At 46.0% G+C, this 54,143-nt stretch overlaps 2 protein-coding genes across 2 annotated transcripts; one reads left to right on the top strand and one right to left on the bottom strand.

Annotated features, from left to right (window-relative positions):
- Nucleotides 1-15,913: 15,913 nt before the first annotated feature.
- Nucleotides 15,914-34,381, bottom strand: LOC103190914 (zinc finger protein 883-like). The gene is given in 7 exon segments (XM_007911831.1): nucleotides 15,914-16,475; nucleotides 16,477-17,740; nucleotides 20,053-20,193; nucleotides 24,533-24,698; nucleotides 26,144-26,210; nucleotides 29,704-29,785; nucleotides 34,359-34,381. Coding segments are annotated over 5 exon segments (1,779 nt in total). The 5' UTR covers nucleotides 26,189-26,210; nucleotides 29,704-29,785; nucleotides 34,359-34,381; the 3' UTR covers nucleotides 15,914-16,312.
- A 2,404-nt stretch (nucleotides 34,382-36,785) lies between these two features.
- On the top strand, nucleotides 36,786-43,980 carry LOC103173484 (zinc finger protein 664-like). The gene is made up of 4 exons (XM_042345439.1): nucleotides 36,786-36,911; nucleotides 39,589-39,755; nucleotides 40,496-40,636; nucleotides 42,257-43,980. Exons 2-4 carry the CDS (start codon nucleotides 39,680-39,682, stop codon nucleotides 43,345-43,347), a joined length of 1,308 nt encoding a protein of 435 aa, XP_042201373.1. The 5' UTR covers nucleotides 36,786-36,911; nucleotides 39,589-39,679; the 3' UTR covers nucleotides 43,348-43,980.
- Nucleotides 43,981-54,143: the final 10,163 nt, after the last annotated feature.

The following is a 54,143-nucleotide window of genomic DNA, read 5'->3' on the forward strand; positions in this document are numbered from 1 at the left end:
GTTTCTCCCACAAATATAGAGTCAACTCACTTTACACTTTATTCCGTGAAGCGCTTTGAGACACCAAGAGGACGAGAAAAAATTTATATCAAATGCAATGAATAGTATTGTTTATTATAAAACTATGCCTACAATATCCCATACGCCAGCATGTGTAAATGCAAATTTTTGTTGGAATATCTAAATCATCTGGGAAATCTACAAATGTCTCCAATTAAAAATTTAATTCCCCATTCAGGAATTGAAGGCACATTCTCCGTATTGGGGCACGCCGCTTGCTTAACTAATTACAGAGATAGTTGGGTGTAGCTTGGGAAGAACCAACTGCTTTGGGAACACAGTGTGGGTGCTAAGGTTACTGCTGATGTTTAACAAGCTAAATTTGAAATATTGAAATATTGAAAATCAAGGAATAATACACCATACCATTCCAATATGACTTCCTTACAATCCATAGTTTTTGGTAGAAATTGCCGTTCAGCCATAAAGTTATCAAACTGGCTCAGTGGTCACACTCTCGCCTCTGAATCAAATTATTGTGAGTTGAAACCCAATAAAAGGCTCTCCAACGCATTGCTGGAGATGTACTGCATTGTCAGATATGCTATACTTTGTATGAGAAGTTAAACTGAGTTTATGTCTGCCAAGTGGATGTTAAAATATCCCATGGCAATATTCAGAAAGAGAGGGAGATTCTCTGCTGTCCAACAATCCGCCATATAAAACTAATCAATCACTCTGTGGCTGTTTCTTGGCAATGCTGTGGCCAAACTGGTTTATGCCCTATAACACTGCAACTGTTTCCCTTTTACCATAAATCTTCCTCACTGCTTTTCCTTGACTTTACAAATGGGCTGGAGGAATCATCTCGGTGGCCGCCCTAGGATCTCAAAGTTACAAAATAGAATTGGGTCCACACAGATCTTCCATGAACAAATTTAACCCGCATTGGAATCTTGCAGTCCTTGAATAGAAATGCCATTGACCAGTGAGCCTACGTCCCTTCTTACAGTGGGTGTGAGAACAGTGCACAAGAAACAGCTACCCATTCAGTCCCACTCATATATTCTTTCAATAGATGCCCCACATGCTCACAAATATTTTCCTTTGCAAAGATTAATACAATTCACTTCAAAAGCTATCATTGAATCTGCTTTTACTGCACTTTCAGGCAATGCCTTTCAGAAGGTAAAATGTCGCTGGGTAACTATATGTATCCATCTATTCATGAAACATGGAGACAGAGGATTCCTCTTAGAAAGGCTGGATCAGATACACCAAGTTTTTCCTGTCATTGAAATACATTAATCGGGTTGGTGATCATGGCCTTGTCTTCCCTTATCCATAATTCAAGAGGGACATGTTCAGAGACCAGGGACATAACCTACATGGATTTTGGAGATGGATTACACGCTCTGGATAAAATCCAGTAGTTTGACCTTATATTCCCATGGCTTCCAGTCTCAACAAATGGCTTCATCAGTTTCTAGGTGGAGAATTTTATGAAAATTGACGAAAGCAACATTGCTGGGCTTTATACTTAGACTTCAGATGATAACTGCTATCATATATGAAGCCACTACATGTCCCACACATTCCTCATCAACCAACCAAGAATAGAGTGGAACCAAGAAGAAAATGTTCGCGAGAAACTTGGGAAATTAATATTAATAAAGAAACGGTTTTAAGTAAATTGTCAGGTCTTAAAACAGATAAATCCCCTGGATCTGATGGCCTACATCCTAGGGTTTTAAAAGAGGTGGGTACTGAGATAGTGGATGACTTGTCTTTGATCTTCCAAAATTCTCTGGATTCCAAAATTCTCTGGGAACGGTTCCCATTGATTGGAAGATTGCAAACGTAATACCACTATTTAAGAAGGGTGGGAGAGAAAAGATGGGGAACTATAGACCAGTTAATCTGACATCAGTGGAAGGGAAAATTCTTGAGTCCTTAATTAAAGATGTCGTTATGGGATTCCTAGAAGACCATAATAAGAATAGGCTTTACAAAAGGGAAGTCATGCTTAACTAATCTTTTAGAGTTTTTTTTAAGATGTATCTAGCAGGTTAGATATTATTATAATAATATAATAATAATCCTTGCATTTGATATAGCGCTTTTCACGTCCGGAGGACATCCCAAAGCACTTCACTGTATATTTGTGGGCAAACGCGGCAGCCAATTGCGCTCAGCAATGTCCCACAAACAGTCGTAGATTGAAAATGACCAATTTATTATTGTTTTTGGTTTTGAGGGATTATTATTAGGCTCTGTGTGGAGTAAGGAAACATGCCCAAGGTTTCGCCCTCTGCCTGGAATTGAACTCAGGTCTCTCGCTTGCAAAGCGAGTGCTCTAACCACTGAGCTACAGGACTCCACAAATAGGGGGGGAACCCGTAGATTTAGTATATGTGGATTTTAAAAAGGCATTTGACAAAATATCATACAAAAGGCGATTGCACAAGGTTAAGACCCACGGGATAAATGGGAAAATATTAGCATGGATTGAAGAGTGACTAACGGGTGGAAAACAGAGAGGAGGGATAAACGGGTCATTCTCGAATTGGCAGGATGTGACTAATGGAGTGCCACAAGGATCAGTGCTGGGCCTCAGCTATTTACAATTTACATCAATGATCTGGACGAGGACATTGAATGCAATGTATCTAAATTCGCGGATGACACTAAACTCGGTGGGAGAGTAAGCTCTGAGGATGACGCAAAAAGATTGCAACGGGATACAGATAGACTAGGGGAGTGGGCAAGTAGGTGGCAGATTGAATTTAATGTGGGGAAGTGTAAAGTTATTCACCGAGGTAACAAAAATAGAAACACAGATTTTTTTCTAGAGGGGGAGAGATTAGATAATGTTAGTGAGTTCAGCTGGATTTGGGTGTCCTTGTACACCAGACTCAAAAAGTTAGTTTGCAGGTGCAGCAGCAACTAAGAAGGCGAATGGCATCTTAGCGTTCATTGCAAAAGGTTTTAGAGTACAAGAGTAGGGAAGTCTTGCTGCAACTGTATAGGGCCTTGGTGAGACCGCACCGCGAGTATTGTGTGCAGTTTTGGTCTCCTTATTGAAAAAAGGACATTCTTGCCCTTGAGGGGGTGCAGCGTAGAATCACTCGGTTAGTTCCTGGGATGAGGGGACTAATCTATGAGGATAGGCTGAATAAACTAGGGCTATATTCTCTAGAGTACAGAAGAATTAGGGGAGATCTTATTGAAACATATACGATTCTTAAAGTACTGGATAAAGTAGACACTGAGGGTCTGTTTCCCCCGGTAGGAGAATCTATAACCAAGCTCACAGTCTGAAAATTAAGGGTCAGCCTTTTAGGACAGAGTTGAGGAAACATTTCTTCTCTCAGAGGGTAGTGAATTTATGGAATTTATGGAATTCACTACCCCAGAAGGCTGTAGATGTTCAGTCCTTGAACATCTTCAAGGCTAAGACTGATGTTTTTTTTTAAAAATAGAGGGATTAGGGGATATGAGGATAGGGCAGGTAATTAGAGTTAGGTCTGAAGATCAGCCATGATCTTATTGAATGGCGTGGCACAGGCTCGAGGGGCCGAATGGCCTACTCCTGCTCCTAATTCTTATGTTCTTATGTTCTCATGACATTGTAATCAAGAATTGTTCTTCAGCATCTAATGCATGTGATACACTGCTAATGATTTTGAAGTGATCAATATGTTTTAGTTTAAGGAATTATTACCCACAGTAAAGTGATCTGCACATCGACTAACCAACTGGCTTCCTACTTACTGCTTTGTAACCTAAAATATGTAGAGTAAGGAAACTTGCCCAACTTTTTTCCCCAGAACTGAGGCTGATACCCTGACCTGAGCCAGGCTAAAAACCAGTGGCTGTGCCAGGCTGACAGCTCGATCTTAACCAGGGCAGACCTGAGCCAGCCTGACACCCGCTCGTTACCCAGACTGACACTCTGACATGAGTCAACCTGACACCCATTGACTGAGACTGGCTGACTCCCATATCTTATCCAGGCTGACTCACAGACCTGAGTCACTGTCACCTAGATCTGAAGCAGGCTGACCAGCAGATCTGAGCCAGGCTGGCACTCAGACCTGAAGCAGGTTGACACCCAGATCTGATCCAAGCAGACATAGAGCCTGGAAAGTTATATTAATCAGGAAATGTTTACCTTCAAGGAAATTCCTGAAATGAAAGAAGACATGGGTTCTACATAAAAAGAAGAAAAACATAACCGCACGTCACTGTATGGACAAAATATGTCATTGCAGAATTGACGTTTCTCTTTTATCTTTGTTTCTCTAGGAAACTAGGACTAGGACTCTTCTGTCTTAGATGACTCAGAGGTGACTCGTAGAGGTTTATACAAAATTTAATGGGATAGGAAATGAAAGCTACACCTACACTTTAATATTAATCAAGAACTCAGAACAAGAGGACAACGGTTTACAACGGTAAAGGACAATTTCAAGACAGACACCAAGTCATTGTACTTAATGCAAAAGCCCATGGAGCTGCGCGAGGGAGGGGGTGAATGTGTCACTGTGACTAGTGTAAAGCGCCGCTCTCGTTGGGAGGGCGTCCCAAGGCGCTGGACAGACAGAATTACGGACCCGAGCAGGGTGACCGGTTTGGGGGGTGGGGGGGGTGGGTACCCTAGCTTACAATATGTAAATGTGCTAATATATATATCCTGTAGCTCAGTGGTTAGAGCACTCGCTTTGCAAGTGAGAGACCTGGGTTCAATTCCAGGCAGAGGGCGAAACCTTGGGCAAGTTTCCTTACTCCACACAGAGCCTAATAATAATTCCTCCAAAACAAAACAATAATAAATTGGTCATTTTCAATTTACAACTGTTTGTGGGACATTGCTGTGCGCAATTGGCTGCCGCGTTCGCCCACAAATATACAGTCAATTCACTTTACAGTGTGTTCTGTGAAGCGCTTTGGGACGTCCTCCCGACGTGAAAAGCGCTATATCAAATGCAAGGATTATTATTATTATTATTATATATATATAGCTTTTTGTTGTTCATTGTGAATTTATATTTTCGTTCTCTTTTTACTTCTTTCTCTGTAAGTTTCTGTCATGTTGTAGCTACTATTAGATTAGATTTATCATAATTCACGTGCCTGAATATACAAGCAAAGTTTTTTTTTAGTGTCGCCATCGTTTTCCATTTTCTTTATGCAATCCAAGTGTGCATAGATACGTTTACCTGATTACTGAATACGTATACACAGTAATTTATCCTGGCAATGCACATAATGTTGAGCCTAATCTTTACATTCCTTGAAGTAATCAATTTATTCGCTTTGCCTGATGAGACCTTATCTCCTCACCTAAGTTATCCCATCAGCATCGTCAACACCTTGGAACCACCAAATGCTGACCAGAACACTCTGCAAATACCGCTGGGACAAAAGCCACATTAATCAATCATGTCCATTGATATTTTGTGTTATTTGCGATATCTGGACGCTCTGGACCCTCGTGAAGGGCGCTATATCAACACAATTTTTTGCTGTTACTTAATGTAATGGTCATGGGCAGCATTATGTTTTGCCTTTTAAAATCATGTTTTTAATGTAAAATAACCGCATTTGTTAACTGAAAAATCGGGGTTTATAAGCCAGAAACAGCCTGGCTCTTCTCTCAAACATGACGGTAGTTTTGTCCTGTGGGTTTAGCACAATGAACCCCGCATTTTATTTGGTCAAATAAACAGTAACCCGATTGTATGTAGAGACTTAATATCAAGGCGGAATGATTCCTGTTAAATATCAGGCATTCTGGACGTGAAAGTAAAATCGAAAATATATTCTGGAAACAATTTAATTAATTCGACGAGAAAATGAGAAAAACATTTAAAACATAACAATTGTCAACACAGCAAATTAACAGATCGGCGAGAAACACAGTCAGGACACAGGAACATCAATTTCTAAACTACATATTTTGTAAGTGATAGGAACCTGTGGTTTTGTTGTTGATCTATTTTAATTATAACCCATGCTTTCTTTGATTTTGGAATTTACTTGAATAATACTTGAATTTACTGGATAACGTTCCTTTCCGTTCTGGGTGCCAGCCTGGCTCAGTCACTGGGTGTCATCCTGGCCCAGTCACTGGGTGTCATCCTGGCTCAGTCACTGGGTGTCATCCTGACCCAGTCACTGGGTGCCAGCCTGGTTCATTCACTGGGTGTCATCCTGGCTCAGTCACTGGATGTCATCCTGGCTCAGTCACTGAGTGTCATCCTGGCTCAGTCACTGAGTGTCATTCTGGCTCAGTCACTGGGTGTCATCCTGGCTCAGTCACTGGATGTCATCCTGGCTCAGTCACTGGGTGTCATCCTGGCTCAGTCACTGGGTGTCATCCTGGCTCAGTCACTGAGTGTCATTCTGGCTCAGTCACTGGGTGTCATCCTGGCTCAGTCACTGAGTGTCATTCTGGCTCAGTCACTGGGTGTCATCCTGGCTCAGTCACTGGATGTCATCCTGACCCAGTCACTGGATGTCATCCTGGCCCAGTCACTGGGTGTCATCCTGACCCAGTCACTGGGTGTCATCCTGGCTCAGTCACTGGGTGTTATCCTGGCTCAGTCACTGGGTGTCATCCTGGCCCAGTCACTGGATGTCATCCTGGCTCAGTCACTGGGTGTCATCCTGGCTCAGTCACTGAGTGTCATCCTGGCTCAGTCACTGGGTGTCATCCTGGCTCAGTCACTGAGTGTCATCCTGGCTCAGTCACTGGGTGTCATCCTGGCTCAGTCACTGGGTGTCATCCTGGCCCAGTCACTGGGTGCCAGCCTGGCTCATCACTGGGTGTCAGCTTGGCTCAGTTACTGTGTTAAGCCTGGCTCTTGTCTCACTTTCAGCCTCGCTCAGTGCTGGGTGTCAGCCTGGCTCAGGTCTGGTTCAGTTGGTAGCACTCTTATCTCTTTACTTTGAAAGATAGCATTCTGAAACAACACAAAGGAAAACACTTACAGCAAATGATATGAAATGGGCTTGTTTTGAAATATCGCATGATGGACCTCCCAATTTCGCAGTTTTATTTTTTTTCCTGGATAAAATAGATTGGTTATCGATTGAGTTTTTTAACAACATGTGGAATGTGTGAAATTTGCAGTTTAAATGAATATATTGTGAATCACATTCACGCTCAGAACACTAGGAGAAATACAAGTGCAGCTCATCTTCCTTAAAATCAGTTAGAGTATTACGCCCAACACCAATATGGGTTATTACGTGAAACCAGAGATGATCCAAAGGCTAAGTGTCAAATTCAACTACGTAGCTTTCATACATTTTTGCAAGGTTTTCGACCTCGTTTCTCATGAAGCCTCTTGTTGAGACTGGAAGCCGTGGGAAAATGTGACCAATGTTTTGGATTTGAACGTGTAATCCAGCTCCACGGTCCATGTAATTGTTGTCCCTTTTCTCTTAACACATCCCTCTTGAAATTGGAGTAAGGCAAGAAAAGGCAATTGTCACCCAACAGTTCAGATGCGTTTATCAATGGTGATTTGGGTGGCCACGAGGAGGAATACCTTGGTGTATGTGTTCCAGGATTTCCTGACAGCAATTCTGGTTCTGCATGATTCATGAGGAGACAGAAAAATGTATTTATCCAACGAGTTTTTATCATCTGGAAGGCATTGACTGAACGAGCGGTGAAAACATTCGACAATAAATTTTAAAAGTGAATTGGAAATATACTTACAAAGGAGATAAAACCTTTCAAGCCGTGGGGAAAGAACGAGGGAATGGGTCTGATTGGGTAGTTCTTTCAAAGACCTGACACAGGTACGCTTGGATGGGCTGAATGTCCTACTTCTGTGCTGAGCTAGGAATTGCTGATCAAGGACTAACCCTCCAAGAGTTGGAAGCATGGCTGATTGGGAAGGTATGTGGGCCGCTGTGGGCTGGAAGATGCTGTTTCTTGCATTTCATGCTAAACGGTGTTACCTGTCAATAGGATTCCTTCTCGTCCCTCTTTGCCTCTTCAAGTCACACCTGAATTTTCTCAGCCTTTGCCTACATCATCTCCCCTTTCTCCACAGCTCAGCGTCGATCTCTACAAACGTGACGTGCATGGCTACAATACACTGCGTGATGGGCGCTGTTTGAACACAAGTTGTTCATACCGTTTATCTCGCGGAAAGAAAGAAGGAATGAATCTATCACCGTAGGATAAAACAAAATGTGGTACTGGAGACGGTACTGTTCAATAGTAACTATATAATATTAGCTTCAAATACAAAAGTCGTAATAAGTGATTAGAAAAAAATAATTATATAATATTAATTACCATTGCCATTAAGATAGCTCCTTATCACTTTGACAACATGCAAATGCTCAAAATATAATCTGTAAAGTGGAATTTCTGTCTATTTTTGGTTGAAGCAAAGCAGCCAGTTTGCACACAGCATTATCCGAATAATCACAAAGTGAGTGATTAACTCTGTCTGTGGGATTGTTGCCCAGAACTGGGAGAAACGCCCTACTCTTTTTGAATAGAGCCATGGGATATTTTAACATTAACTTCAATAGACAAAATGGATACCAGTTTAATGTCTCATCCAAAGGTCGCCACCTCCGATAATGCAACACATTCCCAACAGTGCACCAGAGAGCCCGTTGTTGGGTTTGAGTCCACAGGTATCTGATTCAGAGACGAGAGTGCTACCACTGAGCCAAGCTCACACCTTTGCCACTGATACCGCAATTCATAACCAGATGTGTGGAATGTAAGGAAGTCATGATTGAATTGTATGGAGTATTATTCTCTGTGGCAAGTATGTCACCTTTAGTTGGTTAAAATTCAACAGTAAACTCAATGCCCAAACTGGGGTCCCAAACCTTTATTCGGAGCAGTGCTGTACCCAGTACTCTCTGTAATTTGTTAAGAGGGGCGCCTGCCCCTATGGAGAGATTGCGCATTCAATTCCAGACTGGGGAATTGCATTTGTAATTGGGGGCATTTGTGGATCTCTCACGTGATTCATATACTTTAGCAATAACAAGTTGATTTTATGCATGGTGGCGTCTGGGATATTGTAGGCAAGGGTTTCAGCATGGATGAAACAACGAGCTGCTCAAAATGATCCTTGAGGCAAATTGCGCAACTCGCGGAGAGTAATTGTTTTGCACTCTGTTGAAGCTTGTCCGGATCATGTGGTAAAATTGCTCAACAAAGCGTTCCCCTTTGATTTAAATAAAACTCTATTTTATGCTCTTTCGAGCATCAACTGTTTAGCGTGAGCTACCGCATGTACCAAGAGGAGGAATATTTTTTTTCTCTCTGTGAAGATGTCAACTCCGCTCATTTCCAGGATTCAACACATTTATTACCCGATCCTCGTTGCTTTTGGGGTTCCTGGCAAGTGATTTAACCAATTCGTATTGAAATTATTATGCAGTAAAATTTGCAGTCTGACTCCGATTAGCTCTTTCACCTCTGAATCTGGAAGTTGTGGGTTCTACTCTATTCAGGGACACAGACAGTGGTGACTGACATTCAAATAAACTGCGAAGGGTTGAGCTCCATTGTTCAAAGAGTAGTAATTAGAATAAGAACTTGAAAAAGAATGGCCGTGTTGCCTCTTTAGATATTAAGGATAGTGAAACACTGTTTGAAATGATTAAGTCAATGCTTGTTTCATAACATAAAAACAATTTGATAATGTAGAAAGATGATAATAATTCGGTTACTTAAACTTGTCTGTGTCTGTGCGCAATTGGCGCAGAAGAGTATATTCTGTTAAGCGCTTTGAGATGTCTTCAAGACATGATAAGGCACTATATCTAATGAAAGTTTTCAGGCTGATGTTAGTTTTCAATTAGTAGCGCACTGAATCAGAGAGTTTTGGGGTTCAGTCTCATGCCTGAACATTGAACTCACACTGGAGGCTGATATTCAACAACAAAATATCCTTCAATCATCGTCTCTCTAAGCATATCAGAGCACGTAACAGTAACGGAGCTAAGTGGCTGAATGCACGGACTCCAATGGTGAAACAGAGGATGCGAGGGACAAGCAGGAGGCCGGTGCTGGTCAAGCGGAGGCACCGGTTGGTGGATTGGGGTGTGAGGGGGTCTAAAAGTTATGGAGGTGCCAGGAACTGAAGGGCAATTGAGTTAATACGGAAAGGCAGGCTTGCCTCTTCAGATGTTAAGATCTTATGGAATTATTCGAAAATCGAAACTAATTTCTCGTGGTGTCCTCGCAAAACCACCTCCAAGATTAAACAAGTCACTCAGTTCATGGCTGTTTATGTGCTGTTTCACTGCCGTGTTAGCCTACACATACCTCCTTTGCTGTAAAATCCTGTCTTGTGCTTTCAGAGGTTTGGCCGAGGCCAGATCCCGCTCTATCATAAGCAAGGATCATTGCTATTGAGTCCATTGATTAACTGCTATTAATATTGGTAACATTGAGAACATTGAGCTATTGATTAACTGCTATTAATATTGGTCTGTCGGCATAAGATGCCACTGTTCCTTTCCTTTGCAAATGGAAACTTGTGTAATTTAAACACATCACTATGCTTAAGAGTATCCAACCAAAGCTGAGATTTCCACTCATCCCACCTACACATGGAAATCCCACAGATAGGTTGTTGGAATGGAATATGCACTCTCTCCCTATATGTTGGATGCATGGAAATCTCGGTTTGGTTGGGTTACTGCTGAGCATGGTGAATGATTTCTTCAAGTATCATGTGGCTGATACCCAACATTTACGTGTATGACCCTCTTGCATTCTGTCCGTGTTTATTTCTTTCTGTCTATCTCTCTTGCATTCTCTGTTTGAGTGTGTGTGGTTCTCTCTGACTTTGCTTATCTGCCTCCATCTGTCTCATTCTGTCTCATCCTCTCTGTCTGTGTACGTTTAGCCCTCTCTCTGTATCTCTCACTCTGTATCTGCGTGCTTATGCGTTCTCTCTATTTTGGTATGTATATGTATAATGGAGGGTATCTCTCAGTGCGTATCTCTCGCTGTCTCGGTGCTTCCCTCTATCTATTTGTCAGTGCACCTCTCTGTGTGTCTCTCTGTACCACTCTATGTCGTTATGTGTCTGTAACTCTGCCTCACTGTCAGTTTGCTTGTTCTCTCCCAGTGGGTCTGTGTCTTTCTGTCCATTTCTGTCTCTTTATTATCTCTCATTCTCTCTGTATGATTCTCTCTATGTCTGCCTGTATCTGTCCCTGTCTGTATCTTTTTCTCTGTATCTTCCTGTGTGTTTATTATTGTCTTCTCTATATCTCTCCCTGTAAATTTATCTCGGTGTCTTTCTCTGTCTGTGTATCTGACTCTCTGCATCTATCTCTATTTATGTATGTCGCTATCCCCGGCCAAATGATGATGGACAGCGAGGCAGCTTTTGCTCCATCTCCATTGGAATCCAAAAAAATTGGATTTGAGTGGGAGAGACGATTTTTGCTCCTGCAGAATGTCCACTGTTTTTGCATTTAATCATCTGTAGGAATGGATCATTATGACTGATCATCTCTCTCTCTCTCTCTCTCTCTCTCCCTCTGTAGCTAACCTCATGGCGATTGTGATCCTGTCCCGAGGGAAGTGCGGTCTCTCCAAATGTATCTCTCGCTATCTGGTGGCCATGTCAGTGGCTGATCTGATTGTGGTTATTTTCGCGGTAATTTTAGATCGCATTGTCTTTTATGACTTCCCAAATTCTTTCTTGTACATACCTGCTGTGTGCCGGCTGCTAGTTTTACTGGCTACTGCAACGGGGGCAATTTCTGTCTGGTTAACTGTGGCTTTCACTTTTGATCGATACGTGGCCATCTGTTGCCAACAAATGAAAACAAAATATTGCACCGAAAACACAGCTTGTACAGTGATAGCGGTATCGAGTGTTTTCTTCTTTGTGCAAAACATTCCCTGGTATTTTACGTATGAACCAGTTTACACAGTTAACAACATACCTTGGGGGTGTGATATTATAGCAAGCTATTACACTTCTCTCAAATGGGCGGTGTTTGACCTGCTGGATGTTATTTTAACCCCAATTCTCCCATTCCTTCTGGTTTTGCTGCTCAACGCCCTGACTGTGAGGCACATACTGGTGACCAGTCGAGTCCGCAGGAGATTGCGGGGACACAGTAATGGGGACAGGAGCAGAGGTGAGAGTCACTGTGATCCTGAGATGAAGATCAGAAGGAAAGCCATTGTTTTACTCTTTGCGATCTCCGCCAATTTTATAGTGTTATGGATGACTTATGTTTTATTTTTCTTATACTGGAGGATTTCAAAGACATCTGCCTTCACAAGCTTTAATGACCCTTTGTACATTATCCAGGAAACTGGCTACATGCTGCAGCTTTTGAGTTCCTGTACAAACACATGTATTTACACAGTTACTCAGACTCAATTCAGAGAGGAGATTAAAAAAGTGGCGACATTTCCATGTATTCTAATTTTTAGATTATTTAATTAACAAACATTACCAGGAATGCCAGTGACGCGTTAAGTGAATAACAATCCTGCACATCCTGCACTATCTGTGCGCACGCCAGGTTCATGTTTAGAGATAGTATAGAGCTCCCTCTGCACTGTCAGTCCACACTGCTGGATCAGGAATAGAGACAGACAAAAGCTTCCTCTGCAATGTCCGTTCACACTCCCAGGACTGTGATAGAGACAGAGTGAAACCCCCTCAATCACAACAATATCAAAAACAAATTAATGTATATAGCGGGTTTCATGTCGGCAGGATGCCCGAGGCGTTCTCTGTCCACACACACACAGTGAAGCTCCCTTTACACCATCAATCAAAGCGAATGTGTAAAATTAACTGTTAAATAGAAGGAAAAAAATAAACAATATTTCCATTCACTGCAACCGAGTCTGAAATGCTTTTCTCAAATGCTAGGGGATTGCGGAAGCAAACCAAATCTCGTACATTCACCAATGCAAACAGTACCCAGTTCCTTGCTTTCTGGGGTGAAAACTCGAGACTGCCTCCCAGAAAATAAATGGAAAAATCAGTGGACTTCGATAGCAGCTTGGAATCATTTTTTTGGATGGAAGGAATACCATTGAAACAGGGACACAATTATCATAACCATAACCCGAGACCCAAGAGCCCAACAACAACCATTTACATTTATATAGTGCCCTTCATGCGGAGAGTAGCGTCCTGGGGCGCTTTCACTTCGAGCATCCCTCTGTAAGTTACAGGTTACACAAATATTTATAGTTTTGTTTGGGATCTAGTGGTGAGCGAGCACTGATCTCCCATCTCCTTTAACCTCCGATTAACGTCTGCAGTTTCTCTTTCACTTTAACGGAGGTGACCTCAAATATAGGTTTCGTTGAACGTGGAACTGAATGAGGTTGGATGGTAACATTGAATATATTATTCTCCGACCTCCGCTATTGTCCACGGGTAGAATTCACTTGACTAAGTCAGTGAAAAATACTGCTCTCGGTAACGATCGAACTGTAGTTAGAATTCACTTTCCTCTCCCCAGAGAAGCTGCTGTGTGTTCCCAGTGACTTTTGCGGTTTTTTTTACAACTTCAATTTTTGTAGAGCGTTTCATGTGAGGATGCCACTGGCAGCTTTAAAGACAGAGGTTAAATTTATTAGATACGACCGTTCTGTTCAGCTCATCCTCTTATGAAACAGAAGAATGCTCCAACCATCAGTAAACAAGTTCTGACGAAAGGTCATTTTCCTCTATTGGTAGATGCCTCCTGAGCTGCTGCACGTTCCCAGCGACTTCTGTTTATAGTTTAGATTTCCAGTGTATGCGGTATTTTGCATTTTGTTAAACCAAGTTAATGTGTTCAATTTACAGAATATGACAACATCTGAAATTAACTGCAGGAACAAGTCGTTTAGTAAACTGATGTCTCCTTCAGAGATCTTTCACTCTTGTAATATTGTGAGCTTTGAGAAGTCCTCCCAAATTAAAGGCCGTGATTTGGTTGTGAAAAGAAATGTGTTTTTTGTTCTATCCTCCCCTGCTCTGAAAAGCAAAATTATCATTAGCTGTATTTTTGAATAAAAGTGTTTGACCAAAATTTAGTAAGAAGACAAGTTTTGTAGAGATTTAGGCGAGTATGGCTGGCAGTACTGAACCCCTACAAACTTCCTGATGGGCAACGGATATCAGCATCATAAGTATTGCCACGAGCTTCCTTTCGAGGGATCAAGGGTGGGTTTTATACAAGGGGAGTGATTACAGCAGTTTTAAAGGGAAGAGAACCGAACCTAAGGAGAGAATATGTTGAATATTTTGGCCATCAGCGGGGAGAGGAGGAGGATTTGGGTGACCAGAAGCTGGTTGGGGAAGGGTTTGAGGCAGTAGGTTGTGGGCTTCATCTGGGGAGATGGTGGTTGAGGAGGTGGGAGGCGGCGCAAATAATGTAGGAAGTGGGGAGTGGTATGGGCCATGGAAGGAGAGGGTTGTGTAGATGATCTCGGGGTCCTGGATGCAGCTATGAGGATGTTTTCATCTTCGACACAAATGATCTTGGACCTTTTCTCACTTGGCTTTCTAGGTGAGGACGGCGGCAGCTTGGGTTGGGGCACGGAGGAGGTGATGGATGGTGGATAACATTGCCTTTTTGTTGTTGTTTGCCTCCAAAATCGTTTTGGTGGAAAAGGAATTTTTGCCTGTGAGAGGGAGAGGCGGTAGTTGTGGAAGTGCTCAAGCCACAGCTGACGATGAATAATGAGGCCAGATTTGTGCCATCTGCTCTCAAGCCACCGAGATTGTTTTTTCAGGGAGCATTGGTAACTGTCATACCAGGGGGAGCAGATAGATTTAGAGGGGCAATTGAGGTGAGGGTTGCAGGGAGCCATTCATTAACAGCTTGATGGCTGCATTACGATCAGTGTGGATGGAAGTCCAGAAGGAGAAGAGATCTGTTGATTTGATGTCAGGCACTCAGTGGAAATTTTTTTCCAAGGAAATAATTGTTGCATTTGATATAATGCCAAATCACGTCTCTTTTGCTCTCTCTCTCTCTCTCTCTGTCAATCTCACATTTCGCCAACACAACCCAGTCACTACAATTTACAGTATATCCAGTGAGGAGAGAGAGAGAAACGGTGAGTGAATCTCACAGAAGAATCCCATTCAAATATTGGAGATTTGAAAGCCTTTAAATATACCCAGATGTAAGTGACAGACAGACGGACAGACGGACAGACCCGACCGACCGACCGACCGACCGACCGACCGACCGACCGACCGACCGACCGACCGACCGACCGACCGACCGACCGACCGACCGACCGACCGACCGACCGACCGACCGACCGACCGACCGACCGACCGACCGACCGACCGACCGACCGACCGACCGACCGACCGACCGACCGACCGACCGACCGACCGACCGACCGACCGACCGACCGACCGACCGACCGACCGACCGACCGACCGACCGACCGACCGACAGACAAAGCGAGACATCAAGTGAGAAAAACAAACAGATGTTTGTCCCTCACTCCTCCCCTCTCCCTTAACAGACAGAACAACTCAACAGCCACATTCCCAATTCTCAGCAGTGATGCAATCAAAAATAGTGACATTTCCAACACAACACGTCCCTGGTTATTCCAGCAATCAGCAATCAGTGACGCTCTGGCTGGAGCATCGTTAAACTGTCTGAATGAAGATCCTCAGCCCATCCATCTGAATAAGACCCTCACCACCATCAACAACATGATTTAAAATCTGACCACACCAGGGCAACAATGCAGAATATCTAATTCACTGACACTCTCTCAGTTATCTTCCCTTCTTCTCCTCAGGCTCCACCACTACCCCCGCTGTGCCTTGCAAACCCGTGTTATCCTCCCCTTTCCTCGCACTTCATGCTGTTATATTCCTTGTGAGACAATAACCACATCAAGTAATTGTTTCAATCAAATTGCTTTCTTTATCAATCCACAATAATGGTGAAATCTCAGTCAGATTACATTCTGCCAGTATTGACCAGCAAGCACACAACAATCTGCTGGCGAAAAAGCAAAAAACATAGAACATTCTGTTGATAATAAACTGTAAAACAGCCATCTAAACCAGAAAATACACACTAAACTGTTAGGTGATAAACAATTACACAACACATTCTGTTGGTAATGAAAAAGGAAGCCCCTCTCCCCAATCTGATGGTAAGAGACCAGTAAGCACATCCTTTTCTGTTGATAATGAACCAGAAAGCATTCCCCAACCTAGTGATAAGAGACAAGGGTTGACGGTCCCTTTTGACTTATAACCCATGTTGTGAGCTTTAACAGTTGAGTCCATGACTTGTGTCAGTGGGGACACACTGGCTCTGATTTCTCACCATGCAATTGTATTTCACTATCCCTGGTGATAGACTCACATGTGCACAACAGCGTGAGTGAGGTACTGCAGGAGATGATGGTTCCCCAGCTTGTAACCAACAAACACTTCCCACATTCGAGACATTTATACTTTCTCTCCTGTGTGCACTTTCTGGTGTTTATGGAGGCACTGTTTCATGGTGAAACTCTTTCCACATTCAGTACACTTATACGGTCTCGCTCCCGTGTGTGATCGCTGGTGTCTCTGGAGACGACCTGGAGCTGTGAAACTCTTTCCACACTCGCTACATTTATACGGTCTCTCTCCGGTGTGTGATCGATGGTGAATCTGGAGATTCTCTGATGTTGTGAATCTCTTCCCACATTCAGCACATGAAAACGGTTTCTCTCCTGTGTGTGATCGTTGGTGTACCTTCAGGTCCCCTGACTGTGTGAAACTCTTTCCGCATTCAGTACATTTATACGGTCTCTCTCCTGTATGTGATCGATGGTGTAACTTGAGGTTCCCCGACTGTGCAAAACTCTTTCCACATTGAACACATTTGTATGGTCTCTCTCCTGTGTGTAATCGCTGGTGACATTGGAGGGCTCCTGCGCGTGTGAAACTCTGTCCACATTCCGCACATTTATACAGTCTCTCTCCTGTGTGTGATCGCTGGTGTACCTTGAGAGGCCCTGACGTTTTGAAACTGATTTGACAGACGCCACATTTATACGGTCTCTCTCCTGTGTGTGATCGATGGTGTACCTGGAGGTCCCCTGACTGTGTGAAACTCTGCCCACATTCAGCACATTTATACGGTCTCTCTCCTGTGTGTGATCGATAGTGAATCTTAAGCGATCCTGACGTTGTGAAATTCTTCTCACATTCCGTACATTTATAAGGTCTCTCTCCTGTATGTGATTGCTTGTGCTGTAGGAGGCCTCCTGACTGTGTGAAACTCTTTCCACATTCAGCACATTTGTATGGTTTCTCTCCCGTGTGTAATCGATGGTGAACGTGGAGGTTGGTTGATGTTGTGAAACTCTTCCCACATTCACCACATTTATACGGTTTCTCTCCTGTGTGTGATCGGATGTGAATATGGAAGCTGCTTGACGTTGAGAAACTCTTTTCACATTCGGCACATTTATAAGGTCTCGCTCCTGAGATCGATCGTTGGTGACTCTGCAGAGACCTCGTTTTCGTAAACCCCTTTTCTGCAACAATACATGTGATAGATCCCTGATATTTTCTCTGACGTGAAGAAACAGTTATCCTACAAGCAGATTGTGCTGATGTGTCTCGATGGAATATGGGATGTCTTCTGCCGTTTTTCTGCTGGAACTTGGCATGAGATAACACAATGTTCGAATGAGGGTGAGCTTGGGAGTCACACTCATCCACTTTGCGAGCTGTTGGCAGAAAAGGAAGATCTGTGTCAGCAGCATATGCAGAGTCCTGTAGTTCAAAGAATAGAGCACTCTCCTCAGAAACGAGAGACCTGGGTTCAATTCCCGGCATGGCAAAATCTTGGGCAAGGTCGCTTACTGATAATAATTCCTGATAATAATCCCTCAATAAAATGAGAGCAATAATAAATTGGTCACTTCGATCTACGACTGTGGGACACTGCTGTGCGCAATTGGCTGCCGCATTTTGCCCACAATGTACAGTCAATTCACTTTACAGTATATTCAGTGAAGCGCTTTGAGACATCTGGAAGATGTGAAAAGCGCTATATCAAATGCAAGGATTATTATTATTTTCCTTAGGAATTGCTTTTTGACCAATTCTGAATTAATCCTTGCATTTGTACAGTACCCGATCAAGTGAAAACACTCTAAAATGCTTCACAGTAATTAATGTCCAAGTGTTGTGGTCAAGAACAGCAACTCGGATTGATACAGGGCCTTTCACGCAGATCAGTTTTTGTCGGTGTCAATTTTTTTCCACAGCCACTTCCCGCAAACATCCATGAGGTGAGTCGGTGAGTGATTACTCTGGAGGACGATTGGCCAGGTCTTATTTTAATGCAGGGGATGTGTTGTGTTCTTGGAGCTGCCGTCCTTCAGATGAGGTGTTAAACTGAGCTGTCCGGCCAGGCCTCAACATTTGTTGTGCGTTAAAGTTCCCACAACACGATTCCAAAAGAGAAGAGTGCTTCTCTCTTACCCATAAAATCATGGCTGACAATATAGAATCACAGAACTGTACAGCACAGAAGGAGGCCATTCAGCCCATCGTGCTTGTGCCAGCTGTTGAAAGATCTAATCTCACTCCCCCACGCTCTCATAAATTAATCTCACTCCCCCACGATCTCATAAATGCCTTGCAAATCCTTCTATACAAATATCTATCCACTTCTCTTTTGAAACTTGTTATCGAATCTGCATCCACCATCCTTTAAGACAGTGCACTGCAGATCTGAGCAACTCAAATATCCCAAGTAAAATTCGACAATTACTTCTTGGCTGTTTGGGAGACATTGCTGCATGCAAATTAGCTGCTTCAGTCTCTGCACTTCACAGTAAAATCCTGTAAACCGCTTTGGGACGTCTTGATGACTTGACAGGGGGCTACATAAAATTTCCAATAGTCCTGTAGGATCACTTCTTTCTGAAGAGGCAAAGAGGGATTTTAGCTTAAAAGCTCAGAGCCTTTGACAATGCAACACTCTTCGCCCCAGCAAATGGGCTGTGAGTAGCCTGGACTGTGATAGCAAAGTCCTGACACGTGTCTTGTATCCACATTACTTAGCCAGACCTGGAACCCTGAAAATGTCGATTTTGAGCAATTACAGTCATTTCTCATGACAGTGACAAATGGGACTGTCATGGGAAATGCAAAGCCACCACTCACGATGGGCTGAAACTTCCATAGTGTGTGCGCAACCTTACCAAATACACAATAATATTTTTTTGTGTCTAATAATGCCAATAATGTCAAATTTCTCAAAGCTCCTTTAGAAGGTCGCATCTGTATAATGAAATTCCGAAGAGTAGGAGGTGCAGGTTAGCAAGAGGTTGTGTGGGAGTGTTGAGGGGGTAACTGCCAGAATTAACCAGTTCAAACCAATTAGCTTGCCATGGGTAGCAGTGTGGAAGCTATACTGCTGCTTGACCACCCTCCCCATTAGAGCTTTGGCTTGTAGGGTTAACAGGAGCTCAGTGGAAAGAGTCCAATTCGTAGACTCAATCCCGGACTTCCTCCTACTCACTCCTTCCTCTGTGACGGTGCTTCCGGTCTGATTCCCCTCCCAAACACTCTTGGCTCTTACCCCAAACCACAGCAATCAAGCGCCTTGGGACATCCTCCTGAGGAAAGGTATATCAATGCAAATCTGTATTGGATTGTGAATTTTTTGAATCACTGTGAGACGTTTCGATGATGAGATAAGATGATGTGTATGAAACGCAAGGATTATTGTCAAACTTTTTTGAATAAAATATAAATGAACACCTCCATGCATTCTCCGGGATATGTCATGGGCATAAAAAGAAGTAACGTCCACCTGAACGGGCACAGACACTGAGGCGATCCCTCTCCCCAGCACTGTGCTGCAGTGTCAGCCTAGACTGTGAACTCATTGTCCACAATGTGGGGTCTCGAACCGACAATCTTCTGACTCAGAGGCCAGAGGGCAACTATCTGAGCCAGGCTGACATCTGCGCGATTCTACACTGGAATATTTTATGCTGAGAAACTCAGGTTGTTTTTTACATACACAAGTAATGATCGTCAGGAAGATCCCTTTCCTCGGTGTAATTTCTTCTCTCCCTCTTTCTCAAACCGTATCTGCTGCTCCAGGCCTCTCCTCCACTCACTTGGTTGTGTTTGGTGCTCAAACCCTTTCCAGTTCGGGCTCCTGTTGAGAAAATCAAAAAAGAGCAGCATTGAGAATCATAGTGTGTACAGAATCCTGAAAGTTCTCGCAACTCCAGGCTATTCTACAATTTAAGTTAGTGCCATTTTTGTGGGCTGTTCAGTGTTAACACTCCAGTGCCAGAGCTGAGGGGAAATACTGAATTAACTGATACTGATAAAATAAAAGCAGTGGAGAGGAAGGATCTGAAATCCGATGACCAGGAGGTTGAGACAATATGGGTGGAAATAAAAAATAATAAAGGACAGAAAATATTAATGGGAGTGGTTTATAGACCACCAAACAGCGATCACAATATAGCACAGGGTATCAATCAAGAAATCAGTGGAGCATGAAGGAAAGGTAAAGCGATAATAGTGGGTGATTTCAATCTCCACATAAATTGGGAAAACCCAATCAGCAAAAGTAGGTCAGAAGAAGAGTTAGGGGACAGACCATCCTAGACCTTGTTTTGTGTAACGAAACAGGGCGAGTTGGCAGTGTAGGTATTAAGAATCCTCTCGGGCAGAGTGATCACAATATGATTGAACTCTGCATTAAGTTAGAGAGGGATAAAGGTAAATCCGAGGAAAGTATTCTGAATTTAAATAGGGCTAATTTTGTAGGTATGAGGAAAGATTTAGGTAAAATAGATTGGAGAATAAGATTAAGAGGTAAAAATGTAAACCAACAGTGGCAAATATTTAAGGATGTAGTGCATAATTCTCAGCGATCACATATTCCCTTGCGGAATAAGAGCACCACAGGGAAAGCAATTCATCCGTGGCAACTAGAGCAGTTAGGGAAAGCATCAAATTAAAAGAAAAGGCTTATAAAACTGCCAAAAAAAACAAATCTGGAGATTGGGAGTTTTAGAAACCAGCAAAATAAAACTAAAAAACTCATTAAGAGCGAGAAAAAGGAGTATGAGGAACATTCAGTCTGATTGTAAAAGTTTTTACTAATATATTAAGAGGAATAGGCTGTGATGGTAAATGTAGGTCCACTACAGTCAGAGACAGGAGAAGTTGTAATGGGGGACAAGGACATGGCAGAGTCCCTAAATGGGTACTTTGCATCTGTCTTCACCCGAGAAGACACAACAAGTCTACCAACAATAGGGATTCACCAAAGGGATAAGGACAGGGAGCAACTTAGGGAAATTTTCAAGAGTAGAGAATTGGTGCTCAGGAAACTGTTAGCACTAAATAGTGACAAATCCCCTGGTCCGGATGGCTTGCATCACAAGGTTTTAAAAGAGGAGCTTATGAGATAGTGGAGGCCTTATGTATGATCTTCCACAATTCCTTGGGTTCTGGAACAGTCCCCATGGATTGGAAGATCACAAATGTCACACCACTGTTTAAAAAAGGTGGAAAGGAAAAGATGGGGAACTATATGCCGATTAGTCTCACATCAGTGATAGGAAAATTTTTAGAATCATTGATTAAGGATGTGGTAGTGCGGTATTTAGGGTACAATATAATTAGGCCGAGTCAACACGGCTTTACAAAAGGGAAGTCATGTTTGACAAATCTCATAGAGTTTTTTGAGGATATTTCCAGTAAACTAGATAAGGGTGAATCAGTGGATGTGGTCTATTTGGACTTCCAGAAGGCATTCGATAAGGTGCCGCATAAAAGGTTAGTCCAAAAGATAAGGGCCCATGGAATTGGGGGGAGCATATTAACGTGGATTGGGGAATGGTTAACGGGTAGGAAACAAAGAGTAGGGATAAACGGGTCCTTTTCAGATTGGCGGGATGTGACTAGTGGAGTGCCACAAGGATCAGTCCTTTGGCCTCAGCTATTTACCATCTACATCAACAATCTTGATGAGGACATCGAAGCTAATATATCTAAATTCTCGGATGACACAAAACTAGGAGGAAGTGTCAACACAGACGATGACATTAAAAAAATGCAGTGAGACATAGATAGGTTAGGTGAGTGGGCAGGTAAGTGGCAGATGAAGTATAATGTAGGGAAGTGCGAAGTCATCCACCTCGGTAGAAAATACAGTAGAGCGGGTTATTTTTTAGAAGGGGAGAGATTGGAATGTGTTAGCGTCCAGAGGGACTTGGGTGTCCTTGTACACCAATCACAGAAAGTTAGTCTGCAGGTGCAGCAGCAATTAGGAAGGCGAACGGTATGTTTGCATTCATTATGAAAGGATTAGAGTATAAGAGTAGGGAAGTCTTGCTGCAACTGTCTAGGGCCCTGGTGAGACCACACCTGGAATACTGTGTTCAGTTTTGGTCTCTTCATTTAAGGATGTAGTTGCCTTGGAGGGGGTGCAGCGTAGATTTACTCGGTTAGTACCAGGGATGAAGGGGATGAGTTACGAGGATAGGCTGACCAATTTGGGCCTATATTCTCTAGAATACAGAAGAATTAGAGCGGATCTTATAGAAACCTATAAGATCATCAAAGGGCATTATAGAGTAGATAGTGGGAGATTGTTTCCCCGGTTGGAGAAACTAAAACCAGGGGTCACAACCTTAAAATCAGAGGCAGCCCTTTCGCACTAATTGAGGAAGAACTTCTTCACTCAAAGGGCAGTGAATGTATGGAACTCACTACCCCAAAGGGCTATTGACGCTCAGTCCTTGAACATATTGAAGACTGAGATAGATAGATTTCTTATTGTAAAAGGGATTAAGGGATATGGGGATAAGGCAGGGTCAGGTTATTAGCTGGAGTTAGATTAGAAGGTCAGCCATGATTGAATGGTGGGACAGAGGCTCGAAGGGCCGAATGGCCTACGCTTGCTCCTACATGCTATGTTATGTTAACCTTTATGAGATATTAAATGTTGTTGTGATCCTGCTTCATAACTGAAATTGTAGATATATGTTAACCCATGTATCAAAATAATTATTTCAATCAATGGTTAGAAATGATTATAATTATTCAACGCTATTTTGATTAATGGTTAAAAACTATGATGTAACCAGAAAAATGTCAAGATTACTTGATTATGATTGTTGAAGATGTTTGATAATTTTTAAATTATTGTTTTGTGATCGATGAGGAAGTTGAAAATGTTTTGCCCCGTAACAAATTCAAGTTTGTGTTAAAGATATTTTCTATAACGATTCAAGTTTTATTACAATTCATGTTCTTCTATAACAATAACAAGAACAATCTGAAGGTGTAATGACATCTCTGCAGATTGCATTTTTTTATGTGTATAATTGTTTCATGTACCTGAGAAAATAAAGATTATTTATTCTTATCCGGTCTGTGGAAAAGCGAATATGAAAGATGTGTCGTCGAACTATACTTTGTTCAGCATTGGACAGAGCAAATCAGATGCTGTCCACACAAGAGCCATCTTTTCATGAGACGTTATGAAGTGGTGAAGCAAATGTGTTGTCTTTGGGTTTAAAAACCTTTTGACATAGACTGTTTCCATCCTTTCATCAACTTTGGTTAACAGTAATTTCAAGAAGAAGCAAACTGCACAAATTGCTGAAGGTCTGAAATCGATTGAAACGTAACGGGAGGAGAATAATTACAATGTAAAACAACCGTCGAGAAGAATTAGTAATGTATAACAACTGTCCATTAAAGTCACAGCTGAGCTGTCCATCATCAATTTTGACCTAGTGATCAATATCCCAAGCAAGAGATTGCGGGCCCGAAGCAAGAGACTTTCTCTTTTCGGCTAATGCAAGACTTTTGCCGTTCAGGACTTTTACCAACTGACTCCACCAAAAAAGCAAAGATTCAAAAGATTTATGGACTGACTGACTATTGGGTCTGTTACTTTGATATGGACACTTGTTGATGCTATTAACCTGTCTGTTATTGTGATATTTGAACTAACAAATGTTGTATTTCATATCAAGTAAAGAATTGTCATAGCATGTGGTTCTGAATTTATTTTATTCCTCTGTTGTCCGGTCCTTTATTAAAAGTGGGCTGAATAGAATAAATGGATTTTATTCTGTTCATTGCCCTGAATGCAACACTGTCTGGGCCCGATCTGCTAGGGGTTACATGCCTCTGTAAGATTATATTTACGATGCTTAATGTTTTCAAGGCTTTTTATTTGTGTCCTGTCGATAATCATTCATGGTATGGCCAGCTAATTACTAAGGCATGGATGGAGTTCTTTGCTTTGAATGGAGAGCTGAGAGGGGACTAATAGTTAGCAGAATGTAAAGCTATATTGGCTTGACCCGGTTCAGGACAGTTTCTGATAACATTCCATTCCTTGGGATTGAAAACTGAGATTAATGGCAGAATAGAAACACAGAGTCAGTGTTGGCAAAGGCACAATGGGACAAATCGCTCTGCGCTCAATCTTTCTGTTTAGATTTTTGCAGGAAGAATACCTTTTTTAGATGTTTTGCAATCATTAGTTTCACCAACTGAGACTGCTCCTCTTTTAACCAGACTGCTCTCTTCCTTTGCTGAACCTGTGGCTTCAGTCAAGTGTCTTGTGTGGTCACCTCCATCCTCAGCTGATCCTGACGGGATGGGTGAGCTCTCCGTTTGGCTCTGAAATACAGAACGTAAGAACAGGGAAGAACATCATAAGCATGTGCCAGTCTGGATCGGTCTGTCTCACTCTCGCATCTGCAAACCAGGACTTGAAACCCAAGTGAAGCTGAAACTCCAGTGAAGTGCTGGGGGTGAGTTGCATTGTAAGAGGTGCCACCCTTCAGATGTGGTCCCATTTTGCTCAAGAGGGGACCTAATAGAGGGATTTAAAATTATAAAATGATTTAATAAGGTTAGCAAATACAGGCTGTTCCTACTTGTTGGGAAATCCATTAGCAGGGAATGCAAGCATGAGATAGTTACTATGGGATCTAAATGGGATGCCTTTAGATCCCATAATATACGGATGACACCCACATGTATGCAGATGACAACAAAATTTATCTCTATCCCTGCTCTCTCGACTCCAGGACCACTGTGCTCCTGTCAGAATGTCTGGCAGACATCAATCCTCGAAGAGAGCTAAATTTCTTCAGTTAAAAGCCAACAAGACTGACGCACTCCAGATTAGCTCCTGTCAGCACCTCCACAAATCTAGCACTGACAGCATTAATATCCAGGGATGCAAATCCACCTCAAGGAGCCATTCCTGGAACTTTGGTATCTTGTTTGACTCTCAACTATGCTTTCTACCCCATATCCACGCCATGACCTGTTATGCCTTACGTAACATCCCCCGGCTCTGCCACTGCCTCACCTATCAGGCTGCGGAAACACTCATGAGGGCATTCATTATATCTAGGCTTATGTACGCCAATTCCACACTTGTCAGCTTTCCCAATTATTCCCTCCACAAGCTGCAATTTGTATCCTCTCCCGCATCCGGCTCCATGATCATTCCCACCCTCGCCCAGCTTCACTGTCTCATTTCTCAGAGGACAGAGTCTAAAATCCTCCTCCTGGCTTTCAAGGCCTTTCAGGGTCTTGCCCCTCCCTACTTGTGTGACCTGTTGATCCCATATCAAGATGTCCTTTCCCTACACTCAGCAGTCCTGGCTGCTCCACATTCCCCACCCCATACTCTGCACCATCGGCAGCCGCACCTTCAGCCTCTCTGGCCCCACCATCTGGAACTCCACACCATACTCCCTTTGCCTCGCTCCTTCCCTTGGCTCCTCCGACGAAGCCTTCAACCACTACCTCCTCCCTTCCCTCCATCCTCCCCAATCCTGATCCCCCATCTCGGGTCCAAATCCCTCACTGTCCAGTGCCTTCGGACATACTACTAACTTGAAAGGCGCTTTACAAATATAATTTTAGATTTTTTATTAAAATTAAGCGAGGTAGACAAGTGAGAAAGAAGGGAATAGAATGGAGGAAGTGAAGACTGGATGGAGAGAGAAGCATGTCGAATAAACACATGAGCATGGACAAGCTTGGCCAAACAGCGTGTTTCCGTGGTAGAATTCAATGTCATGATTGTTTAACATTTAGCTCGATACCTCCTTGCTTTTCTTGCTCGCTGTCTCCCTCTTCCTGGCTTCCATCCAGGCTTGAAGTATTTCAGTTCTGCGAGGTAGACAAGAAAGGGCAGCTCATATCAAAGGCAAAAAAACTCTGTACTCCCATCGGACCAGTCTTTGCCAGATTCCACTACCTCCCAATTACTGAACGCATCGGCTTCACGACCCTCTCACTGATTTTCAAATCCCTTCATGCCCTCTCTCATGCCCCATCCCACCACTGCTGCCTCCACTTGGTTGGTTCCAGCCTCCTGTTTGGCCCTTGTGCAGTCTATTCCGCCATTGGTGGCCGTGCCTTCATCCGCTTCACCCCGAAATTCGGGAACACTTTCCCCAAATTTCTCTGCATTGCCCCTGCCCTCCCAACTTCAAATCCCTTACAAAGACCTCCATTTTGATCGTGCTTACGATCACCTCCCCCTCCCTCTCACAAAAGCATTCTCACACACACTCACTCACTGGAGCACTCTCACACTGACGCACACTCTCACACATTCTCTCTCTCACTCACACCTATTCTTTCACGCTCTCACACACTCTCTCTTTCTCATGCTCCCTCTCTCAAGCACTCTCTCTCATGCTATCTCATGCTCTCATGCACTCTCTCTCACAAACTCTCTCTCATGCTATTTCACTCATGCACTCTCTCACACATTCTCTTTCACAAACTCTCTCTCACGCATTCATGCACTCTCTCTCACGCACACTCTCTCAATCACATACTCTCTCACATGCACTCTCTCTCACGCACACTCTCTCAATCACACACTCTCTCACATGCACTTTCTCTCAAGCAAAGTCTCTCACACACCCATTATGAGGCATTCTTGTAACGCACCGCACTGTCTCACACACTCTATCTCACAAACTCTCTTTCACGAACTCTTGCACTCTCACACGCTCACACCCTCGCACCGTCTCACATTCTCTCTCACTCACACAATCTTTCATACTCACACAGTCTCTCACGCACTCCCTCTCTCGAATTCACTCTCACGCATTCTCTCTCACGTACTCTCTCTCACGCACTCTCGCACTCCCTCACAATCTCGCACACGCGCTCTCTCATGCACAGTCTCTCATGCACTCGCACTCAGGCACAATCTCACACACTGCCTCGCAGGCACTGTCTCACAAGCTCTCTCACATAACCGCGCTCTCTACGATGCACTTTCGCACAAGCTCTCTCTCACACACTCTCTGTCCCACAAAATCTGTCTCACACGCTCTGTCTCCCTTGCTCTGACACACATGTACTGTCTCACATGTTTTGTCTCACACGCTCTCTCTCACGCGCACTCACTCTCTCTCATACAGTTTCTTTCATGTTCTCTGTCACACACATGATAATAATCCCTCAAGAAAGCAAAACAATAATAAATTGGTCACACACTCTCTCTTACACTGTGTGTCTTTGTGTGTCAATATGAGAGTAAGTGGAATATGTGCAAAATCTCTTAAACAAAGGAAAGCTGAGATGAGCGCATACCTGTAGCAAACGGCAGCAGTCCTGTAACTCAGCGGTTAGAGCGTTCGCCTCGTAAACGAGAGGACTTTGTTAGCCGAGTGGGTCAGCGCGAAACCTTAGGCAAGTTTGCTTGTGTTATACAATAACAGAAAGAGCTGGGAAAACTCAGCAGGGCAGGCAGCATCTATGGAGAAAGGAAAGTGAGTCAACGTTTTGTGTCTAGGACACTTCGTCAGAGCTAGGGCCTGTTGGGAGGGAGAGGTTTCTAAGGACAAGTTGAGAGTGGGAGGCAGGTCAAGGACAACAAAGAAGACAGAAAAGAAGACAAAGGGAGAGAATGTGTTAGTTGATGGGTTAAAGAGGTGACAGTGGCGTAAAACAAAAAGCGGAGATTGTAAAACAAAAGGTGGGTGGGTTGAAACAAAACTGGGGAGAAGAGGTTTTAATGTGAGGGTCGCTATTTAAATGTAAGTTGTTGTAAATATTTCTCTTCCCCAGACAATAGGCTTTCTATCCATCGTCGGACTAACACCTATGTGGAATTCCCACCTCCAACTTCAACCATCTCTTCGGATTATTTCAGTAAACTGCCTAATTCAAAGTGTTGTGCTCTAATAATAATAATAATCCTTCCATTTGATATAGCTCTTTTCACTTGTTCTAGACATCACAAAGCGCTTCACAGAATAGACTGTAAAGTGAATTGACCGTGTATTTGTGGGTGAAACCCGGCAGCCAATTGCACACAGCAGTGTCGCACAAACAGTCCTGCATTGATAATGACCAATTTATTATTTATCTATTTTATTTTGCAGGGATTATTGTTAGGATGTGGAGTAAGGAAACTTGCCCAAAGTTTCGCCCTGTCTGGAATTGAACCCAGTTGTCTCATTTGCAAAGGTGAGTGCTCTAACTACTGAGCTATAGGACTCCACAATGTGTCCAATCTGCTGTTCATGCTCTTTGAACCTCATTTGTGTAATAGTCAGTGAAACGTTATCAAAGCCAATATGCAATGTTGACTTATATGAATATTTTTAGTTAATGTAACTGGGGTTTGGACTCTGGACTTGCGACCAGGAAGTTAGTTCCGGTTTCATTGAGGTCCTTAAAAGTCAACAACATGAGAACCATTTTATCAAAAAATCATTTCTACTTGTGGGGAAAGAGAAAGAAAATGGCGGCATCCGGTGGGTACGATTGTAGACTGAAACATAATAGTCTGATTTCCCACAGGGTGAAATCAAGTGAGAAGCATTCAATTCCAGCTTCTCTACACCGTCTCCAGATTCTGAGCAGACTGATCCTTAGGGTTAGAGGGATGAGCCATAAACCAGCGTTACATTAGCTGTGGGGAGTCACCCACGAAATGAGAAGACTCAGAGTAGACACCAGAACAATAGTAGCACCAACAATACAACTCCCTTCATCTGGTTAGTGTCTCGGAGGAATCAACAGCAGTGTGGTTTGAATCTGAATAGAATTGTTTTTATTTTGGTCAGCCGGTTGCCGAGAAATTATCAACACGCTGAACAGTGTCGAAACCAAACTCAGATTTCCGCACATCCCACCTACACATGGAAATCCCAAAGATAGATTGTTGGCGTGGGATTTGCAGTCTCTCCTTGCAGAGACAGGTGGTCAATGCATACCAAAGTGCTACACAGGATATACTTGTACTGTAAATTGAATTGTCTATGTATTTTGTGGGCAAATCGTGGTAGCCAGTTGCGGACAACGTCCCACAAATAGTCGTGGATTGAGTAGCCCAGTTATTATTTACTTTTTTATTTTGAAATGATTATTAACCCCGGAAAAGTGATCCGTCAATTGACTCTCAGCCGGGTTTCTGCTTACTGCGAGGTAAACAGAGGCGTGTGGAGTAAGGAAACTTGCCTAACACTTCGCACTGTTTGGGACTCAAACCCGGCTTCTCTCTATTGCGAGGCGAGTGCTCTAACCATGAAGATACATTAGCATTTATATTGTTTCACTCATGTTTTCAAGTGCTTAAAACCTGCAGTAACTTTACTGATTCATTTCAGCCACAATCAGATTTAATGAGACTCACCGTCTTGTCTCCCCGCTGCCTGGGTGGCAGTTCCTGCCTCTGGTTCTCGAGCCTCTCAGTGATGTACCTTCAGTTTTCTGGGCTGTACAGGTAATAACACACCTGGTCACAGTCCAGCAGATACTATCTGGCAGTAAATCATAGCCACACCCTGCCACTGAGGGATTGCCACACAAACCAACATTTTTTTTCACCTCCTTAAACAGTTCAGGAACAGTCACCACACATTTCATTTGTACAATCCTTACCCTGACCAGACACCTTCTTTGGTTTATGTAAATTTACTATATTTGCAGTTTTGCAGAAAGGAAAATTAGCAGTGACGGATTTCCACGTGTGTCAGACACCCGACTGATTACAGTGATAATAATAATAATAATAATCCTTGCATTTTATATAGTGCTTTTCACGTCGGGAGGACTTCCCAAAGCGCTTCACAGAACACACTGTAATATGAATTGACTGTATATTTGTGGGCGAACGCGGCAGCCAATTGCGCACAGCAATGTCCCACAAACAGTCGTAGATTGAAAATGACCAATTTATTATTGTTTTTGGTTTTGGAGGGATTATTATTAGGCTCTGTGTGGAGTAAGGAAACTTGCCCAAGGTTTCACCCTCTGCCTGGAATTGAACTCGGGTCTCTCGCTTTCAAAGCGAGCGCTCTAACCACTGAGCTACAGGACTCCACGTGATGGATTTCCACGTACATCAGACACATTGCTGATCAAGGTGATGGATTTTCGTGTGTGTCAGACCCCTGGCTGATCACGGTGATGGGTTTCCAGGAATTTCTCGAGCAAGGACAGGAGCTATGGCTCTGGCTGTGGCAGACCAACCAGCCCATCTTTCTTAACCCCGGCTGCAGGGAGAAGCCCAGCACAGCTTCGCACACAGACACATACACCCTTTCACACAAACACACAGACGTCTCACACACAACATACATACACACACATCCCAGCCTCACAAACACAGCACCACACACACAGTCACACACACGCACACACAATACACACTCATAGTCACACACGCAGGTGGCCATGAGGGTCAGGGCCACTTCAGGGACGTCCTTTGCCCGTCTTATCCAAGCTTTTGTGTATCATGATTCTGTGGACCCCATCTTGGATCCCAGGGCAAGTGGAGATGGCTCTGGTGAGAGACAAGACCTACCGCACCCACAGCACCTCACAGCTGCTGAAGCCCTGAGGCGAGAGGGGTTTTCCTTGACCAAACACCTGCAAGCTATCAGCGCTGCACTAAATTATTTGTGACTCTCAGTAGAGAGAAAGTTAATATAGTAATCCTTACATTTGACACAGCGCCTTATCATGTCAGCAAAACTTCTCAAAGCCCTTCACAGAATACACTGTAAAGTCAATTGATTGTATATTTTGTGAATAGACAAAAAATCCTCACATTAAGAAGGACAACAACCTGCATTTATACCATTTAAATTACCCGGAGGTAATTTAAGTTACCTCCGGGTAACAGTGACGTTCAGACAAGCAGCCTCTCCGTGGTAAGGGAGATGTAATTAGTCTCAGCGAGGGAGCAGGACTCCAGCCCCGCAGAGCACTTTATACACTCGAGGGAAGAGCAGGAGCTGCAGTTTGAAGACAGGGTCACATTATTTTTCTCTGCATCAAATTACTATCAAAAACCTTATTTGTGCTTTGAAGTGGAGCTTGGATTTCTCTATGTCACCCGGGTGTCTGTCACAGTGTTGCAGGGTTAACAGGAGCTGAATGGGATCATTCACTGCCACCAGTGAAAGGTGGATTATCTTCTAGGAAGGACAAGGTAGGGTTAGTGTTCAGAGGGATTTGGGTGTCCTTGTACAGCAGTTACAAAAAGTTAGTGTGCAGGTACAGGAAGCAATTAGAAAGGCTAATGCCACGTTGGCGTTCATTGCAAAAAGGTTAAATACAAGAGTAGGGAAGTTTTGCTGCAGTTGTATAAGGCCTGGGTGAGACGGCACCTAAAATATTGCGTGTAGTTCAAATAACTTTCTTATTTAAGAAAGGACATACTTGTCTTTGAGGGGTGCAGCGTAGATTCACTAGGTTGGTTCCTGGGAAGAGGGAGTTGACCTATGAGGATAGGTTGAGGAAACTAGGCCTATATTCTCCAGAATATAGAAGAGTTCAGAGGTGATCTTATAGAAACCTGTAAGATGCTTAAGGGTCTTCACGGGGTAGATGCCATTTCTTCTGGTTGGAGAATCTGAAACTAGGGGTCATAGTCTCAAGATTAAGGCTCAGCCTTTTCAAACTGAGTTGAGGAAACATTTCTTCATTCAGAGGGTAGTAAATTAGTGGAATTCTCCACTCCAGAAGGTTCTCGATGCTCAGCCCTTGAACATATTCAAAACTGAGATTGATAGATTTCTAAAGGATAGAGGGATTAAAGGATATGGGGATAGGGCGGGTAAATTGAATTAGGTTAGAAGATCAGCCCTGATCTTATTAGATGGCGGGGCAGGCTCGAGGGGCCGAATGGCCTGCTCCTGTTCCTACGTCTTATGGTCTTATAGGTCTGCCCTTCCAAGTGAGCCAGGCAGGGCTGTACTATCAACAGCAGTTCCCTGCAATACTGCGGACCAACGACTAGAGACCATCACCTTAACTATATTATCATATTCCATTGCCAAACAGGACATATTAGACCCAGTTGGGCTTCAAACTCTGCTTATCCCCCCCACCCCACCCCACCAACCGGAACCACTCCAATAGGATATGTTCTATCTCCTCACCTCTCAGTCTCCAGAACCAGCTGCAACCTAACCCTCCTGCGGTAACTCTCAGACTGTTTGTCATCCGAAACTTTTCTGAAACCTGACTCTCAATAAAAGGGAGTGGTGCCTCTCACATAATCAACTCCAGTCATCTGACAAGTTCCTGCAACTATAAATTTCCGACATCGATTTTAAGACTTCAACTGTGTTGAGATAGTTTCAGCAACAAAGGTTATAAATATTCAATAAAATATGAAAATGGTCACACATTCCAACATGAATCTGTGAACACTTTACCTGCTGACCTGTGCTCGGCACATGAGCAAACACCTAGTCTTCAGGTAATATAGGATCCACAATAAGTATTCACTATAAAAAGCACTTCAATAATCTATGGGTTAATTTTCTGCTTTCTATTTTGATCTTTACTATGTTAGTTCTCATTTCTACTCTTTTGTGTTCCATTTCCTCCTGTGGGTTCCCTCCTGCTGGACAGGCAAGCGGCAGCTCTCAGGCCACTTATGGTCTGAAACACGACTGAAATTTGACTCTCACCGTGTGCTCCACACGTCTCTGTTTACCTGACAGCAAAGTAGAATCCAGGTTGTTCGTCGAATGAGGATCGGCTTTCCGGGAGGGATATAGACCCTTCAAAATAATAATAATAATTTTGTCACTTACTCCATGACTATTCGTGTCGCACTCACGTTCTGCTGCTGCTGCTTTTCGCCCACAAAATATAAAGTCACTACACATTACCGAGTATCCGGGGAAGAGCTTCGTTATGGACTTTGAGACGTCTCGAAGATGTGATCAATCGATATATCAAATGCAAAGTATTATTATTATTGTTATATTCTGATCAGAAACACAGAGAAACAGAGACTGCGGTGTTTCTGTGTGTATTTGTGTATGTGAGAGTATTTGTGAGTGTGTGATGGTGAGTGTGTATATGTGAGTGTGTGTGTCCCTGTGAGTGTGTATATGTGAGTGTGTGTGTGTGTCCCAGTGAGTGTGTGATTGTGAGTGTGTATATGTGAGTGTGTGTGTGTGTCCCAGTGAGTGTGTGATTGTGAGTGTGTATATGTGAGTGTGTGTGTGTGTCCCAGTGAGTGTGTGATTGTGAGTGTGTATATGTGAGTGTTTGTGTGTGTCCCAGTGAGTGTGTGATTGTGAGTGTGTATATGTGAGTGTGTGTGTGTGTCCCAGTGAGTGTGTGATTGTCAGTGTGTATATGTGAGTGTGTGTGTGTGTCCCAGTGAGTGTGTGATTGTGAGTGTGTATATGTGAGTGTTTGTGTGTGTCCCAGTGAGTGTGTGATTGTGAGTGTGTATATGTGAGTGTGTGATTGTCAGTGTGTATATGTGAGTGTGTGTGTGTGTCCCAGTGAGTGTGTGATTGTGAGTGTGTATATGTGAGTGTGTGTGTGTGTCCCAGTGAGTGTGTGATTGTGAGTGTGTATATGTGAGTGTTTGTGTGTGTCCCAGTGAGTGTGTGATTGTGAGTGTGTATATGTGAGTGTGTGTGTGTGTGTGTCCCAGTGAGTGTGTGATTGTCAGTGTGTATATGTGAGTGTGTGTGTGTGTCCCAGTGAGTGTGTGATTGTGAGTGTGTATATGTGAGTGGCTGTGATTTCTGATGACCAGAGACAGAGGCAGAGAGAGAGAGAGAGGACATGTGTGTGTGTGTGTGTGTGTGTGAGAGAGACAGACAGACAGTGGCTGTGGGTCGATGGATCTGTCCCTTTCACCCTCCGACTACAGCTCCCAGGCTGCCCCGCGCGGCCCGACTCGCGTCACCAGCGGGCGCTGAGCCGCGAGGCATGCCGGGAGCTGTAGTTTCCGGGGTCTGTGTCCCGGGCTGTGGCTGTGATTGTGATGTCACAGAGGCGGAGAGTCCCGTGTGCGCAGTGACTGACCTCCCGCCGCCGCCGCCGCCGCCGCGTTCCTCTCTGTCCTCCCGCTCCCCCTCTCCCCCTCGGGCTCTGTCTCCCCGGCAACCAGTGATGGACAACGACAAGATTCCATTTATAGAGCGCCCTTCACGTCGGGAGGACGTCCCGAGGCGCTGGACAGTTGGGTCAGGACCCGAGCAATGGGGGGGGGATGGTCAGGGTGAGGAGAGGGAGGGAGGGGGCGAGGAGGGGGGAGATGGTCAGTGTGAGGGGAGGGAGGGAGGGAGAGTCCAGAGCGGAGCTGAAGACACGGTCAAAGAGGGACAGGAGGGAGCGACACGCCCACTGCCTCCATGGCAACCAGTGATGGACAGGAGAGGGAGAGACACGCCCACTGCCTCCATGGCAACCAGTGATGGACAGGAGAGGGAGAGACACGCCCACTGCCTCCATGGCAACCAGTGATGGACAGGAGAGGGAGCGACACGCCCACTGCCTCCATGCCAACCAGTGATGGACAGGAGAGGGAGCGACACGCCCACTGCCTCCATGGCAACCAGTGATGGACAGGAGAGGGAGTGACACGCCCACTGCCTCCATGGCAACCAGTGATGGACAGGAGAGGGAGAGACACGCCCACTGCCTCCATGGCAACCAGTGATGGACAGGAGAGGGAGAGACACGCCCACTGCCTCCATGGCAACCAGTGATGGACAGGAGAGGGAGAGACACGCCCACTGCCTCCATGGCAACCAGTGATGGACAACAACAACAACAACATGATTGCATTTATAGAGCACCTTTCAGGTTGGGAGAACGTCCCAAAGCGCTGGACAGTTGGGTCGGGACCTGAGCATTGGGGGAGGGAGATGGTCAGGGTGAGGGGAGGAGGGAGCGAGGAGGGGGGAGATGGTCAGTGTGAGGGAAGGGAGGGAGCGAGGAGGGGTAATAGAGTCGAGAGTGGAGCTGAAGGCTCAGTCAAAGAGAAAGGTCTTGAGATCGGCCTTGAAGGAGGAAAGGGAGGAAGCAGCGAAGGCACTGGGGATGGAGTTCCAGAGCCTCGGGGCTGAGAGGCTGAAGGCCACCGATGGTCGGGCGGTTGGGGCGGGGGATGTGGAGCAGACCGGAGCCAGAGGAACGGAGGGTACGGGCAGGTAAGTAGGGGGATAGTAAGTTGGAGAGGTAGGAGATAGCGAGGCCGTGAATGGCCTTGTAGGTGAGGATGAGGATCTTGAATTGGATCCTCTGGGGGATGGGGAGCCAGTGGAGGGGAGCGAGGGTGGGGGTGATGTGGTCACGAAGCCTGGTGCGGGACAGTAATAATCCTTGCATTTGATATAGCGCTTTTCGCGTCGGGAGAGGACGTCCCAAAGCGCTTCACAGAACACACTGTAAAGTGAATTGACTGTATATTTGTGGGCGAACGCGGCAGCCAATTGCGCACAGCAATGTCCCACAAACAGTCGTAGATTGAAAATGACCAATTTATTATTGTTTTTGGTTTTGGAGGGATTGTTATTAGGCTCTGTGTGGAGTAAGGAAACTTGCCCGAGGTTTCGCCCTCTGCCTGGAATTGAACTCAGGTCTCTCACTTGCAAAGCGAGTGCTCTAACCACTGAGCTACAGGACTCCACGCGGCGGCACGAGCAGCAGAGTCCTGAGTGACCTGCAGTGTGGAGGGCAGTGCCGGGAAGGCCGCGAGGAGAGAGTTCCCATAGTCCGGCCTTGAGGTGATAAAGGTGTGGACCAGAGTTTCAGCCGTGTGAGGGGTGGGGTAGTGCCGTGATTCGGAGGTGATGGAAGTTACGGTCAATTCACTTTACAGTCTATTCTGTGAAGCGCTTTGGGACGTTGAGAAGACGTGAAAAGCGCTATATCAATGCGAGGATTATTATTATTATTATCATCATCACATCTTCGAGGCGTCTCAAAGCGCTTCACAGAATACACCGTAAAGCGAATTGACCGTATATTTGGGGCCAAACGCGGCGGCCAATCGCACGCGACGGTGACCCACACACACGGCCGCGGGGTTTTGAAGGGAACGAATGGTCACTGAAGGGCTCGAGGACCCGAAACGTCGACGCAAATTACAATTGCGAGTGACGTGCACGTCAGCCAATCAGAGCACAGAGCGGCGAGCGATCGCCTCGTCCTTCCAATAGAAGACTAAGGCTGAGAAGGCGGGTGTTATGCAACAACCAATGGCAGTGCGAGCGGGGGGCGGGGGGAGGGGGATGGAGCGGGTAATGACCGAGTGGGGATCTGATTGACAGCCGCACTGACCAATGGAAAGCTGGAGCGGGTTTGAAGCAACCAATAATATGCGAGTGGGCGGGACAGAGGGTGACGGTTGGAGAAAGCGCGCGAGAGGCGGGGCGGAGGGAAGATGATTGACGTGGACGCGCACTCGTCACAGAGCGGCACGTGATTGACATCTCGTTTGACCATTGGGAAGCTCTGGCGTTGGGGGCGGGAGCTGAACAGGACCAATGAGGAGCGAGTGGGCGGAGACAGAGTGACGGTTGGAGAAACACAAACATGGCCGAGTCACTGAGATCCAGAGTCACCGATCAGGTCCGTGACCGACAGACAGAGAGGGAGAGAGAGAGAGTGTGAGAGAGAGTGTGTGTGAGAGCGACAGTGAGAGTGAGTGAGAGTGTGTGAGTGTTTGAGAGTGTCGGTGTGAGCATGTGACAGTGTGAGAGTGCGTGAGAGTGTGTGTGGGTGTGAGAGTGTGTGAGTGAGAGTGTGTGAGAGAGTGCGTGTGAGTGTGAGAATGAGTGTGAGAGTGTGTGTATATGAGAGTGTGAGAATGTGTGAGAGCGAGTGTGTGAGAGCGAGTGTTTGAGAGTGTCGGTGCGAGAGTGTGTGCGAGTGTGAGTGTGTGAGAGCGTTGCATGAGTGCGTGAGAGTGTGGATGTGTGAGTGTGTGTGAGAATGAGTGAGTGTGCGCGTGAGAGTGAGTGTGCGCGTGAGAGTGAGTGTGCGCGTGAGAGTGAGTGTGCGCGTGAGAGTATGTGCGCGTGAGTGTGTGCGAGTGTGTGCGTGCACGTGTATGAGAGTGCGTGAGTGTGTGTGAGAATGGGTGTGTGTGCGCGAGTGTGTGCAATGTGTGCGAGTGTCGGTGTAAGAGTGTGTGCGAGTGAGTGTGTGTGAGTATGCATGAAAGTGCATGTGAGAGTGCGTGTAAAAGTGTGTGTGAGTGTGAGAGTGCATGTGAGAGTGCATGTAAGTGTGAGAGAGTGTGCGTGTGAGAGAGTGTGAGTGTGTGCGCTTGAGAGAGTGCGTGAGTGTGTGAGTGTCCATGAGAGTATGTGTGAGAGTGTGTGTGTGAGAGTGTGTGAGTGAGGGATAATATTCCCTCCAAAAAACAAAACAATAATAAATTGGTCATTTTCAATCCACGACTGTTTGTGGGACATTGCTGTGCGCAATTGGCTGCCGCGTTCGCCCACAAATATACAGTCAATTCACTTTACAGTATATTCTGTGAAGCGCTTTGGGACGTCGAGAAGACGTGAAATCAAATGCAAGGATTGTTATTATTATTAGAGTACGTGCGTGGGGGAGAATGTGTGTGAGAGCGTGTATGGGGGACAAACGCGTGTGGGAGGGAGCGCGCGGATGCAGGAGGGAGCGCGCGGGTGCAGGAGGGAGCGCGCGGGTGCAGGAGGGAGCGCGCGGGTGCAGGAGGGAGCGCGCGGGTGCAGGAGGGAGCGCGCGGGTGCAGGAGGGAGCGCGCGGATGCAGGAGGGAGCGCGCGGATGCAGGAGGGAGCGCGCGGATGCAGGAGGGAGCGCGCGGATGCAGGAGGGCGCGGGATGCAGGAGGGAGCGCGCGGGTGCAGGAGGGAGCGCGCGGGTGCAGGAGGGAGCGCGCGGATGCAGGAGGGAGCGCGCGGATGCAGGAGGGAGCGCGCGGATGCAGGAGGGAGCGCGCGGATGCAGGAGGGAGCGCGCGGATGCAGGAGGAGCGCGGGGATGCAGGAGGGAGCGCGCGGATGCAGGAGGGAGCGCGCGGGTGCAGGAGGGAGCGCGCGGGTGCAGGAGGGAGCGCGCGGGTGCAGGAGGGAGCGCGCGGATGCAGGAGGGAGCGCGCGGGTGCAGGAGGGAGCGCGCGGATGCAGGAGGGAGCGCGCGGATGCAGGAGGGAGCGCGCGGGTGCAGGAGGGAGCGCGCGGGTGCAGGAGGGAGCGCGCGGATGCAGGAGGGAGCGCGCGGATGCAGGAGGGAGCGCGCGGATGCAGGAGGGAGCGCGCGGGTGCAGGAGGGAGCGCGCGGGTGCAGGAGGGAGCGCGCGCCTGTGAGTATAGGAGAGCGCGGTAGAGAGTGTGGGAGAGAGAGAGAGAGAGAGAGAGAAAGCCAAAGGGAATGGAGGATAGAGTTCACGGGGACCCAGAGGCCCGGCTCCTGATGGTGGTTGGGCTCCAGGTGGGGTACGTGGAGCAGCGGGAACTGCTGGACGGAGGGAGCGGACCGGTTGATGTCGGGTCAGCAGGTCCCAGAGGTCGCAGGGCACTGCCATGGAGGGTATTAAGGCGAGGACAAGGATTTGGACCTCTATCCTCTGGGGGTCGGGGAGCCAGTGGAGGGCGAGGGTGGGGTTCGGGGGCACGGAGCCGGGTGCAGGAGAGGTTTGGCCGCTTGTGGAGGGAAGAGTTGTGAAGGCCGACAAGCAGGGAGTTGGCATGGTCCAGCCCGGATGTGATGAAACCCCTCTCAATCCCCCTCTATCCTCCTCACATCAAACAGCAAGTGCCACAGAGAGGTCGAGTTGGGTGTCATCCGCAAACTATCGGATCTGAATCCATCTCATTTACATCCCATAGTGATCTGATACTTGTGTCCCCGGTTACGGGTTTCCCAACAAGTAGGAACAGCCTATCTGTGCTGACCTTATGAAACCATTTTATAATTTTAAACCCCTCTATTAGGTCCCCTCTTGAACATCTTTTCTCAGTGAAGAAAGGCCTAATCTGTCCGTCCGGTCTGTCCTGAACGCTGTGATCCGTCCCTCCGGCTTCATCAGGGAGATGTGCTTTTCACATCAGGAGGAATGCTCCACCTGCGCAGCTAAATGGGACCTCCTCCGAAGGGCGGCAGCTCACCCCCAGCATTGCATTGCAGTGTCAGCTCCTGACGTGGAGCTTGAACCCCCCCCAACCTTGTGGCACAGACGCGAGAGTGGGACAGACCGATCCAGACTGACACACTTATTATGTTCTTCCCTGTTCTTACGTTCTGTATTTCAGAGCAAAAAGGAGAGCTCACCCATCCCGTCAGGATCAGCTGAGGATGGAGGTGACTCCAAAAGAGTCGTGACTGAAGCAACAGGTTCAGCAAATGAAGAGAGCGTTCTGGGCAAAAGGAGGAGGATTCTCAGTTGGTGAAAATAAACATCTCAAAATATCTAAGAAAGGTATTCTTCCTGGGAAAAGCGACACAGAAACTGTGAGCTCAGAAAATGTGTCTTTCTGACCATGTCAAAGATCACTCGTGTAGACAAGCAGTGGCGGGAACAAAATAAGGAACACAGACTAAGCTAAGCCACTGCAACCACAACTTTACATTTTTAAAGCGACTTTCCCATTGGGAGGACACGCCCAGTGATCATAAATTATACATTTATATTGATCATCATAAAGGTGACCAAGCGGAAATCAAACCTTTCAAGGATGAGTAAAAATCTCAGGAAAAGAGAGAAGGTCCATCAAATGAAATTGAAGAACAAAGAACAGCACAGCTCCACTCATTGCTGGAAAGACTGCAATAGTGCACCAAAATGAGTTGCACATTCAAACAACAGCAAGTCCAGAATGAGTCCTCCCACAAGGGTCCTCCCAGATGCGTATAGATACGGATGAATGTCTGTCTGTGTCTCTTTGTGTCCGTCTACACTCCATATTGGATGCTTTGGCTGCAAGCGAAGCTGCAGTTGGTACAGTCAGTATTTCATAAAGGACAATACAGCATTTCCCCTCAGCTCCGACACTGGAGTCTCAGTCTTGACTGTGAGTTCAGTTAACACTGAACTGAATTGTCCAAAAATGTTACACCATCTTTATTTGTGGAATAATGGCCAAGAGTTGTGAGAACTTTCATGTCTCTGTGTACACTATGGTTCTCAATGCTGCTCCTTTTTTAAAATTTACTTCACAGGAGGCCGAACCGGAAAGATTTTGAGCTCAAAACACAACCAAGCGAGTGGAGGAGAGGCCGGGAGCAGCAGATACTGTTTGACAAAGAGGGAGAGAAGAAATTGCACTGACGAAAGGAATCTTCCTGAGGATGACTACCTGTGTATGTAACAAAGCAATCTGAGTTTCTCAGCATAACATGCTCCAGTGCAGAATCGGGCAGATGTCAGCCTGGCTCAGTTGGTTGCCCTCTACTCAATACAGTACAGATTTACATTGACAGAGTGCCTTTTGTTAAGAGGATGTCTCAATGTGATGGACTATTGTGGCTTAGGGTAGAAGCCAAGAGGAATGGGGAGGGAAGTAAGGTCAAAGAGGAAGGAGCGAGTCACAGGAACTCCGGAAGAAAGAGACTGAATCGTACTCTGTTTAACCTGCAAGCCAAAGCATATGCATGACGTATCCCTCCGGGAGCTTTGAGAAATTTGACATTATTGGCGTTATTAAAAACAATAATTTATTATTGTTGTATTCCAACGGTTGTGATCACACATTGAAAGTTTCACTGCATCGTGAGAGGTTACTTTGCAGTTAAATGTTTGTCACTTTCATGAGAAGTTCCTGTGAATGCTGAAATGGACATTTTCAGTGTTCCAAGTGTTAGTCTGGACTCAGTCAGCTCCATGCTCGCTTCTGCGGTTTGGCTCAAGGCACATGTCAGGACTATGAGCTCATAGTCTATTCTACTCAAGTCAAGTTACTGGGGAAAGAGCTTTACATTGTCATGAGCCCCGAGCTTTAAGCTAAAGTCCCCCTCTATATCTCTTCAGACAAATATGATAGATCCTAGGGATATTGGAAATTTTATATAGCATCTTATCACATCATCAAGACATCCAAAAGTGGTTACTGTAAAGTGCGGTGACTCCAACAGCCAATTTACACACAGCTATATCTCCCAAATAGCTAAGAACGAATTGACCAATTTTATTGGGATATCTGTGTTCAGATCTGGATAGTGGAAGCAGATTTGATAACAACTTTCAAGAGAGAAGTGGATGCATATTTGGGGAGGACAAATTTGCAAAGCTATGTTGAGATAATAATAATAATAGTAATCCTTTCTTTTGATATAGCACTTTTCAAGCTTTCTAGACGTCTCAAAGCGCTTAACAGAATATTCTGTAAAGTGAATTGACCGTATATTTGTGGGCAAATCGCGGCAGCCAATTGCGCACAACAGTGTCCCACAAACAGTCGTGGATTGAAAATGACCAATGTATTATTGTTCTTTGTTTTGGAGGGATAACGGGGGAGTGGGATTAATTTGAACATACCTTTCAAGAGAAGGCATGGGCCTGGTGTGCTGAATGGCCTCCTTCTGTGCTGTATAAGTACCTGATTTTACATTATCAGCCACGACATTGTGGGTAAGAGAATAAAAGAGAAAAACTCTCTTCTCTTTAGAAATCGTGATGTGGGATGTTTAACATCCACCTGAACAGGCCTGGCCAGGGATCTCGGTTTAACATTTCATCTAAAGGACAGTACCTCCGACAACACAACATATTCCCAGCATTAAAATGATTAGTGTAGATGACGACTGGCCAGGAAACTGGGAGAAACTGACCAGAACATTTCAGAGTAATTACTATCCATCAGTTAGAGTGTTTTGACTTGATCATGTACTGTACAAATGCCAGGACCAATTCAGGATTGGTCAAACAGCAATTCCAAAAGGAAACTCTCATAAGTTGCTGACACAGATCTTTTCTCCCATCAGCTCCCAAAGTGGATGATCCTGAGTCTCACTCTCGCCCTCATTGCAACGTTGTGTTTACTCATACCGAGTTCTGTCAGAAAGACAGCAGAAGACATCCCGAGCTCCGTCGAGACACATCAACACAATCTGCCTGTAGCGAAAATGTTTCTTCACCGCAGAGAGAGTGTCAGGGATCTATCACGTATACTGTTGCAGAAAAGGGGTTTATGCAGAGTCACCAGCGATCGATCTCAGGAGAGAGACCGTATAAATGTGCCGAATGCGAAAAGAGTTTCACATCATCAAAGAACTTCCGCATTCACCAACGGTCACACACGGGAGAGAAACCGTATAAATGTGCTGATTGTGGAAAAAGTTTCACAACATCAAGCAACCTCTACGTTCACCATCGATTACACACAGGAGAGAAACCGTATAAATGTGCTGGATGTGGAAAGAGTTTCACACAGTCAGGTGCCCTCCTAAGACACAAGCAATCACACACGGGAGAGAGACCGTATAAATGTAGTGAATGTGCGAAGAATTTTACAACATCAGGGGAGCTTAAGGTTCACTATCGATTACACACAGGAGAGAGACCGTATAAGTGTGCAGAATGTGGGCAGACGTTCACACACTCGGGTGCCCTCCAAATTCACCAGCGATTACACACAGGAGAGAGACCGTATAAATGTGGCGAATGTGGTAAGAGTTTTACACAGTCGGGGAACCTCAAGTTACACCATCGATCACATACAGGAGAGAGACCGTATAATTGTGCTGAATGTGGAAAAAGTTTCTCACTGTCAGGGGACCTCAAGGTACACCAACGATCACACACAGGAGAGAAACCGTTTGAATGTGCTGAATGTGGGAAGGGTTTCACGTCATCAAGGAATCTCCAGATACACCAGCGATCACACACCGGAGAGAGACCGTATAAATGTCCTGAATGTGGGAAGAGTTTCACAACATCAGGAAATCTTCAGGTACACCAGCGATCACACACATATGGAGAGAGACCATACAAGTGTACTGAATGTGGAAGGAGTTTCACTATGAAACAGTACCTCCAAACACACCAGAAAGGGCGTAGAGGAGAGACTATATAAATGTCTTGAATGTGGGAATAATTTGCTGATTCCAAGCAGAAGAATGATCACAAATGCTCTGAAAGATGTTACCACTGGAGGAAAGCTTTCCTGGAGCTGTTCAAAGTTAAAATGAGAAGTTGCTTTGAGATTAAGGAAATAATGTTTTTTTTGATACACAGCAATATATCCATTTGATCGAATACCAGTGATTCTCAGTTAAAAGAACAAATGATAGTTTTCCCCTTCTCACCTGACCATGTGCTGCAGTCACTAACACACAGCTGTTGTGCACACGTGAGACTATCACCAGAGAAAGCAAAACAGAATTGCACGATGAGAAATCAGAGCCGGTGTGTCCCACTGACACAAGTCATGGCCTCCACTGTTACAGCTCACATCACAGGTTACAGCTCTGGTCTTTTACCAACAGGTTCGGGTATCCTTCCTTGTTCATTACCAACAGAATGGGTCTGAATTGGGTTATTACCCACCAGTTTGCTGTGTGTTTGCTGATTTATATCGTGGGTAATGTATTTTATATCAGCAGAGTATTCTGTGTTTGTAGTTTTATTTCCAGCGCATAGTAGCAGAATGCAATCTGATAGAGATTTCGCTATTATTGTGGATTAATAAAGAAAACAATTTGATGGAAACAATTACTTGGTGTGGTTATTGTCTCACAAGGAATATAACAGTTGGAAATACCTGGAGTGTGAGGAAAGGGCAGGAAGACGGGTTTGCAAGGCACAGGAGGGATAGTGGCGGAGCTTGAGGAGAAGAAGGGAAGATAACTGAGAAGAGTGTCTGTTATATAGTTATGTATGTGTATGTTGATCTGCATGTGTGTGTGTCTGTGTATGTTCGCCCGAGTGTCTGTGTTTCTGTATGTCTGTGTGAGCGCATCTGTTGCTGGTGTTCAGTGGCTGTGGCTGTTATTCAGTGCCTACTAACTGGTGTTCAGTGGCTGTGGCCGGTGTTTAGTGGCTGTGGCCGGTGTTTAGTGGCTGTGGCTGTGTTTAGTGGCCGGTGTTTAGTGGCTGTGGCTGGTGTTTAGTGGCTGTGGCTGGTGTTTAGTGGCTGTGGCTGGTTTTTAGTGGCTGTGGGGTGTTTAGTGGCTGTGGCCGGTGTTTAGTGGCTGTGCCTGTGTTTAGTGGCTGTAGCGCTGGTGTTTAGTGGCTGTGGTCTGGTGTTGTGGGTGCGCCGGTGTTAGTGGTGTGGCCGGTGTTTATGGCTGTGGCTGTGTTTAGTTGCGGGCGGTGTTTAGGGCTGTGTCTGGTGTTTAGTGGCTGTGGCTCGTGTTTAGTGGCTGCTGGCTCGTGTTCAGTGGCTGTGGCTGTTTTGCTGGGCTCGGTGTTTAGTGGCTGCTGGCTTCGTGTTCAGTGGCTGTGGGCGCGTGTTTAGTGGCTGTGGCTGCGGTGTTTAGTGGCTGTGGCCGGTGTTTAGTGGCTGTGGCCAGTGTTTAGTGGCTGTGGCTCGGTGTTTAGTGGTGCTGGCGTGTTGTGGTGTGCGGTGTTTAGTGGCTGTGGCCGGTGTTTAGTGGCTGTGGCGTGGTGTTTTAGTGGCTGCTTGGCTGGTGTTTAGTGGTGGCTGGTGGTTAGTGGCCGGTGTTTAGTGGCTGTGGCCGGTGTTTAGTGGCTGGTGTTTAGTGGCTGTGGCCAGTGTTTAGTGGCTGGTGTTTAGTGGCTGTGGCCGGTGTTTTGTGGTTGTGGCCGGTGTTTTAGTGGCTGTGGCTGGTGTTTAGTGGCTGCTGGCTCGTGTTTAGTGGCTGTAGCGGGTGTTTAGTGGCTGTGGCTGGTGTTTAGTGGCTGCGGCTGGTGTGTAGTGGCTGGTGTTCAGTGGCTGCTGGCTGGTATTTTTAATGTGCGCCCGAGGGTGTGAGTGTTTGCACACGCCCGAGTTTCTGTGTGTCTTTGTATGGGAGGGTGTGTGTACGCCGCGAGAATGTGTGCCCGCAAGGTTGTGTGCCCATATATAAATAGCACAGAAACTTACGGGCACAGACATACACACCCTCACATACACACCCTCGCGCGCACAGACACACACTCAAACACTTGTGCGCACACGTGAACATTCCCTCCATATCCCGCGTGCACACTCTCTCTTTATCCCGTGTGCACACTCCCTCTATACCCCACATGCATACTCTCTCTGTGTCTCGCGTGCACACACTTTCCATATCCTGCGTGCACACTCTATATCCTGCATGCACGCTCTCTCTATATTCCGCGTGCGCACTGTCTTGATATCTCGCATGCACTCTCTATATCTCGCATGCAGACTCTCTTTGTATCTCACGTGCACACTCTCTCTATATCCCGTGTGCACACTCTCTATATCCCGTGTGCACACTCTCTATATCCCGCGTTCGCACTGTCTCTGGATCTCACGTGCACTCTATATCCCACGTGCACACTCTCTATATCCCACGTGCACACTCTCTATATCCCGCGTGCACACTTTCTCTATATCCCGCGTGCACGCTCTCTATATCCCACGTGCACACTGCATCTCGCGTGCACACTTTCTCTATATCCCACGTGCACACTCTCTATATCCCACATGCACACTCTCTATATCCACGTGCACACTGTCTCTGCATCTCGCGTGCACACTTTCTCTATATCCCGCGTGCACATTCTCTATATCCCACGTGCACACTCTTCTATATCCCGCGTGCTCACTCTCTCTATATCCCACGTGCACACTGTCTCTGCATCTCGCATGCACACTTTCTCTATATCCCGCGTGCACACTCTCTCTATATCCCGTGTGCACACACTCTCTATATCCCACGTGCGCACTATCTCTGCATCTCGCGTGCACACTCTATATATCTCGTGTGCACACTCTCTATATCTCGCGTGCACACTCTCTCTATATCCCACGTGCACATTCTCTCTATATCCCGCGTGCGCACTGTCTCTGCATTTCGCATGCACACTCTATCCCACGTGCACACTGTCTCTGCATCTCGCGTGCACACTTTCTCTATATCCCGCGTGCCACTCTCTGTATCCCACGTGCACACTCTTCTATATCCCGCGTGCACTCTCTCTATATCCCACGTGCACACTGTCTCTGCATCTCGCGTGCACACTTTCTCTATAACCCGCGTACAGACTCTATATCCCACGTGCACACTCTCTCTACATCCCGCGTGCACACTCTCTCTATATCCTGCGTGCACACTCTCTCTATATCCCACGTGCGCACTATCTCTGCATCTCGCGTGCACACTCTATATATCTCGCGTGCACACTCTCTATATCTCGCGTGCCCACTCTCTCTATATCTCGCATGCACACACTCTATATCTCGCGTGCACACTCACTCTGCCTTTCGCGTGCACTCTCCCTATCTCGTGAGAGAGAAAGCGCGCAAGAGAGAGTAAGCGCGAGAGAGACTGTCAACCGTTTGGAATTACAAACAGCCTTCAGTTTGTGTTGCAATAATAGATTGAATGCATTCGAGAAAAAAAAAAATTGGGGGAAAGATAAATCCCATATAATAATAATAATCCTTGCATTTGATATAGCGTTTTTCACGTCGGGAGGACGTCCAAAACGCTTCACAGAACACACTGTAAAATGAATTGACTGTATATTTGTGGGCGAACGCGGCAGCCAATTGCGCACAGCAATATCCCACACACAGTCGTAGATTGAAAATGACCAATTTATTATTGTTTTTTTGGTTTTGGAGGGATTATTATTAGGCTCTGTGTGGAGTAAGGAAACTCGCCCAAGGTTTCGCCCTCTGCCTGGGATTGAACTCAGGTCTCTCACTTGCAAAGCGAGTGCTCTAACCACTGAGCTACAGGGCATATAGAGTTTAGAGAGAACCATCACAGCCGCCACTTCACTGACGGTCGCTGACAGTCGACAACACGAAAGTGTTCGGTGCATTCAGATGCTGTTATCACGACGAGAGAGAGAGGACCTTCTGTCTGTGCGTATTTTTAATATGTATTACCACAAGGCCTCGACGTTGACGGGAAAGAGCTATGTCAGTGTTCGGGAAATCTACACTGGAACTGACACTGCAGTTGAATTCGCAATTTGGGAAGAAAATTCCCCTCCAAAATACACTGAGCTTTTGCAGTAAATCCAATGAAGCAGTTTGAGACGCTCTCGATCGGGCAAAGCAGCTTTGTCACACACAAGGAACCTTCTTCTTATTAAAATAACATTCCTTGACATTTTCAATCACTGAAGTTAAAATGAAAGCAGTGGAAGCCAAAGGTGTTGCGGTTACCTCAGAGACACCGCAATCCCAGAGCAATATTCTCCTCCCGGGAGCAAACCAACTATTGCTGACGAAATGGTTTGGTTGTTTGCGGAATATTACTTTGGGCAAATTATCGCAGTGTTCCCCACAATACAATGTCGGGAAAACTTGGGAAACGCTTCGAGACTTCTCGAGAACTCATTCGGCGATGTACAAATTTCAAGGAAGCAAATGCAAAGAATTCTTATCAGAAAAATACAGTAAATAAATAATTCATAGACGATTTTGTTTTGCAAATCTGCCCAAAGATACGATACCAGCGGTGGTGGCCAAGTGGTTAAGTGATGGAACAGAATGATCCATTGATAATTTTATTTGAATCCACAACTACATTCCTCCGCTATTATATTTTGGTGATGATTGTGGAAAGGTTTCCTCTGCATTTAACTCCAACCTCATAAAATTATGAAGAGGTTATTGGAAATGAGAGATTCAGCGTCAGCAAAATGAAATGAACCACAACCAAATAATTCCCTTCATCATAACTTTTCTTCCTGTGTGAAAAACTTTGGCTGAGTATAAAACACATTAATCATAAAAAATAAAATATAAATAAAAAATAAAAATAAAAAGTAGTGACTGTTCGGATTGGGAACCCATAGAGACCTTGGAAACTCATCGTTTCTGCCATACGGATATAGAGATCAATATGTTTTTGATCCATTTAATGTTCAAGTGTGTATTTGCTCTTTGGTTGGACAATCGCCATCACATTCTCAATTTTTTTTTCTTTATCGGGGAATGTTTATCATATTTTCTGTAGCCAAAATTTCCACAATAATCTTTTACATCTCCTGCACATTTATGCCACCAGACTGTTTGTTATAGTCGCTCCAACGCTGCAGCTTGTGGTTGAAAAGTAATTCTGATACGCACAAAACGTTATAAAACCACATTTTACACTTAAATTTTGTACATATGTTGGATTGCTGATTATTCGCGGCTTCTTTTGGATTTAGTAATTTGATATTCTGGACGATTTCCACATTGTTGTCTTGGGCACAATTAAAATCGACAGGTTTTCCACTGAGATTATGGTGACCACTTGTTCCAGAGATTGGTACAAAATGACTGGATCGCATTGCGTGTCATTGATCGCCCCCTTTCTCTGAGAATTCCTCTGTAATGTTATTACCTTTTGCTTGGGGTTGGTTCTGTGTGTGTGCCTTGACATTTAGAATTGCAATGAGAGACTCGTATGGCAAAGCCATTTTAAAGACAGATTGCAGTTGTTTTCCAGAAGGGAGTGATGATTTGTAAACCACACACAGCGGATTGTGCCCCTGTGCTGGTCATGGATCAGCTACAGAAATTCAGACTATTGAATCCATTTGTAGAACATAAATTCCACATCCCGTTTGCCCCCAAAGCTCCACTATTGAACTGAACCATCGACGTAGACTGTTGTTGATGATGGGATATCAATTGCTTTGAATGGACCCTCCAGATAAGTTGGGCCACTTATATCACAATAATTATTATCTCCTTCATACAGTAGTGGGAAGTGGAATGTTTAACCATCAGGTCTCGTCAGTGTAGCAACAAAGTCCATCGAGACAGATGGCCATTTGATGCTGAGCCATCTTGTAATGGACCATCTGAAAGTAATTCTGTCGGGGAGTGGACTGGTTAACAAAACTATAGCTGACCAACCAATAATGTATTCATAATGTTGTACAGCACCAAAAAAGGGGCTAATAAATGTTTTTCACATTTGGAAACAAACCGAATTCGACAGAAAGCCGATACTCTGGATGCGTTTGCTATTGGATCCACTTTATTATGATTGTGCTCCAATAATAATGTTGTTGTTGTTGTTGTTGTACGCTCCGTTCCTCTGGCTCCGGTCTGTTCCACATCCCCCGCCCCAACCGCCCTACCATCGGTGGCCTTCAGCCTCTCAGCCCCGAGGCTCTGGAACTCCATCCCCAGTGCCTTCGCCGCTTCCTCCCTTTCCTCCTTCAGGGCCGGTCTCAAAACCTTTCTCTTTGACCTTCAGCCTTCAGCTCCGCTCTCGACTCTCTACCCCCTCCTCGCCCCCTCCCTTCCCTCCCCTCACCCTGACCATTTCCCCCTCCTCGCCCCCTCCCTTCCCTCCCCCTGACCATCTCCCCCCAGTGCTCGGGGCCTTGGGACGTCATCCTGACGTGAAAGGCGCTCTATAAATGAAATCTTGTTGTTGTTGTTGTTTAGTTGCCGCCCTGACCCGAGCCTCCCCCTCCCTTCTAAATGTCTCTCCTCCCACCCCCCCCCCCCCCCCACCACCACCCCCCCCATCCTTACGAACGTGGCGGCGGGATGGCCTTCATATCCAAAGCCTCCCTACTCCTCTGGCTGCTTCCCCTCCTTCGAGCACCTCACCCTCTTCTATCCCTCTCTCCCTTTGGAAAATTCTCCTTGTCTACCGCCCCCCTAAGCCCCCCGGCTCCTTCCACACAGACATCTACACTCTCCTCTCTTCCCTGTCCCTCTGCTCCGAACGCCTGCTCGTAGTTGGCGATTTCAACGTCCACCTAAACTCCCCCTCGCACCACTTCTGCCGATGTCACTGCCCTCCTCTCCTCCCTAAACCTCACCCTCCACATAATTCACCCACCCACAACCGCGGTCATGCACCTGACGTCGTCATCACCCACGGCCTTGACATTTCCGACCTCAGCATAGTGGACAAGGCCATCTCGGACCACTTCCTCATCTCCTTCTCCTCTCACGTCCCTCTCTCGTGCACCAAGCCCTCAACCATCCTCTACCGCCCTTCGAAAAGGCCACTCCCTGAGACCCTCACAAAGGGCCTCTCATCATCAAACATCCTCTCCCTCTGGCCTTCCGCACGCGGAGGTCCTGAAGCCGCCGTCCAGCTGCTCCATGATCGCTTCTCCTCCACCTTCAAGTCCCGGGTCCCCCTGAACTCCAGGACCATCTCCAAACCCACCCGTGACCTGGTGAAGGGCACACGTCTGAGACAGTTACCGTGGGATCCAAACGAGAGGTGTTGAGAGCCCACAATATGCGGATGACACCCAATAATAACACAATAACAGTCACTACAACAGTAACAGCACTAACAAGAAGGACAACGGTTGGCGGAGACATTGCGCCCTCCTCACAGGGCAGCGTCACAGCGCGTTTGAAGTCGGCGGAGCCCGACTCCGGGCCGCGGGAATAACGGCACTAACAACAACAACAGCAAATACTAACAGTCATCACAATAACATAACAACAACAATAACACCAATAACAACAACAACAATAACAACAATAACAACAACAACAATAACAACAACAACAATAGCAAATACTAACAGTCATTACAACAACAATAACAACAACAATAACAACAACAATAATAATAAGAACAACAAGAACAATAACAACAATAACAACAACAGCAATAACAACAACAGCAATAACAACAACAATAACAATAAGAACAAAATAAAAACAACAACAATAACAACAACAATACTAACAACAATTACAATAACAACAACAATAGCAACAATACCAATAACAACAATAACAACAATAACAACAATAACAACAACAATAACAACAATAACAACAATAACAACAACAATAACAACAACAACAACAATACTAACAACACTAACAACAATAGCAACAATAACAACAACAACAATAACAACAAAAATATCAACAACAACAATAACAGCACCAATAATAACAGTGGGCGGGTCTCTGTCCGGCACTTGTCAATCAGCCGTTGTCAGGGAGACAGGGGGCGTGTCTCTGTCCGGCGCTTGTCAATCAGCCGTTGTCAGGGAGACAGTGGGCGGGTCTCTGTCCGGCACTTGTCAATCAGCCGTTGTCAGGGAGACAGTGGGCGTGTCTCTCACCCTTCCGCCCATCACTGGTTACCGGGGAGACAGCGCGCGTTTCCCTGTCGGCGAAAGAGCGACGTGTGGACGTCGCCGCGTGGGCAACCGGATTGCGTCTCTACGTCATCTGCGTGTGTCGTCATTGGGAGCGTCGGCTCGAGACGGGGAGGAGGGGGGGAAACAATGGCGGCGGTTCCCGCGGTGACAGAGAAGAGACCGAGAGAGAGAGAGAGAGAGCGCAGGAGGTCAGTCGCTGCACACACGGGGCCGCGCTCTGCCGCTCTCCCTCAGTGACATCACAACCACTGACCCCGGAAACTACAGCTCCCGGCATGCCCCGCGGCTCAGCCCCTCCCGGTGGCGGGGTCGGGCCGCGCGGGGCAGTCTGGGAGCTGTAGTCAGAGAGACGGTGACAACAGCCATTGACCCATCGACACGACCCTCTGTCGGTCCCTCTCTGTGTCCCTCTCTATGTCTGTGTCCCTCTCTGTGTCCCTCTCTGTGTCTGTGTCCCTCTCTGTGTCTGTGTCCCTCTCTGTGTCTGTGTCCCTCTCTGTGTCTGTGTCCCTCTCTGTGTCTGTGTCCCTCTCTGTGTCTGTGTCCCTCTCTGTGTCGCTCTCTATGTCTGTGTCCCTCTCTGTGTCCCTCTCTATGTCTGTGTCCCTCTCTGTGTCTGTGTCCCTCTCTGTGTCTGTGTCCCTCTCTATGTCTGTGTCCCTCTCTGTGTCTGTGTCCCTCTCTGTGTCCCTCTCTATGTCTGTGTCCCTCTCTGTGTCTGTGTCCCTCTCTGTGTCTGTGTCCCGCTCTGTCTGTGCCCTCTCTGTGTCTCTGTCCCTCTCTGTGTCCCTCTCTGTGTCTGTGTCCCTCTCTGTGTCTCTGTCTGTCCCTCTCTGTGTCTCTGTCTGTCCCTCTCTGTGTCTGTGTCCCTCTCTGTGTCTGTGTCCCTCTCTGTGTCTGTGTCCCTCTCTGTGTCTGTGTCCCTCTCTGTGTCTGTGTCCCTCTCTGTGTCTGTGTCCCTCTCTGTGTCTGTGTCCCTCTCTGTGTCTGTGTCCCTCTCTGTGTCTGTGTCCCTCTCTGTGTCTCTGTCTGTCCCTCTCTGTGTCTGTGTCCCTCTCTGTGTCTGTGTCCCTCTCTGTGTCTGTGTCCCTCTCTGTGTCTGTGTCCCTCTCTGTGTCTGTGTCCCTCTCTGTGTCTGTGTCCCTCTCTGTGTCTGTGTCCCTCTCTGTGTCTGTGTCCCTCTCTGTGTCTGTGTCCCTCTCTGTGTCTGTGTCCCTCTCTGTGTCTGTGTCCCTCTCTGTGTCTGTGTCCCTCTCTGTGTCTGTGTCCCTCTCTGTGTCTGTGCCCTCTCTGTGTCTGTGTCCCTCTCTGTGTCTGTGTCCCTCTCTGTGTCTGTGCCCTCTCTGTGTCTGTGTCCCTCTCTGTGTCTGTGTCCCTCTCTGTGTCTGTGTCCCTCTCTGTGTCTGTGTCCCTCTCTGTGTCTGTGTCCCTCTCTGTGTCTGTGTCCCTCTCTGTGTCTGTGTCCCTCTCTGTGTCTGTGTCCCTCTCTGTGTCTGTGTCCCTCTCTGTGTCTGTGTCCCTCTCTGTGTCTGTGTCCCTCTCTGTGTCTGTGTCCCTCTCTGTGTCTGGCTCTCTCGCTGACTCAGGAGTGGTAGGTCCTGACTCTGATACTCATCGTTGGTTTTTGTGTTAGTGTAAGTGGAGGATGGATTTGACTTGAAGATCCTCTCACTGCCTGGACCTCCCTCCCTCTCCGACCTCCTCACTCCCCTAAATCAGCTCCTCCTCATCCCTCGGCCCTCCACTCCGCCATTGGAGGTCGCGCATTCAGTCACTTCACCCCAAAACTCTGGAACACTCTCCCTCAGGCCTTGCCCGCTCTCACCGCCTGAAAGCCCTCCTTTTCGAACAGGTTTACAGTCACCTCCCCTCAAAGCCCCACATCCCAGCTCGGAGTCCGGCTCCACCACTGCTCAGAGCTCTGAGACAGTGTCCTGTATGAAGGGCACTACACAAGTGCAAACTGTTGTTTAAAGGGCTCACTCTCGCGCACACACGCAGTCTCTCTCTGCCTCTCTCACACAGTCCCTCTCTCACACTGAGTCTCTCTCTGTCTCACACACACACACACACACACACATACAGTCTCTGTGTCTCTCACACAACACATACAGTCTCTGTCTCTCACAAGTGCAGAATATCTCTTACATTCACACAGTGTCTCTCTCACACACACACAGTGTCCCTCTCTCTGTCTCTTTCTAACAGACGCACACATTCTTCTGTCTCTCTCTCACATATCCACACACAGACTCTCGCAGCCAATGACCTATCCTCCTCGGTGACCCCTCTCCACAGCTCTCTCTCCTTCACTCCTGAATCCCTCACACCCCTTTCTTCCCGAACCGTCTTCTGCTCAATCCACAAACAAAACTACGTAAGTTTGTCTCACACACCCCAGGTTCCTTTTCCACTTCCCGTCTTAGTCTCATTAGCTCTTTCTTGATTGCCTTTTTAATTCTTTAAGCGATATCTTACAGTACTCGCACACATATAATATAGAGAGAAATAATTACAATAACAACAAGATTTCATTTATAGAGCGCCTTTCACGTCGGGAGAACATCCCAAGGCGCTGTACAGTTGGATCAGGACCCGAGCATTGGTGGGGGGCGAAATGGTCAGTGT

Source organism: Callorhinchus milii, unplaced genomic scaffold (assembly GCF_018977255.1).
Source record: "Callorhinchus milii isolate IMCB2004 unplaced genomic scaffold, IMCB_Cmil_1.0 Scaffold47, whole genome shotgun sequence".
Classification (NCBI taxonomy): Eukaryota; Metazoa; Chordata; class Chondrichthyes; order Chimaeriformes; family Callorhinchidae; genus Callorhinchus; species Callorhinchus milii.

Bases quoted from the DNA above. Each gene is read 5' to 3' on its own strand.
- LOC103173484 (XM_042345439.1), top strand. From the start codon at position 39,680: ATGAAGAGAGCGTTCTGGGCAAAAGGAGGAGGATTCTCAGTTGGTGAA. The intron at 39,756-40,495 runs GTATTCTTCCTG...TTTACTTCACAG, and splicing joins TCTCAAAATATCTAAGAAAG to GAGGCCGAACCGGAAAGATT. The intron at 40,637-42,256 runs GTATGTAACAAA...TTCTCCCATCAG, and splicing joins TCCTGAGGATGACTACCTGT to CTCCCAAAGTGGATGATCCT.